A 72,089-nucleotide genomic window follows, 5' to 3' on the forward strand; every position below is an offset into this window, starting at 1 on the left:
GTGGAGGGGGGGAGAGGGAGGGGAAGGCCAAGGATGAGATGGAGGGATGGAGTGGAGAGGTATATGAGAGAGGGGTGTGTGAGTTGGGAGCAGGGCAGCGAAATGGCGGGGGATGGGGTGATGTGGAGGTGATTTGTTTGTGGCCACCCCGTATGGGATTGGGGCATCTGGCAATAGATAGATAGACTCGTCACAGTGTATGTTGTCAAAACACAGAGCTGTTGCATTCATGAGGTCCTCATAAACAGCCTTACCAGACTACCCTGATGCCCATATGCTGCCATTCTATAGAGGGTGTACCAGCATACCACAGTTGTGATTCCAGTGTCTCACGGGTGTTTACGAGTGACGTACATCAAAACATGTTTCTGGTAAAGAAGGGGTTAAGGGATGACTGTATACCTATACAGGTTAACTGCACAGATTAACTCTGTAGGACAGTATTTCTCACCAAAAACTTGCAAAAAGATCACTTATGAACCACTGGAACAGCTGATGCGGTGGAAAAGACAGGAAATACCTTGAAATAATTTCCCAGAAACATCCGTGAATATGTGAAGCCACAGATAGTGTGGGTTGACTGTGGTGATGTGGTATTGTGGGGCAGGTGCACCACATTGATGTTATCCACCTGGTCCTCCATGCACTCAGGGTGTCTCGGGGCATTGTCCTCTAACAGGAGGAAACAGTTGGCAAGGTTGCTCCTGTTGGCATAGTCGTGCAGGTGGGGGGACAGGTACCCTGCCATGTATGACTGGCAGAGTGTGTAGGTCAGCCAGGCCTTGGGGTTACATCTCCAAGTAACCACAAGGTTCTCCTTTATGAACCCTGCCAGTGCTTGGAGGTTCTCCCAGTGGTACACAAAAATTGGCTTGAGCTTCATGCCCCCCTCTGCATTGGCACCAAGGCAGAGGTGAAGGGGGTCCTTTACTGCCTAGAACCCAGGTGCATGTCTTTCTTCCTGGCTGATACAGGTCTTTACTGCCTAGAACCCAGGTGCATGTCTTTTTTCTTGGCTGATATAGGTCTTTGCTCCCTACAACCCAGGTGCATGTCTGTCTTCCTGGCTGATATAGGTCTTCTTTGAAGTGCGCATCCAAAACAGTCTTGTTTTGTCAGAGTTTAAGAACTGCTTAGGAGAGTATCCCACCTTCTCTATAATAGCCTTCATCAGTGCAGGGAAGGCCTCAGCTGCCATGTAGTTTGTGCTTGCAGCCTTGCCAGGCATAGTCATATGTTAATGCCTGCACAGTCCTTGAAACATTCAAGTCAACCTGTGCTGGCATTGAAGTCCTCCCTGGCCTCCAGACTTTCCTTATCCTTAAGGTCCTTCCACAGATCTAGAGCCTTACTGCAAATGAAGGAGTGGTGAAGAGGTTGGTTTGCTTGGTTCAGGTCATTGACCCGCTAAACCAGGAGATGCTGTATATCCTTCAGGCTCCCTTGCTCTTGTTAGACATTATGTTGTCAGGGAAGGCATATTCTGCGATGCCGTAATTATAGCATCTGATTTCTCTGTGACTGTCGAGACCGTGGACTGGGGCAGCTTTAGGACATCAGTAGTCTTGCTTGGTCCCTGCCTCTCCTTATGGTGCTTAGCAGTGTCTAATTTCTCAAGCATCAGTAACACCATACTTTCCACAGGAGCACCAAACATGGTTTCCAAATTCAGAGTTTCACTTATTTTCCACATTCATTCTTCTCTCTTCACTTACCATCACACACAGCACTATTTGTAGCATACTTGCACTGTTACTTGGTGTTAGCAATAGCGCTTCAGTAGTTTTATGCAAGTGAGAAGGTTAGGTAACTCAAAGTGCACGAGGGAGATGATGACTTACGTGGGACACGTGTGAGTGGGCAAGTGAGACCAAGGAGCCTGGGGACACTCAAGATGTGGGTCCTGCGCATGTTAACATTGGAGGGTCGTCTTTGTTTAGACAGCTGACTGTTGACATGCGTGTGTCACCACATCCACGCAAGATTCACGGAGGCAGCCGTCGAAATATTGTTCCAGCAAAATCACAATTTTTTTTTTTTTTTTTTTTTTTAAATAAAGAAAAGGGTATAACTTTTGTATTATGCCAAGCCATGATGTCATCTTTTAGCCATCTGGGGCCTCCCACTGCTGTTTACTTTCATGTGGGCCACTGAAAAGTAACATCAGGGTTTCAGACCTTGTAAACTTTTAAAGTTTATATTTCTATATGTGTTGTTTTTTATTTACTTATTTCTTTATTTTTGCCTGTAATCAAAGATGTATACAGTGAGTCTTTGAAATACGAAAGTCCAAAGTACGAATTTTCGATGGTACGAAAACGATGAATATACGACAGATTCCACAGTACGAAAATATTGGTCTCGATGATACGGAAATCGATACTCGATGTGAAAGGAAATATGGAGATAGCCCAATTATCCAGACTACATGGTGTGAAGAGGTGCCTGGATAGTCTGAAATCATGATTAATCCGGCGGAAACAAAACACAAGTACTGTTAGATTGATTTATTTACCGGAAAATGTACAATGAAAGACACAACTATCTTCCCAGTTCAGTCTGAAGAATATTTACACCAGGTGAAATACTTGTGTCTTTCATTGTACACTTGAAGCAGCAGAAAGATCTTCCATCCATCCATCCATTGCCAGACGCCATGTATCCCAAACGGGGTGGTCAAGGGCTTAGAGTTAATTGTTTTACAGGGAGGGGCACTAACCCTCCACCAACCCCACTTGACACGTGGGGATGCCAACAGCATCTGGTGTTCCCAGGCGGTCACCCATCCAAGTACTAACCAGACCCAACGTTGCTTAACTTCGCTGATCGAACGGGAAGCGGTGTACTCAACGTGGCATGGCCGTTCTTACCAATTCAATTCATAATCCCCCAGCTTGCTTCTGTAATTTTCTGACAACTTTCAGTTTGGCAAATTACTTTTTCTTGCTGAAAAATTTCCTCCCTGTTATTATCGTCACTTTCCCCTACGATTGTTTCCAGCGCAGTGGAAGAAACTCAACTTGCTCAAAGGTGGATATCGTTTCCCAACTTCCCAACTGAAGGTTAAGTTAGGTTAAAAAATTATTGGATGCTGATAAGTTCAGTTAGGCCAGGTTTAGTTAAATACTAAGGGAAGAACAGTCCTTTCTGCCATTATGTTAACAAAATAAACAAGAGTTGTCAGACCAGAACAGCTAAAAATGATAGGGAAACAGATTTAACAAGCAGTGTTTACTGTATTTACCAACCCAGAAATAATCTGAAAAATATTACAGACTATCAGGAAGAACTGATTTGGTAAGGTGCTTTTACTGCTTCAAGTAAAGCGTATGTTTAGCCCCTCAATGGCTGTGGGTTCAGAAATTTGCGTGCTCCCATGGTCGGCCTTGGGACCATTTTTTCAGTGTTCTAAAATCAATTTCTTTTTCTTACATATGTGAAAAGACTCGTCTGGCACACCTGGCTTTTTTTTTTCCCCCCCCTCCTAAACCCATCCTGTGATTTGCTATGATTCGTGTAAGAATTAATAAAATTAGGATGTGTGTTACATCAGCATGTAAACATCAGCAAAAACATCTGGGACAAAGTGAACTGTGAACGCCTGACTGCTTGAGGCGGTAGACTAGGATCATGTAAACACACCAGTGACCCTCGTTTCCTTCCCATAATTCCTCGCAGTTTTTTATAGCTCACCCTAACTCAGCATCACTGACACTGGTACAGTAAGGCGTTGTTCAGGGCCAGCAGCTATGAAAGCGATAATGGAATACATTATTGTTTGTATCAGTCCTCTCTCTTTCACACATACACATAAGAACAAACAAAAGAATGAGCAGTGAATGTACACTAACTCTAAGGAGCAGAAATAACTGTGCTTAGTCGGTCCGAAATATATTGGGAAGAGCGATACCGAACGAAGAATGTAGAACTGAATGTTAACCTACGAGAACATGTGGGACAAAAAAGTAATTTTTTTTCTGATTGGCAAACATTTTTTGTTCCATATCGTCTCATAAAATTGTAAAACCCATAATCTTTCGTCTAAGCATACAGCCTAAAGACCATACCAATTCAGTTCATATTCCTCTAGTTTGTCTTCTATATTATGCTGACTATTTTGAAGATGGTTAATTATGTTCTATTGCTAAAAGAAACTTACTCAAAATTAGGGCACATGTACCATAAGGATGTAAACATTGGCGAATACATCTGGAGTGAAGAGAACGCCTGACTGCTTGGGATGGTAGAGTCGTATAAACACACCAGTGACCTTCGTTCCTGTCCCATAATTGTTCGCAGTTTTTTATAGGACGCCCTAACTCAACGTCGCTGACACTGAAACAGTGAAGTGTTGTTCAAGGCTGGCAGCTATGAAGGGGTTAATGGAATACTTTATGAAAAATTCAAAATGGGTGCGGTGCACAGCACTGCGCTCGCTTGCCAAGAGAAAACGAACTAACCCCTTTCTGGTAAAATTTTTGCGCGCTTCTCAGTTGAGTACACGTCCCTCCTCTCCTCACAGCTTTGCTGTATGTGAGGATATTTTTGCAGCCCTTCACCTTTTCGTATTGTTTCGCCATGCCTCCCAAGCGCCCTGCATGATCTCCAGCATCAGGGGAGCCCGCTGCAAAGAAGCAGCAGCACCATACTCTAATTCTTTTTTCTTTTTTTTTTAAATAACAGAACGGAGGAAGGAAAAACAAATGAATAAAAAAAAAAAATCCATTCACCAGATTACTGGTGTCCTCTGTTCATAAAATATCTGTAACAGTTAGACTTGAACAGCTGTGGGTTGAAATTTGGAGGGAAACAACTCTGGGGAAGCGAGTTCCAGAGAGACGCAGTTCGGGGAATGAAAGAATTCTGATAGGCAGAAGTTCTGCAATATGGCTGAGTGACATTCCAGTCATGGGCACTGCCAGATGCCCGTGTAGCACGAGGGAAGGCATGGAGAGGTGGTACCATGGACGCAACTTTGTATGAGCATTTGCCAAAAAAATATCTGGAAAATAATGCAAGGGAGGCAACATTCCTTCTTACTTGTAGGGGAGGTAGTTTATTTGTAATGTTCTGGAGAGAAGTGAAAAGAGTAAGACAAGGTGGAAGTGAAGTTAGCAGGGGAGTGAAAGATAAAAATGGTAGATTACTAGTGGAGAAGGGAGAAAAAGTGAGCAGATGGAGAGAACACTTTAAGGAATTGTTGAACGTAGAGGATGGAAGTAATGCGAGTATAAGTGGCTGGGGAATGGCTGGGAGAAGGAGGGAGGTGAGAAGACAGGAAGAAATCAGTAGGATAGAAGTTGAGGAAGCAATGAAGAAAGTTAAATCGGGAAAGCCCCAGGAATTGATGGAGTGTGTGGTGAAATGCTGAAGCATGGGGGAGAGATAGTAGTAGAATGGATGTGGAAGATGTGCAGATTGGCCTGGGAGGAAGGTAGAGTCCCGGAGGATTGGAAGTCAGGTATAATTATTCCCTTGTACAAAGGAAAAGGGGAAAAAGAAGTGTGTGGTAATCATAGGGGCATTTGTCTTCTTAGTATAATAGGAAAAGTGTATGGTAGGATACTTATAGACAGAGTTAGAGAAAGAACAGAGAAATTAGTTGGAGAAGAACAGGGAGGCTTTAGGAAGGGAAGAGGTTGTGTAGATCAGATATTCATTCTTAGATCTTTAGTGGAAAAGTTTCTAGAGAAGGGAAAGAAGTTGTATGCGGCTTTCATGGATTTGGAGAAAGCATATGACAGGGTGGATAGACAAGGATTGTGGAAAGTGTTAAGAATATATGGAGTAGATGGGAAGTTGTTGAATGCTGTGAAGAGTATGTACGATGGTGCGAAGATTGCAGTGCGTGTGGATGGTGAACTAAGTGAATTTTTCTCTTTGAAAGTTGGGTTGAAACAGGGATGTGTCATGTCTCTATGGTTGTTCAATCTGTACATGGATGGGGTAATAAAAGAGGTACAAGGTAGGGTAGTGGATGTTGGAGTGGCCCTGGTGAGAGAGGATAGTGTTTGGAAACTCCCTGTACTGTTGTTTGCAGATGATACTGTGTTGTTGAGTGAAGACGAAGGGGAGCTGCAAGGCTTGGTGGATGAGTTTGAGAGAGTGTGTAAGAAACGGAACCTAAAGGTGAATGTAGGGAAGAGTAAAGTGATGGTCTTTGAGAGAGGTGAAGTTAGTGAATGTACAGCGAGGTTAGATGGTGAGGAATTGGAAAATGTGAGTACGTTTAAGTATTTGGGTAGTGTGATGAGTAAGGATGGAGGTTTGGAGGGTGAAGTGCTTGAAAGGGTACAGCAGGGAAGAAAGGTTGCTGGTTCTTTGAAAGCAGTGATAAGAAACAGGGAAGTGAGCATGGAAGTGAAAAAGTTACTACATGACAGTATTGTGATACCAACTCTAACGTACGGAAGTGAAGCTTGGACATTGTTGGAAGGACACAAGAGTGAGAGCAGTGGAAATGAGTTATTTAAGAGGAGCCTGTGGAGTCACGTGGAGAGACAGGCTGACGAATGAGGATATAAAGGAGCGTTGTGGTGTGGATGTGGATGTGATAGGAAGCGTTATGAGGAACACACTGAGGTGGTTTGGCCATGTGGAGAGGATGGAGGGTGAAAGACTGACGAAGAGAGTGTATGTGAGTGAGGTGGAGGGGGGAAGAGGGAGGGGGAGGCCGAGGATGAGATGGAGGGATGGGGTGGAGAGGTATATGAGAGAGGGGGGTGTGAGTTGGGAGCAGGGCAGTGAAATGGCGGGGGACAGGGCGACTTGGAGGCGATTTGTTTGTGGCCACCCCAAACGGGATTGAGGCGTCTGGCAATAGATAGATAGATAGATAGTAAGGGTTGTTAATGATTCTAACAGCTTTGTTCTGAATTTTGTTTAGTTGTTTTAATGTAACCTCTCCACATCCATTCCAAAAGGGTGAGCAATATTCAGGCTGAGAGCGCACATGACTCTTATAAATTATAGCTAACTGCTCATCAGCGAAGAAGTTGCGGACTCTGTACAATAATCCATGTTTCTTTGAGGCGGATTTAGCAAGTGATCTGACACGAGAGGGCCAGCTGAGGGCACTGTTAAGTGAGACACCAAGAATTTCAATACTTTTGGAGATGGGAATATTAGTAGCACTGAAGGTAATGTACAAATCTGGCAATATCTGTCCATTAGTAAACTGTTTATATTTAGTTTTACTAGCATTAAAAGAGACAAGGTTGTTTTGTCCCCATTCACTGATCGTAGCTAGATCTTGATTTATGGAGATGTCTGTACTGAGTTGACAGGTAGAGATATTAGACTTTGTAAATGGATGTCTGAGTGTGAATGAACTATGTAGCGTTGAGTCATCTGCATATGAGTGAATGGGATTGTGGGTGACAGATAAGAGATCATTAATATGAACCAGAAATAGGGTTGGCACCAGAACTGATCCCTGCGGCACGCCGGTGTTAATTGAGTGGAAATTGGAATATACATCATCTACTTTTACTCTTATTTTCCTGTCACTAAGATATGAAGAAATCAAAGGAACAAAAGACGTTAGTCCATAGCAAAGGAGTTTGGACAGCAGGGAACGGTGCCATACTCTGTTGAAAGCTTTAGAAATATCAAGGGCTACCGCATGAGTTTCTCCAAAAAGATCAATTGATTGATGGATGGTATGAGTTAGGAGATTGAGTATGTCAATGGTGGATCTTTCGTGGCGAAAACCATATTGTCTATCACTAATTAAGTTGTTGGATTCAAGATGTTTAACAATGTGCTTATTAATTAAAGTTTCAAATACCTTACCAAGAGAAGATGTGACAGCTATTGGTCTGTAATTGGAGGGGTCAGACGAACTTCCTTTCTTCGGAACTGGGTGGATATTGGCTTCTTTCCATGAATTTGGGAATAAAGAAGTACGTATGCGTAGTCTGAATAATTTAGCTAGAACAGAGGCAAGTTCAGGGGAACACTTTTTCAAAACAATTGGCAGAATTCCATCTGGGCCTGGAGCTTTGTTGGTAGGTAAATTGTCTAGGATGGATTTTACATATCTTGTCTGTATTTTAAGTGGGGCAATTTCGGGAGAATCAAGTTCCAGTACCGAGACATTCTGGCTGGTATCATCTATGGTAGAGTTTCTTGCAAAGGTACTAGCAAAGATATCTGCTTTCCCACGCGGGTCATTTGTAATATTGCCATCTGAAGATTTTAGTGGGGGAATGGAAGATGACTTGTTAAAGTTATTATTGAAAGAATTAATAGTTGACCAGAATATTCTATTGTCATTAGGGTTGCTAAGTAGTTTCGATGCTTGCTTTTGAAGAAAGTTTGATTTAGATAGATTTAATACAGCTTTTGCATGATTTCTAGCAATTTTAAATTGGGAGAGTGATTCAGATGTTTTTGATTTTAAGAGTTATATGCTAATGACTTTTGGGCTGTTGCTCTGGCACAGTTGCCATCAAACTATTTTGGAGAGTTCGATCTTTTAGAGAACTGTTGACTTGGTATGAATAAATCCATACCAGCTAGTATTAAGTCGCAAATGTAGGACTGGGTAGAACTGGGATAGCTAGAGAAGAAAGACTGCCATGGAATGTCAGCAAAATAATTTCTAAATCCATCCCAGTCTGCCCTATCAAAGTGCCATCGGGTCACCCTGACAGGTTCAGAACGGGGAGGTGTGGGAGGGTTAACTAAAATGAGGCTTTGATGAGATTGTGGTCAGAGGATCCAAGTGGTGACAGTACCTCTATCCTGTACTGATCTGGATTATTTGTCAAGAATAAATCCAAGAGATGGGCATTATGGTCAGGATTATCAGGTATTCTGGTTGATTGCTTTACCAACTGGGTGGAAAGGAAATTGGAAAGTATAAGACCCCATGAGGAGGGGCAGGGAGTCTCGGAGATTGGGCGTGCTTTAGGCCTTGCTGTTTCCACCACTGGGACTGTGACGAAGAAAAAGGAGATGTACAAGAATATGGCCACCTCCTTCTCCACAACTGTATACTGTACAGGTATTGCTTACTTCTTAATAGGGAGTGGGTAAAGATTAGGTGGGGGGTCTGAGGGGGTCCTGGGACGCATCCTCCCATTTACATGTATTTTTCAATGAGGAAAATCGTTCCGATATACACAATTTTGAATTATGAAAGTTTTTTGGATATCGAGGACTCACTGTATGATGTTCTGTGCTTACTTGAACCCCAGAAGAAAATGGGTTGTTGATTGCATGCATATCTTGAAGGTTTCATAACTTGCATGCTCCATTACTTGCATGTACCCTGTTGTCTAGGTATCTATCTATCTATCTATTGCCAGACGCCTCAATCCCGTTTGGGGTGGCCACAAACAAATCGCCTCCAAGTCGCCCTGTCCCCCGCCATTTCACTGCCCTGCTCCCAACTCACACCCCCCTCTCTCATATACCTCTCCACCCCATCCCTCCATCTCATCCTCGGTCTCCCCCTCCCTCTTCCACCCTCCACCTCACTCACATACACTCTCTTCGTCAATCTTTCACCCTCCATCCTCTCCACATGGCCAAACCACCTCAGTGTGTTCCTCACAACGCTTCCTATCACATCCACATCCACACCACAACGCTCCTTTATATCCTCATTCGTCAGCCTGTCTCTCCACGTGACTCCACAGGCTCCCCTTAAATAACTCATTTCCACTGCTCTCACTCTTGACTTGTGTCCTTCCAACAATGTCCAAGCTTCACTTCCGTACGTTAGAGTTGGTATCACAATACTGTCATGTAGTAACTTTTTCACTTCCATGCTCACTTCCCTGTTTCTTATCACTGCTTTCAAAGAACCAGCAACCTTTCTTCCCTGCTGTACCCTTTCAAGCACTTCACCCTCCAAACCTCCATCCTTACTCATCACACTACCCAAATACTTAAACGTACTCACATTTTCCAATTCCTCACCATCCAACCTCGCTGTACATTCACTGACTTCACCTCTCTCAAAGACCATCACTTTACTCTTCCCTACATTCACCTTTAGGTTCCGTTTCTTACACACTCTCTCAAACTCATCCACCAAGCCTTGCAGCTCCCCTTCGTCTTCACTCAACAACACAGTATCATCTGCAAACAACAGTACAGGGAGTTTCCAAACACTATCCTCTCTCACCAGGGCCACTCCAACATCCACTACCCTACCTTGTACCTCTTTTATTACCCCATCCATGTACAGATTGAACAACCATGGAGACATGACACATCCCTGTTTCAAACCAACTTTCACAGAGAAAAATTCACTTAGTTCACCATCCACACGCACTGCAGCCTTCGCACCATCGTACATACTCTTCACAGCATTCAACAACTTCCCATCTACTCCATATGTTCTTAACACTTTCCACAATCCTTGTCTATCCACCCTGTCATATGCTTTCTCCAAATCCATGAAAGCCGCATACAACTTTTTTCCCTTCTCTAGAAACTTTTCCACTAAAGATCTAAGAGTGAATATCTGATCTACACAACCTCTTCCCTTCCTAAAGCCTCCCTGTTCTTCTCCAACTAATTTCTCTGTTCTTTCTCTAACTCTGTCTATAAGTAACCTACCATACACTTTTCCTATTATACTAAGAAGACAAATGCCCCTATGATTACCACACACTTCTTTTTCCCCTTTTCCTTTGTACAAGGGAATAATTATACCTGACTTCCAATCTTCCGGGACTCTACCTTCCTCCCAGGCCAATCTGCACATCTTCCACATCCATTCTACTACTATCTCTCCCCCATGCTTCAGCATTTCACCACACACTCCATCAATTCCTGGGGCTTTCCCCGATTTAACTTTCTTCATTGCTTCCACAACTTCTATCCTACTGATTTCTTCCTGTCTTCTCACCTCCCTCCTTCTCCCAGCCATTCCCCAGCCACTTATACTCGCATTACTTCCATCCTCCACGTTCAACAATTCCTTAAAGTGTTCTCTCCATCTGCTCACTTTTTCTCCCTTCTCCACTAGTAATCTACCATTTTTATCTTTCACTCCCCTGCTAACTTCACTTCCACCCTGTCTTACTCTTTTCACTTCTCTCCAGAACATTTTCTTACAGTCCCTCCACTTTACACTCAAATTCCTTCCAAATTCCTCATCCACTCTCTTCTTACTCTCTCTTACTAATCTTTTCACCTCTCTCTTCCTTTCCACATATAACTCTCTCTTCCGCCTCTCAACTTCTTCCACGCCCCTATTTCTCATCCATTCATTGTATGCTTTCTTCTTTTGTGCCACAGTCTGTTTCACCTCTTCAGTCCACCACGCTGTTCCTTGCACCCCCCTCCGTCTTCTCTTCCTTCCACACCACATCACATGCTGCACATATTTCTTCTGTAAATATCTTACACACACCTTCCACGTCTCCCATCTGCTCCAATTCATATTTGCCCAATCGTTCCTCCACTTCTCTCTTATACTCTGCCTTTTTCTCATCCTCTTGTAACCTTTCCACTCTCCTTGCAACTACTCCTTCCTCTCGTCTTTCCCTTCTTCTATTCCTCCATCTTACTTGCAACCTAATTCTGGCCACCACCAAGTAGTGGTCAGAAAGTCCACTCCCCCAGCCTCTATACACCTCTATACACTCTTGCATCCTAGGTATGCTGGGCTGTTATTTTGAAAACATGGTAGCCTTTACTCTTTTATGCAGTCATTCTCAGTACTAGAATATTTAATGCATATTTATATACAGTTCTTCAGTACTGTATATGTAAGTTATTGCTGTTGCTTTACTTTGGTCTGTCATGCCTAGCAGACCCATTAAGCACAGATAAGCAACCGCATCTTTGGGGTTGTCTCACAATTGCAGCACAGTACATACACCATGTAGGGATCTGGCATCCCCATATTACAGACAGTGCCATACCAGCATCAGACCAGGCTCCTTCCCACTGTGAGATGCAGTGAAACATGAGAGTTTGGCTCCTGAGTGGATGCTGCAGTTGTTCCACCCAGGGTGCACCGTGCCACCATGTGTAAGTCACTTGTATCATATCGTATTGTTTATAAAGGCTCCAACATGCTTGCATGCGTTGACCTTGGTCACCTAATGATGGCTATCCACACTGCTCGGTCTCTGGCAGCTTACCTATTCAGTCCCTTATCCATGAGGTCACACCCTATGATGAAAACCATATAATTAAGTGAACATAGTGAACAATTCTAAGATGTTTTCTTCACCTGCTTAAAATGACTTGATACCAGCCACTTTATAGGGAACCTCAGTCACTGAAATGCTTAAAACAGCCAAGATCTTCCTTTGAGCAAGCTTGCATCAAACACTTTTAACTGGATGTTTCCTGATGACCCCCTGCTGAACCTCTTAACCCTGATGATGCACATATTGTTTAATCCTTTTTACCTTTAAGCTGTTACATTTAGCATGGAAGAGACATTTCCAACATGAGGGGTTAGGTAGAGCCTTAATAAACCACTTGAGTAAAAGAGATCTTTCTGTAGTTGAATATAGTCATTTAGAGAGTCATTTAGAGACAGGAGAAGCATTCAGAGTGCAACACCCATGCCCTACATTTCCTACAGTTGGTCTAAGGAACAAACATTTGTCTTTGCCCTGTGACCTCAGCTTTCATCCAACAGTTCCCAAAATCAGATCCCAACATCCTTGACTGTCCTTCTCCTGTTCCACCAAGCTTTATCTGTAGAATAATATTTCCTTGATATTTGACTGATTGTTATCAAAATGATATCCTCTCATCTTTGCTTTACCCTGAGCCCCTCCACCAACTTTGATCAGAATCAGGTAAAAACTGTAAGTTGACCTTGTCTTGCAACTTTGACCTTTGACCTGTTGTACTAAGAAAACTTTAGCTTAGTCCCTTGTATAACTCTCAACCCTTGCACCAAATTACATCAGAGCTGTTTTAATCAGTTTGTTCATACACACCCACACACACAGACTGAACTTTGACTTTCCCCTGTGACCTTGACTGTTGACTGATTGTTATGAAAATCAGATCCTTTCATGTTTGCCTTAGCCTGAACCCTTCCACCAAGTTTGGTCTAAATTAATGAAAATTATTTAAGTTGACCTTGTTGTGTGATCTTAACCTAGCCATGACTTATTGTTCACATCACAGTAGGTCAGCACCTTTGCTGACCCTCTTTCCTTGAACCAAGTTTGGTAATTGGATTGAAACTGGTTAATACTGCATACATAGATACACAAATAGATAGACACACACCATGCAAAACAATACCCTGCTCTGCACAGATGTTAAAATAAGCTGTCAAGCACTTAAGTAGCTTCACACAGTATGTGTTATCATTTTTTTCTTTTTCCCCTTGTAGTAACCATACTGATTGTTATAATTACATAGAACAAATGAAATACAGTAACCCCTCCAATATCCGGATCAATAGAGCCATCGGTAGGTTCGGATATTGGTTTCGTCCGGATATTGGGCCCCAGCTTATGGACTTGTACTTATGGACCCTAACTCAGAGAAACACCTATACAACTCCCTCCGGACATGCATAGCACCTATTTAACACCCAAATCACACCAATAAGGCACATAAATGACTGAAATAAATGCAAAAGAAACATAAAATGTGGGTTTAGAAGTACAGTATGTTCATACATTAATAAACATTCTGGTACTTATGGACTCTAACCGAACCTAACCTAACCGAACCTAACCGAACTCTGAAAAACACATTCCTACTGCACATGCATGAGGTAAGTATAGTATGGAAAGAAGTACAGTATGACACTTTCTGGTAAGTATAGTATGGAAAAAAATACAATATGAAACATTCTGGTAAATATAGTATGGAAAATAGTACAACATGAAACATTCTGGCTACTTACAGCAAGTCCCTGGCCACCTCGATGAATAACCGCCTCCTCTCGGACTCTGACAGTAAGAACGATTTCCTGAAGCACTTGCAGTACACTCTTCCTGAAGTCTTGCACTGAACTTAGTCACTAACACACAGAAGTCCGTTCTTTTCACAGTGTTCACTTTAGTCCAAATAATGTTCCAGTTTAATTTAAGTGTTGCACATTAACTTTTCCCAAGTTTTTTTAATTTTCCAAAGCCAAAACAAAGAAGGTTAGTTACGTTAAATTTCTTTTCTACTGAGTCTTTTCTCCCAACTTGAAAACCTTAACACAACACACCGTTTTTTTCACTGCACAACACTCAAAATTCCCGTGTGGTCTAGTGGAGAAGTTCTTGCTGTTTATTCACTGTCAGAGCCCGAGAGTATCACTGGCAGGCGTCCAAGGGGTGCATCGGTGGGTCGTGGTGATGGCGTACCGACTACAGAAGACTCTGAAGACAGCCGCAAACTCACGTCGAGCGGTGACTCCACTGTAGCTGATGTGCTGGGCTGTGGCTCGGAGCATGAGGGCCTGTCTTGGGGAGGCAACGGAGTGGAACCAGGGCTTGGCACAGCGCGGGTCACGGGCCTGAAAAAACTGTCAATCGTTGACTGACGCAAGGACCGACGATTCTGGCGATTGATGATGCGCTGCCGGAAAGCACGCACTTCCTCCACGAGTCCCAAGGGCCCCATCTCCCTGTCGCAGTCCGGGTGTTCCAGGTAGTCTAGGACGAACTCTAGATGTTCCCGGAGTGCGCTCAGCTTGGGGATGGCTGGAGTAGTGTCCTGCTGAGCGGAGTCTGCATCATCATCGCCTTCGTCGTCGGAATCTTCAAGTTCGGGACTGACACCAGCAACCGAAGACGCGATCTCGATATCAGACAACGTCTGATACCCAGGATCGCCCTCGTCGTCGTCCAACCACTCATGAACATCGTCCACATCAACATCGTCGCCGTGCGTACGTAGCCGTGCATGGAATCATCCACGTCAAACCCTAGGAAATCGTACTCCACATCTGTTCCGAGAAGCAGACGAGACCAACCATTTTCAAGAGTTTTCACAGGGACTTCCTTCCATGCACTAGCCCAGTTGTACAGTGCAGACTTGATGTTGTAGCGGCGAAGGTTTTCCAAAGTCCGCTTGCCTTGAGTGTCACGTCCTTCCCTGCGCTCGTCCTCGTCCTCGAGGACAACCATCACCTCGTCCAGGAACTTCCGACGGTACAGGAGCTTTGTTGCCACGATCACTCCTTGGTCCATTGGTTGAATGAGAGCAGTCGTATTAGGTGGCAGAAACATGCAACTAATACGGCCATTTTCAGCAACCAAGTCCTTGTCGCACGGGTGGGCAGGTGCATTGTCGAGGAGAAGGAGAGCCTTTACCTGGTCGCGAGGAATTCCCAGTGTCTTCGTCTGGTAATGTATGACCTCCTTGACGAAGTGATGGTGAAACCAGTCTTTGAAAATCACAGCTGTGAACCATGCTTTCAAAGAATGGTACCATACGACAGGAAGGACATCCATCACCTCACGAAGGCACCGAGGCTGCTTTGCACGGCCAACAATAACGGGCTTAAGCCGGTGCATGCCGTTAGCATTGGCACAACACAAAGCAGATATCCGTTCCTTAGAAAGCTTGCGGCCAGGTACACGCTTCTCCGTCTCATCGGCTAGAGTGTTCGTTGGCACCGAGTGATAGAATAGGCCAGTTTCGTCAGCGTTATAGACTTGACCGAGAGTGAGGCCCTCCCTGTCGATCAAGCCTTTCACCTTGTGCCGAAACTCGTCCACTCCATCCTCGTTAGCGTCCAATGCTTCGCCATGTGCTTTACGGTTAGTAAGGCCATGTCGTAACTTGAACGCGAAGAGCCAACCCTCGGATGCCTTGAAGTCAAGGGCGTCGTGAAGCCTTGCAAACTTCTCAGCAGCAGCCTTCAGCTCCGTTCCACGTACCATCACACCAGCTGCACGTTGCTGTCGATACCAAATCAACGTGGAGCGGTCGATCTCTGCATACTTGGGGGTAAACATAACCTTCCTCTCCACGTTGCGTTTGCTTCTCGACGAGAAGTCAGCCGTGTACTGCATGAGCTTGTCTCGGGAACGCTTGATATCGAACAAAGTCGACCGGGCCAGGTTGAACTCGCGGAGAATGCGTGAGGAAGACCAACCCGCATCAACCTTCTCCAATATCTCCCGTTTCTTCTCCAGAGTCAACACCACTCTCTTCCTTTTCTCAGGAGGCGGGGCCATCATCACACACACTAAGAGGAGGGCAGAAAGCAGCAGGAGGCCTTGCAGCAAGTACGGCACCACCACAAAAGCGAGCACGTGGGCAGCCATGGCGAACAGCGTAGGTCTTGTCACGGTGAGAAACAGGCGGGAAGTGGGGAGGATGCAGCGGCGCTCTATCGGACGTCGGAGGAATGACGAACCAAAACAATGCTCTCACGCGGCACGTGCGGCAAGTTCAAATTACGGACGGCAAAAAATCGATTTTTTTTTTTTCAATTTTTTTGGATTTTCGGACCATTTTGGGAATGTTTGATCCCAGGACGATAAGGTCCGGGTAGTGGGGATGTTCGGTTATTGGGCGTCCGGATATTAGAGTGATTACTGTACTGTATTGGAGGCATCTGTGATGAGTGTACAACATCTGGTAATCCCTTTATTCCATAGTCATCTTAATCATTGTCATCCTGATCTCATTCCCACCTTACAGTATTCTGGTGTTCCATTTTCCTCTCTTTGGCTCTAAAATAATTCCCCATAATTTGCCTCGTTTGTGCATTTGATTATTGTGCTATACTTAACGTCAAATATAGCACAGTACTGAAAGCTTATAATATTGAGTAAGGGTCAGAAGATAAGGTACTTTCTGTAAGGCACTATTGACATTTTTTAATCACTGTTTCCTCAATCTACCATTATATTGAAGGAAAAATTAAAGAGAAAGTAAGCTATGGAAAATGTTGAGGCCAGGGAACTGGATTGAGCTGGTTGGCAGAATTCTGTCAGGGAGGAGTATATGACTAGGGTTTGGCACCCCTGTCCTTTGCCAGCAAAATTGTAATGATCAGACTGACTCAAGGTGATAGGTGGTATGAAACACTGACAAATGGATGTTTATGCCTGTGAAGTGGAGTCAGGATTCTAGGGGTGTGAATGGTGAGTGAATGAGAGTGTGGTCTATTTAATGGACAGACTTAACAAGAGCCTACATGTAGTGGTGCCAGGTACCCAGAGGGAGCCAAGCAGCTGTGGTGTCCACCCAGAAGCCAGACTTTCTTATATTTCCCTGCACCTCACTGTGGGAAGGACCCTGGTGAGGTGCTGTCTGCCAGAAGGACATGACAGATCCCTACATAGTGTATATAGCTGCTGTACTGTGTCTGTGGGATGGCCCTACAGAAGCAGTGGCTTACCTGTGTTTGACGGGTCTGCTCAGCCAGACAGGCCTGGGTTAAGCAGCAGCAACTACTTATGGTTAATTTCCCTTTGTCAGGTTACCAGGACTGTGAAGTTGGTACCCAAAACACCCGACTCCAACTCCACAGGCCTGCAGGTTACTTCTTGCTCTCAGGATCTTACCTCACCACATCTTTAGGTGGGAAGAGAGGTCTGGGTCATGATGATGATGATAATAATAAAGCAGATTAGAGATATTACTCTCTAGGAGTTACTGTATGTCAGTACTGTAGCAGCACTTGATTTTTAAATGTAAGAGTTCACATGTGATAGATTTACCTGTCAGTATCATTGAGTATCATCATCGTCATCCAGATTTCTTTGACCATCCTAAGGAAGGCAGTGTTCAGAAAGCAAGGAAAGAGAAAGCGCAGGAGAGGGAGAGCAGACAACAGTATATCCAGTGAAATGGGCTTGACATTCATTCATTCACTATTATTTATATCTGCTTTTCATTTGACCAGGCAGATATAGTTAACATGTCAACTGACAAGTTAAAAGGGGTTGCCAGAGGGCATAGATTAATAAATCCTTTTTTCATCAGGGTGTACAAAGCTGCCACACACCGTGACTGCCTCCACCCCAGGCCAGGAATGGGCAGAGTACATGGAGGTGTATCAGCTCATTGAGAAAGTACGTGAGCATGAGTAAGGTGGGTAGTATGGAAAGAGAGACTGCCCTTTCACCATGAAATGCATTTTTTAAGTTGAAAACGCTTGTTTGTTCATAGCCAGAACAACTTTATCAAGGTGTCATCATACTGAAGAGGTTAATGAGGATGTTGCTAACCCAGTCATTGTAGTGTAATGTCTCTCCTAGGCTGGTGATTGTCTGGCAGTAAACAGAATCAGACACAAAAGACATTGTGGCAATGAAGGCATACTGGAAGATTGTAATCAGTGCTTTACCTTGGGACAGGATGTTCTGTTTGTCATGAACAGTGACTTAACCCCTTCAGTCCAGGGACATCCTTATTATTTTGGAAGGATCTCTACTGATGAAGAGATTAATTAATTCTGAACTGGTATCTTACCCCTCCTGTTTGAACAGTTTCCTAAATGGAATAAAGTAATGTGGAAGCAGAAAAAAAAGCTTTAGATGGATGAGATTAAGCCCCCTTACACACACACACACACACACACACAGTTTGAATTGACAGTCTTGACTGGACTGAAAGCTTATGGAATGTGGTGTTAGCTCATACACAGTTCAGTTTGACAGTGAGGCTGGACCTCAGTTCATACATGAGGATAACCACTTGTTTCCCAGGACATTGTTTTTGAGTGGAGGAGGAGTATTGATATTTGACCATGGTGGAAAAGAAGGCCAGCTCTCATGAAAAATGATTTAATGAATGCTTACTGAAGTTTTTTTTTTTTCACCTTTACATTTCCGTTTGTTAATGAGAATGTCATTGGCAGCTGCCCTCATGTTTCTGTGTGAGTATCCACTGCACTGTACATTCCTCAGGCCTGGATGTTCATGACAGTTTTGTATACTCAGTCCAGGTTTTCATGTAAGACTCATGTACAGTCAGTCAGTGGGACCTCAGTCAGTCAGTGGGACACAACATGAACTAATATGGATGATGGCTACTGAAAAATACCTCATGATTTTTTCCCCACATTGATAAACCTGCCTTCATTAGGATGTCATATAATGTTTGCTTGTGGCATTTTCCAGTCAGTATTATTATCATATACATATTCCAGTGTTAATAGATTGATCTCCTTGGAACTTCTCAAGCTATGCTGATAATTTGGGATATCATTGTACCCGCCCCCCCAGTGTGATACTTATTTGATTGACTGCATTAGAGTAGGAGCATGTCTGAACATTTATTACAGCAGCAGTGAAGGCCCAGCCCAGCTGAATAAGGCATGTAGGCCAGTCATACACAATCTGACCAAACTGTCTACCAGTTTTTAGGCACTGGTACAGTACTCATTTCAAGGCTTCAGTTGTTTACAGTCCATGCCTTGAGTTTACCCCATCTTAGCACATGCACAAAGTGGTTTGAACTTGTTTCCTCAGCAAGACTGACAGTTGGAAGTGTGGGTATGAGGTACCCTAGGAGGAGGGTACAGGTAGTGGGGTGTGACAATGTGTATGCCATGTATTGGTGTAGGGGTATGGTGACCCCACTGCCTAACACTTGTACAGATTGCAAGGTTTTTGTACCTCCTCTGACACAGGAGAAGAGGTTGTACTGCGGACTTACGTTCTTCTATGATTCGTTGTAGATTTTTCCCACCTTGTGTAATATAAGCCATTGGGTAATGATGATGATACAGTCAGAGTAAGCCTGTTGATGCTGGGTGTTTCCATCAGATGATTAACCCCTTCAGTATAGTAACGTTTTGGTAGTTCACACAGTACTTGCCACAGCTAGGTAATTTTATTCACCTTAGGAGATCCCACTGGTAGAGAAGGGGTTAATTAAGGCTATATCTGACATCTCGGATGGGGAAAGTGTAGCCTAAGCTTAATGATATTGCCTAGTGATGGCACGAATGAATTATAAATTGCCTGTGGGTGGAAGGGGTTATAATGATCAGGTACAATAGTAGTAGGATGAAAATCAGTACTGGTTTGTGCTGTTGTGTTCTCAGACATTAATGTGAACCATCCATCCACCCATCATCCAATCCTGTGTTACCCCATGAGGAGGGTAGGAGCCCAGGGCAAGGCAAGTTGGTCCTGACATTTAAGATGAGAGTGACCAGCCTCACTCATCCCTGAGTGGCATTACGTGAGCAGTAAACCCCAAGCATTCCTTGGACACAAACCTTCACCGGCTCTATCCGATTGGAGCGCCGTAATTACCCACTAAACCACCAGGCGCCATAATTTGGCTATATGGTTACCACCCAGCATAGTAAATGGTTTCCTGGTGTACAGGACACCATTTGGCTTGTCACTCAGTGTAGAGTCACCCAAAGGCTGAAGGAAGAGGAAAGAGTGAATGAAAGAAAGACAGAAGAGGAAGTGTAAAGTCATCCTTAGGCACAAGGATGAGGAAAGAATGAAATAAAGAAAGACAGAAGAGGATAGAAGGAAAGAAGGAAGGAGGAGAGGAAAGAGCAGACACCTGAGAGCAGCACTACATCGAGTGAGTGGATGGTGAGTGTCCCCACCTGCCACAAACATCTTTTTTTTTTTTTTTTTTCCAGTACTGTAGTATATGGTGTGAGTACTGTATCAAAAAAGTTAGAAGTGACAGCAGTGGTTATGAGACGACTCATGAAGATATGTGGCATGCGTAGATTGGATCGCCATATCATTTGTAAAAGCTCCAACTTGCTTGCATGTGTTAGCCTTGGTTACCTAATAGCAGCTTTCCACACTGCACGGTTTCTGGGAGCCTCGCTGTTCAGTCTCTTATCCCTGATGTCGCATTGTAACTTCATCCAAGGTTTTTTTTTTGGTCTGTTTCTCGTAGCCCCACTCCTGACATTCACACTTTTCACCTTCCTCATCCAGTTGTCATCTTCCATCCTCTCAACCTGCCCAAACCATCTCAGTCTACCCCTCTTCATTAAAGCACCAATACATTCAAGTCCCAACCTTCCTCTCAACTATGCAATCATAATCCTAGCCTTCCACCCCCCAAGGCCTTGCATTCAAGAACACACTGCATGTCTAATCATTGTCATCTCCTTACGGTTGAAATGAGTATCCTCTTCCTTTACTGCCCAGGTCTCACTACCATACAACATACACTCCTAACACATGCTGCTTACAAAATCCCTTTGAAGTGGATAAAAAATATGGACAGCCTTATAAATGAAATGAAATAAAACTTCTAAAAAGATGAGGAGTAAGTAAATGTTCGGGTAAATGGGTGGAAGAGTTTTATATTGTACTGTATGGATCTATCAAAATTAATCAGTAGGATGTCAGTGATGAAAAATTTAGATGGAATGTGAGGGTGGAAGGCAAAGGAAATAGCTTAATATTTTAAAGAAATTTGTGAAAAAAACAAATGTGAATATTTATGAGGCAAAAGGATTGAAGAATAGAAATGAATTGGAAGAAAGAGTGTATATATTGAGGTTCATAGGACAAGACTTGCATGCTTAAAAGAAACTTGACAGTGGAAGGGTTCTGCCTCACAGTTGTTGTGACACTAAGGTAAGAATGTAAAGTATATCGCCTGTCACTGTTTTCAGTAGGATGAAGCCAAGAATTTAGAAGGCTTGAATGATAAATGAATGAATGTATGGGCCTGTTCATTGAGCTTTGGGTGTATAGTTCCTCTCACTTTTGTGTTTTCCTTTGCTTGTCACTGGATCCAGTCCACCTCATTTGTAATTGTGGAAAATTGGATGGGGATGATGAGGTGTTCATGCTTGTGAAAAGTACAGTACTTTGTAATAACTCTGGATTCCTTTGCATACTACATTTTTCCTGACTATATTCACTTGTGTCAGTGTAGGATTCATGTTGTCAGTGATTTAATTATAGTAGTTAGAAGTTGGAGGTTAAAAGATGGAAGTTTGGAGGGTGAATTGCTTGAAAGGGTACAACAGAGAAGAAAGGTTGCTGGTTCCTTGAGAGCAGTGATAGGAAACATGGAAGTGAACATGGAAATGAAAGAGTTACTACATGACAGTATTGTGATACCAACTCTAACGTATGGAAGTGAAGCTTGGACCTTGTTGGAGGGACACAAGTCAAGAGTAAGAGCAGTGGAAATCAGTTATTTGAGAGGAGCCTGTGGAGTCACATGGAGAGACAGACTGACAAATGAGGATGTGAAGGAGCATTGTGGTTTGGATGTGGATGTGATAGGAAGTGTTAGGGGGAACAAATTGAGGTGGTTTGGCCATGTAGAGAGGATGGAGAGTGAGAGACTGACGAGGAGAGTGTAGGTGAGTGAGGAGGAGGAGGAGGAGAGAGGGAGGGGAAGCCCAAGGATGAGATGGAGGGGTGAAGTGGAGAGGTATATGAGAGAGGGGAGTGTGAATTGGGAGTAGGGCAGTGAAATGGTGGGGGACAGGGTGACATGGGGACAATTTGTTTGTGGCCACCCCGTATGGGATTAAGGCGTCTGGCAGTGGATGAATAGATGCATGTGTGTGGAGGATGAGGTGGAGGGTTGGAGTATATGAGGGAGAGGGGAGTGAGTTGGGGGAGGGCAGTCAAATGGTGGGTAACAGAGCGACTTGGAGGCGTTTTGTCTGCAGCCACCTTGTGTGGGATTAGGGTGTCGGGCTATGGATGGATAGATAGATAGGTAGTATTTGTTTGTTGCATGGCTGGTAATGGACTTGTGTTGAATCATTTAAGGGGCAGCTCAGAACCTTGCACTTTTTAAGGAGCTGTGATCTGCGGATGGGTAATGTAATGGATGATGACAGGGTTGAAATTGCTGACACTTCTGCTGACGAACATTTTATGGATGGAGAGTGAGAGACTGACGAGAAGAGTGTATGTGAGTGAGGTGGAGGGGAGAAGAGGGAGGGGGAGGCCGAGGATAAGATGGAGGAATGGAGTGGAGAAGTACATGAGAGAGGGGTGTGTGAGCTGGGAGCTGGGCAATGAAATGGTGGGAGACAGGGCGACATGGAGGCGTTTTGTCTGCGGCCACCTTTTGCGGGATCAAGGCATCTGGCAATAGATAGATGGATAGATAGATATTTTATGTGTGTGTGTGTGTGTGTGTGTGTGTATTTACCCAGTTGTGATATACAGGAAATGAGCTACACTCATGGGGTCCTGTCTCTTTTTCGCATTGTCAAATTTTGCTTTGAACTCGTTTAAGTTTTTAGACTGGACGATCTCTTTGTCCAGGCTATTCCACAGGTCTGTGCATCTATATGGAAAGCTGTATTTCTTGATATCCTTCAAGCAGCATGGTTTTTTCAGTTTCATTCTGTGTCCTCTTGTGCTCACCCATCCCATACAAATAGATCATTTTTATCAATTTTATTTATTGCCATCATGGCCCTGAACACTGCAATCATGTCGCCCCTCTCTCTCCTTTCTTCTAGGGAAGGCAGGTCCAGCTTTTCCAGCCTCTCTCTGTACGACAGATCTGCCAGGCTGGGGACCATCTTGGTTGCTGTTCTTTGTATTCTCTCGATCTTGTTTATATCTTTCTTTTTGTGTGGGCACCACACTACTGCCGCATATTCCAACCTGGGGCAGATCATGGCCACTATCAATTTTTTCATCATTTCCTCATCCATGTAATGGAATGCCATTCGTATGTTTGTCAAGAGATTGTACGTCCCTCTAACTATCTTGTTAATGTGTTTTTCTGGTGACAAACTATCCCGGACCAGCATTCCAAATCTTTCTCTTCTCTTACTTTTGTGATTGGTTCATTACCCATCAGATAATTCAGTGATGGCCTCTTGGTACTTTTGCCCATTTCCAATATTTTACATTTTTTTGCATTGAATTTCATTTCCCACATCCGGCTCCAATGATGTGTCCTATCCAGATCCTCCTGCAGCATTTTACAGTTTTCGTCAGCTTCTATTTTCCTCAAGATCTTTGCATCATCAGCAAACAGACTTCCATAACTGTTCATTCCATCTACCATATCGTTTATGTAAATCAGGAACATCACTGGCGCCAACATCGAGCCCTGTGGGACTCCACTTGTTACTTCCCTCCATCCAGACATCTTGTCCTTTATTACTGTCCTCATTTGTCTGTCTCTCAAAAAGCCTCTCATCCATTCCAGGAGGTTTCCCTTCAGTCCTCCTGTGTGCTCCATTTTCCACATTAGTTGCTTGTGGGGTACCTTGTCAAAGACTTTCTTCAGATCTAGATACACACAATCCACGCAGCTGTCTCTCTCTCCTGTAGCACATCAATCGCTCTTGAGTAAAAGCTCAACAAGTTGGAAACACACGACCATCCACTTCTGAATCCAAACTGACTTTCAGCCAAAATATTCATCTCTTCCAGATATTTTATCCATCTGTCTTTCAGGATTCTCTTGCACAATTTTGCGACTGTGGTGGTCATGGACACCGGTCTGTAATTCAGGGTTTTTTTCTTGTTCCCTGCCTTATAAATTGGTATCACATTTGCCCTCTTCCATTCCCGAGGCACTTTCCCCTCTTCCAGAGAACACACAATTAAACTGTGAATCTTATCCGCCAGTTGTTCTCTGCATTCCTTCAGTACCCAATTAGAGATTCCATCTGGTCCTGGTGCTTTCCTTACATCTTGAGTTTCCAGTAATTTATGCACTTCCTGCACTTCCACTTTTATATACAGTATTTTATATAAATTTATATACCCCCTGGGGGTAGAGAGGTTTCAAGAATACTCCCCCAGTATCCCTGCTTGTCGTACAAGGCGACTAAAAGGGTTGGTGGTGGGTTAGTGCCCCACCCCGTAAAAAGAACTAGCTAAAAAAGCAAATAAAGCGCCTCGGACCCGGACGGACCATACGTTGATGACTAAGGAACGGACAAAGGACATTCTGAGGGTAGGAACGTGGAATGTGAGAGGAGTGAATGATGAAGTGAAAGAGAGAGAGATTGTCCAGGTGCTTGAGGATGCAAAAGTGGATATATGTGGATTGACTGAAACTAAATGGTAAGGTGAAAGGATGAGAGAATGGGAATACGGTGTAGGTATATGTGCGGGAGTCAGTGAGAATGAGAGGGCAAGAGAGGGAGTATGTCTGATGATAAGCAAGAAGTGGAAGGAGAATATAAGAGAGTATGGAACAGTGGGTGCAAGGATTGTATGGGTGAGGATGAAAGTAGGTATACAAGCATGGGCGATTATATGTGTGTATGCTCCAACAGAGGATCGAGTGGCAAGAGTGAAAGATGAGTTTTGGGCGAGAGTAGAAGCATGTATGGACAAGTTTGAGAGGAGCGAGAGAGTGCTGTTGATTGGAGACATGAATGGCAAAGTTGGGAATGTACGAGTGGATGGAGTGGTTGGTCAGTGGGGTGTGCCAGCTGACGTAGATGGGAATGGAAGTGCTTCGGTGGACATCTGTGCTTGTAAGGGGTTGACAATAGCCAACACCTACTTTCGGCATAAGATGATCCACCAGTATACATGGAGAGTAATGAGGAGGATGGATGGTGAACTTGTTGAACGAAAGGCAGTGATAGACTACGTGTGTGTGGATGAGCGAATGAGAAGACAAGTGTTGGATGTAAGGGTGTGGAGCGGGTGGGGGAATGGAGTCTCGGACCATCACTTAGTGATGGCCAAGGTAGAGCTGCAAAGAAAGTGGTTGAGGAGACGAAGGGGAAGACAGGAGGAAGCAGCTCCTGTGAGAAGAGTGGAGAAATTGCAAGTTAGTGAGAAAATGACAGAGTATAAGAGCATAGTGGAAGAAAGATTGGGAAGGTATGAGCTAGAGCAGATGGAAGGGGTGGAAGACGTATGTAAGATATTCACGGAAGAGATAGGCGCAGCGTGTGAGGCGGTTTGTGGAGTGAGGAGGAGATGCAAGGGTGTGCAAGGGACAGCATGGTGGAATGATGAGGTGAAACGAGCTGTGGAACAAAAGAAGAAGGCATATGGTGAATGGTTGGCGAGTAGAGGTAGGGGAGAAGATGAGAGAGAGAAGAGAGAGGTATATGTGAGCAGGAGAAGGGAGGTTAAGAGACTGGTGAAGGAGAGTAAGAAGAAAGTGGATGAAGAGTTTGGGAGGAATCTGAGTGTGAAATGGAGGGAGAGTAAGAAATTGTTTTGGAAGGAGGTAAAGAAAGTAAGGCAGTGTGAAAGGGGAAATAGTAGGGGAGTGAAAGATAGAAATAATAGATTGTTGGTGGAGAAGAGAGAGAAATTGAGGAGATGGAAGGAGCACTTTGAGGATTTGTTGAATGTAGAGAGTGAGAGCAGTGTGAGTATAAGTGGTTGGGGAATGGCTGGGAGAAGAAGAGATGAGAGGAGGGAGGAAGAGATCAGTAGGTCGGAAGAAGTGGAAGCGATGAAGAAGATTAAGCTGGGAAAGGCCCCAGGAATTGATGGAGTGTGTGGTGAAATGCTTAGGTATGGGGGTGAGATTGTTGTGGAGTGGATATGGAAGTTGTATAGATTGGCTTGGGAAGAGGGAAGGGTTCCAGAGGACTGGAAAACAGGTATAATTGTTCCTCTGTACAAAGGAAAAAGGGAGAGAGAAGTATGTGATAACCATAGGGGTATTTGCCTTCTTAGTGTGACTGGTAAAATATATGGTAGAATACTCATTGATAGGGTTAGGCATATGACAGAGGAGCTAGTTGGAGAAGAACAAGGGGGATTTAGGAAGGGAAAAGGGTGTGTAGATCAGATATTTGTTCTAAGATGTTTAGTGGAGAAGTATCTAGAGAAGGGAAGGAAAGTGTATGCTGCCTTCATGGACTTGGAGAAAGCTTATGACAGAATAGATAGGCAAGGTATGTGGAAGGTATTAAGAATATATGGAGTGGAGGGGAAATTGTTGAGTGCTGTGAAGAGTATGTACGAGGGAGCTAGGGCTACGGTGCGAGTGGATGGTGAGCTGAGTGAGTTCTTTGATCTCAATGTGGGACTGAAACAGGGGTGTGTAATGTCTCCATGGCTGTTTAATATATATATGGATGGGGTTGTAAAGGAGGTGCAAGGTAGGGCAGTGGATGTGGGGGTGGCCCTAATGAATGAGGGTGAGATTTGGAAGCTTCTGGTGTTGCTGTTTGCTGATGATACAGTATTGTTGAGTGAAGATGAATGGGAGTTGCAAGGTTTGGTGAATGAATTTGGGACAGTGTGTAGGAGGAGGAAGCTGAAAGTTAATGTAAACAGAAGTAAAGTTATGGTGTTTGAGAGGAATGAAGTCACAGAGTGTGCAGTGAGGTTGGATGGTGAGGATATGGAGAATGTGAGTGCATTCAAGTACTTGGGTAGTGTGATGAGTAAGGATGGAACTTTGGGGGATGAAGTACGTGAAAGGGTACAACAGGGAAGAAAGGTTGTTGGTACACTGAAAGCAGTGATGAGAAATAGGGAGGTGAGTATGGAAGTTAAGAAGTCACTGCATGATGGTATTGTGATCCCTACCCTGACGTATGGAAGCGAGGCATGGACCTTGCAAGAGGGGAACAAGTCAAGAGTGAGAGCAGTGGAAATGAGTTACTTGAGAGGAGCATGTGGAGTGACGTGGAGGGACAGGTTGACGAATGAAGAAGTGAAGGAACGTTGTGGGGTAGATGTGGATGTGGTTGAAAAGATTAGGAGAAATACACTGAGGTGGTTTGGACATGTGGAGAGAATGGAGAATGAAAGACTGACTAAGAGGGTGTATGTAGGTGAGGTGGAGGGAGGGAGAGGGAGGGGTAGACCGAGGATGAGGTGGAGAAATGGAGTTGAGAGGTATATGAGGGAGGGGGGGATGAGTTGGGGGGAGGGGAGTCAAATGGTGGGTGACAGAGTGACTTGGAGGCGTTTTGTCTGCGGCCACCCTTTGCGGGATTAGGGCGTTGGGCTATAGATAGATAGATAGATTTTATCATTACATTTCTAGTGTGTGTGTGTGTGCTTTAATTATTTTCAGTGATGGAGAGAGAGAGACACTTCACATGGTAACACTTGATATAACTAGACAGTTCCACTGCCTGGTTATGTTGCTCTTCTCCTACACTATCCTGTGAAAGGAGTGCTGTAAGTCCAAAGGTGTCTTTCCCCTGCAGTGCACACTCCTCTATTTGGAGGATGGGGAAGGAGCTTAGGCAGTGGTACCAAGTGGTTATATCACTGCCACCACGTGAAGGTGTCCCTACCCAACTGTTCACAAAGTTATTCAGTTTGTGACAGCCTTCATTAACACCTTCATTACATACCATTTTCCTAAGCCCCTTTAACCCAAGTGCTGGTTTTATATATTTTTTAATTCAGCTTATGGGAGACCTGCTCCTTTCACCTCTGTTGCAGGACAAGTGTATTCAGACTGAAAGATAAATTATATATTGGCTGGTAACCAAGGAGAGTCATTCCCACCTCACAACTAAAGTTCATGGAGTTTCATGCAGCCATGACTTTTAGTTCCATTATATGAACACAGACAAGCTGTAACTCGAAATGAACGGATCTTGAATTTGGTTCTCTTTTGTATTGTTTTTGTTTTTTTCTTGAATGGAATGGTTTGTGGGCTCCTAGCCTTTGGTCCCTTCTTTCTTCCATAAAAAAAAAAAAAAACTCTTTCCCTCATTGACAGTTCACCTGTACCGTCGACATGGATTACCACACTGAGGAGTACCGTCCTGCCGGTGTACTCCATCTCCCACTGACGGTTCAGTATTCCAAGCGGATGAGGAGCGACACGTATGAGCCGGCTGATCATCCACAGATCAGAGAATTTAAGGTGTGTTATTTGGCATCTGTTTACATCAGCTTACCCATTTACACCTATTTTCAGTACCATTTGTGTTTCTTTTATACATAATTTACACTTACTTACCCCCATTTAATTATTAGCATCTTCATTTACACCTAGTGATAGTATCTGTTTACAGTTATTCTGTACATAATTTACTGATACCCTTTTACTCTGACTAAAATTACCATCTCTTGATTATGGAGTTGTAGCAAGAGATTAACACTAAGAATATAATGCTGGTCATGAAGAACTTGTACGGAAAAAAGTATAGAGTTACAGTATTGTCTTATTCTGCCAATGAGTTACATCAGATAATGTGTAAAAGGACATAAGTTTGGGCCATGTTAAGGTGAAGCACTTTAGTTAGTTACACATAGAATATGACCAGTGGTGCTGGTGTTTTGTCCCAGGTTAGTTACACATAGAATATGACCAGTAGTGCTGGTGTTTTGTCCCAGGTTAGTTACACATAGAATATGACCAGTAGTGCTTGTGTTTTGTCCCAGGTTAGTTACACATAGAATATGACCAGTGGTGCTGGTGTTTTGTCCCAGGTTAGTTACACATAGAATATGACCAGTGGTGCTGGTGTTTTGTCCCAGGTTAGTTACACATAGAATATGACCAGTGGTGCTTGTGTTTTGTCCCAGGTTAATTAGAATATGACCAGTAGTGCTTGTGTTTTGTCCAAGGTTAATTAGAATATGACCAGTAGTGCTTGTGTTTTGTCCAAGGTTAATTAGAATATGACCAGTGGTGCTTGTGTTTTGTCACAGGTTAGTTAGAATATGACCAGTAGTGCTTGTGTTTTGTCCCAGGTCCATCTGAAAAGCCAATATGACACCCACCACACTAAACTGATGATGTTTGGCCACAAAGAAGGACTGAGGCTCGTCATGCACACCCCCAACTTGCTGCCCTACCAGTTCATCAACGGCTTCTGGATCTCACCCCTGATTCCTGCCCTGGGTGAGTTTTTTGTTATTATTCTCCTTGTTCTTATCATTCCTGTTATTATTATCCATCCATCATCCAATCCTACGCTGCCCCATGAGGAGCGTAGGAGCCTGGGGCTAGGCAGTTGGTCCTGACATTTAAGATGAGAGTGACCAACCTCACTCATCCCTGAGTGGCATTACGTGAGCAATAGACTCCAGTCACCCCTTGGATATAAACCTGATGTGGGGTAGCAAAACACATCGGGGCCTATATGTAGGCATTACTCAACATAAAACTATGATACATCTGAAACAAGCATAATATCTTTAGAATAGGAACGGAACACAGACACTCATACAACACAATAATCCACAAGTAAAATATCACTAGACTGTATATTAGAATACACACCTGGCTTGGTTGCCTGCTTCTCCCGAACTGACACCACACCTACAGACTCGCTCCCAACTCAACTAGTATACAGTGTTGCCAGACCTAAGCGCCAGCGAATAAGTAACTAGTACGACCAGTTAAATGGTTACACTGTTACAGAGTTAACAACTACAGACAATCATTACAATTATCATTACATTCTCCCCCTACCACAAAAGTGCATCTACGATGCCTCAAAACGAATAGGAGGACACCTGATATGCTCGGATCTCCTCAGAACCGGTGCACCCTCCGACTCAGGTTGTCGACCAGGGAGAGAAGTCTCAGGACCGGAACCCTCATCACCAACACTAACTGCTTCAGGAGTACTCAACCCCGGGGTTGCATCAGTAGTATCCTGAGACTGTGCTGGAAGTTCGCTGCCGGCTGGGGCCAAGTGTCGAGTAGATACAGTATCCTCCTTGCCGTCTGGATACCGAATATGAGCGTAATGAGGACTTGCTTGTACGAGCTCCACTTCATCAACTAGGGGATCCGTCTTGTTAGCTCGTACGTGGTGCTTCAGCAGCACAGGACCAGGGTTACACAACCAGGATGGGACAGTGGCTCCTGTAAATGAACGACGAGCATAATTAAAAAGTCTTTCGTGAGGGGTAACATTAGTGGTTGTATTTAGTAAAGAGCGAATGGAATGAAGGGCATTAGGAAGAATACTCTGCCACTACTGCGTTGGTAACCCACTTGACTTCAAAGCAGTAGTGATGGCCTTCCATATGGTTCCATTGAAACGCTCCGCTTGCCCGTTGCCTTGAGGGTTGTAACTTGTTGTCCTGCTGCAAGCTATTCCTTTACTGGTGAGGAACTCTTGCAGTTCCTTGCTCATGAATGATGTCCCCCAGTCTGAGTGGATATATGCTGCCATGCCAAAAATGGAGAATAACTGAGAGAGACACTTACTTATTGTCGATGCAGTCATATTAGGACATGGAAATACAAAAGGGAATCTGGAATACTCATCCACGACATTTAAGAAATACTGGTTCTTATCAGTGCTTGGAAGGGGTCCATTGAAATCTAGATTTAGCCTTTCGAATGGCTGAGTAGCCTTTACAAGTTGGGTCTTATCAGGACGGTGAAAATTAGGTTTGCACTCTGCACATATTCAACATGAACCAACAACTTTTATAACATCCTCAACGGAATAGGGTAGATTTTTAGACTTCACAAAATGTAGCAAACGAGTAACACCTGGATGGCACAAAGCATCATGAAGAGAAAAGAGTGATTGATGGTCATGACATGTTACTCCACAATATGACCTGGAAAATATGTCAGATGGAATTTTGTCTCTCCCTGGTCGGTAGATAATGTCAGAATCATAGCATGACAATTCCATCCTCCATCTTAAGATTTTATCATTCTTAATCTTGTTTTTGTGCTGTTTATCAAACATGTACTTCACTGAGCGTTGATCAGTTTTGATAGTGAAATGCTTACCAGACAAGTAGTGCCTCCAGTGGCGAACTGCCTCGATGATAGCCTGAGCCTCCTTTTCTACAGCAGGGGACCGTGTCTCAGATCCGTGTAGAGTTCGTGAAAAGAAGGCGACCGGACGTCCAATTTGAGTAAGAACTGCTGCAATAGCGGTGTTTGAAGCGTCTTTTTCAACTTCAAAGGGTGCAGTCTCATCGATAGCCTTGACCACCGACGACGCTATGTCTTTCTTGAGTTGAAAAAAAGCTTCCTTCACTTCCTCTGTCAGGGGGAAGGTAGTTGTGGCACTAAGTGGGTGAATCTTGCTCGAGTAGTTATATACCTACTGCGAGTAGTAAGTGAAGAATCCTAAAGTACGGCGGAGTGACTTCATGTCCCACGGTAGAGGCAAGTCTCGAAGTGGTTTCAGGCGATCCGGGTCTGGGCGAATCACTCCCTCCTCCACCACATAGCCCAAGATGGTGAGGCGTCTGGTTGAGAAAATACACTTGTTTTCATTGTACACTATGTTCCATTTCTTAGCAGCTTCCAGGAATCTCTGGAGATTCCTATCGTGCTCTTCCTGAGTTATCCCACAAATGGTGACGTCATCTAAATAAGCGAAGGTTCCAACAAGGCCCTCTTCTTTGATGAAGGAATCCATGATCCTCTGAAAACATGCCACTCCGTTGGTAACACCAAACGGGACACGGGTAAACTGATATAGCTTACCACATGCTTCGAAGGCGGTATATGGCTTGTCTTCATTTTTAATGGGCACTTGATGATATGCACTGCGGAGATCAGTCGTACTGAACACACGATACTGAGCGATCTTGTTTACTGTGTCGTCGATCCGAGGCAAGGGGTACCGGTCAAGGAGCGTGAACCTGTTGATAGTTTCCGAGTAGTCAACAGCCAGGCGTTTCTTGCGCGACTCACTCTTTACAACCACTACTTGAGCACGCCAAGGAGAGTTGCTCGGTTCAATAATTCCTTCACTTAACAACCTCTCCACTTCCTTTCCTATGAATTCATGATCCTCAGCAGAATAATGTCGTGACTCTGCTGCAACTGGATAACAGTCAGCCGTTAAATTTGCGAATAGTTCCGGGGGTCAGTGTTTATCACGCTGAGTCCACAGATAACGAGAGGGGGCAAGTCACCGCCATAGGTCAGCGTAACCTTTTCATGCCGCTTCTGGAAATCCTGACCCAAAATTATGTCAGAGCACAACTCTGGTAATACAGTCTGGCATACATTTTCATACTCCCGGCCGTTCACTTTGATACCAACTCTACAGAATCCGGATGTCTTAGATGAGAGTGAAGTATTCGCCATAGTCACAGTACTCTGGGACTCATGCACCTTTAGGGAGTGGCGTTTAACTAGGTCGGGATGAATGAAGATTTCTGAACTGCTGCTATCAATAAGTCCATTAGTTTTCACCCCATTGATTGAAACTTCAGCAACAGCTTTGGATAATGCACCTGGAGTGGCCGCTGCAGTTACGCTAGCCAGCGTAACATGGTCAGTAAGGGCTACCGAGGCACTAACACTGGAGGATCAACACACTTTAGCATAGTGACCCTTTTTCTGACACTTGTGACAAACTGCTTCACGCGCATGGCACTTCTTGCGTGAATGCCTCGAAAGGACACAAAAGAAACACTTGATACTGGTGCCAGCCATTAATGAAGCAGCCTTGGGCTTAAATTCACTGTTATTCTCACACGCTGCACTTACCAGATGCGAGGACGGAACACCACCATACGACTCTGAATCCTTTTGAGCGGACCCGAGAGCTTGCGCTTGATCAAACATGGTTGCAAGATCGAGAGTTTTGTTTTCTAACAATCGCTGCCTGATTACCGGAGACAGTAGACCACTGATGAAAGCGTCCCGGATAGATTCCTCACAGTGCAATGTTGCACTCACAGCCTTGAAATTACAGTCTTTAGCTAACACTTTAAGAGCACTGAGATACTCATCTAGAGTCTCACCAGTTTGTTGGTGGCGAGTAACGAGGCGGTGACGTGCAAACACTTCATTCGTAGGTTTCATGTAGCGAGCTTGCAGTGTGCTGATAGCGTCATCGTAAGTAGTACACTCTGATATAGCTTCATACACTTTCGGAGACACAAAGTTGGTAAGGAGCCTGAGCTTGTCCAATTTTTCTCCCAACACTGCTTCCAGAAAGTTTTCGAACGTCTGTTGCCAATGTCTTCACTCCTGCGCTGCCGACGGTGAGCTGGGGTCCGTGTCGAGTCGCTCTGGCCTCAGAAGATGCTCCATTCTGGCAGCGAAGCGATGGGTGCTGGCCCCTCAAGTTCCGGAGATTTTATTTTGAGTAAAATGATGTGGGGTAGCAAAACACATCAGGGCCTATATGTAGGCTTTACTCAACATAAAACTATGATACATCTGAAACAAGCATAATATCTTTAGAATAGGAACGGAACACAGACACTCGTACAACACAATAATCCACAAGTAAAATATCACTAGACTGTATATTAGAATACACACCTGGCTTGGTTGCCTGCTTCTCCCGAACTGACACCACACCTACAGACTCGCTCCCAACTCAGCTAGTATACAGTGTTGCCAGACCTAAAGGCCAGCGAATAAGTAACTAGTACGACCAGTTAAATGGTTACACTGTTACAGAGTTAACAACTACAGACAATCATTACAATTATCATTACAAAACCTTTACCGGCTCAATCCGATTGGAGCACAATAATTACCCACTAAACCACCAGGCACCAAAATTTGGTTATGTGGTTACCACCCAGCGTAGTAAATGGTTTCCTGGTGTACAAAAACCATTTGGCTTGTCACTCAGTGTAGTCACCCACAGGCAGAAGGAAGAGGAAAGAATGTGGGTGACTCTACACTGAATGACAAGTCAAATGGTTTCCTGTACACCAGGAAACCATTTACTACGCTGGGTGGTAACCATATAACCAAATATAGGCACCTGGTGGTTTAATGGGTAATTATTGTGCTCCAGTCAGATTGAGCCGGTGTAGATTTATATCCAAGGGGTGATTGGGGTTTACTGCTCATGTAATGCCATGCAGGGGTGAGTGAGGTTGGTCACTCTCATCTTAAATGTCAGGACCAACTGCCTAGCCCCAGGATCCTTATTATTATCATTATTATTATTATTATTATTATTATTATTATTATATTACCCCCTGGGGGTAGGGGGGGTTTCAAGAATACTCCCCCAGTATCCCTGCTTGTCGTACAAGGCGACTAAAAGGGTTGGTGGTGGGTTAGTGCCCCACCCCGTAAAAAGAACTAACTAAAAAAGCAAATAAAGCGCCTCGGACCCGGACGGACCATACGTTGATGACTAAGGAACGGACAAAGGACATTCTGAGGGTAGGAACGTGGAATGTGAGAGGAGTGAATGATGAAGTGAAAGAGAGAGAGATTGTCCAGGTGCTTGAGGATGCAAAAGTGGATATATGTGGATTGACTGAAACTAAATGGTAAGGTGAAAGGATGAGAGAATGGGAATACGGTGTAGGTACATGTGCGGGAGTCAATGAGAATGAGAGGGCAAGAGAGGGAGTATGTCTGATGATAAGCAAGAAGTGGAAGGAGAATATAAGAGAGTATGGAACAGTGGGTGCAAGGATTGTATGGGTGAGGATGAAAGTAGGCATACAAGCATGGGCGATTGTATGTGTGTATGCTCCAACAAAGGATCGAGTGGCAAGAGTGAAAGATGAGTTTTGGGCGAGAGTAGAAGCATGTATGGACAAGTTTGAGAGGAGCGAGAGAGTGCTGTTGATTGGAGACATGAATGGCAAAGTTGGGAATGTACGAGTGGATGGAGTGGTTGGTCAGTGGGGTGTGCCAGCTGAAGTAGATGGGAATGGTAGTGCTTTGGTGGACATCTGTGCTGGCAAGGGGTTGGCAATAGCCAACACCTACTTTCGTCATAAAATGATCCACCGGTATACATGGAGAGTAATGAGGAGGATGGATGGTGAACTTATTGAACGAAAGGCAATGATAGACTACGTGTGTGTGGATGAGCGAATGAGAAGACAAGTGTTGGATGCAAGGGTGTGGAGAGGGTGGGGGAATGGAGTCTTGGACCATCACTTAGTGATGGCCAAGGTAGAGCTGCAAAGAAAGTGGTTGAGGAGGCGAAGGGGAAGACAGGAGGAAGCAGCTCCTGTGAGAAGAGTGGAGAAATTGCAAGATAGTGAGAAAAGGACAGAGTATAAGAGCATAGTGGAAGAAAGATTGGGAAGGTATGAGCTAGAGCAGATGGAAGGGGTGGAAGACATATGTAAAATATTCACGGAAGAGATAAGCGCAGCGTGTGAGGCGGTTTGTGGAGTGAGGAGGAGATGCAAGGGTGTGCAAGGGACAGCATGGTGGAATGATGAGGTGAAACGAGCTGTGGAACAAAAGAAGAAGGCATATGGTGAATGGTTGGCGAGTAGAGGTAGGGGAGAAGATGAGAGAGAGAAGAGAGAGGTATATGTGAGCAGGAGAAGGGAGGTTAAGAGACTGGTGAAGGAGAGTAAGAAGAAAGTGGATGAAGAGTTTGGGAGGAATCTGAGTGTGAAATGGAGGGAGAGTAAGAAATTGTTTTGGAAGGAGGTAAAGAAAGTAAGGCAGTGTGAAAGGGGAAATAGTAGGGGAGTGAAAGATAGGAATAATAGATTGTTGGTGGAGAAGAGAGAGAAATTGAGGAGATGGAAGGAGCACTTTGAGGATTTGTTGAATGTAGAGAGTGAGAGCAGTGTGAGTATAAGTGGTTGGGGAATGGCTGGGAGAAGAAGAGTTGAGAGGAGGGAGGAAGAGATCAGTATGTCGGAAGTGGTGGAAGCGATGAAGAAGATTAAGCTGGGAAAGGCCCCAGGAGTTGATGGAGTGTGTGGTGAAATGCTTAGGTATGGGGGTGAGATTGTTGTGGAGTGGATATGGAAGTTGTGTAGATTGGCTTGGGAAGAGGGAAGGGTTCCAGAGGACTGGAAATCAGGTATAATTGTTCCTCTGTACAAAGGAAAAGGAGAGAGAGAAGTATGTGGTAACCATAGGGGTATTTGCCTTCTTAGTGTGACTGGTAAAATATGTGGTAGAATACTCATTGATAGGGTTAGGCATATGACAGAGGAGCTAGTTGGAGAAGAACAAGGGGGATTTAGGAAGGGAAAAGGGTGTGTAGATCAGATATTTGTTCTAAGATGTTTAGTGGAGAAGTATCTAGAGAAGGGAAGGAAAGTGTATGCTGCCTTCATGGACTTGGAGAAAGCTTATGACAGAATAGATAGGCAAGGTATGTGGAAGGTATTAAGAATATATGGAGTGGAGGGGAAATTGTTAAGTGCTGTGAAGAGTATGTACGAGGGAGCTAGGGCTACGGTGCGAGTGGATGGTGAGCTGAGTGAGTTCTTTGATCTCAATGTGGGACTGAAACAGGGGTGTGTAATGTCTCCATGGCTGTTTAATATATATATGGATGGGGTTGTAAAGGAGGTACAAGGTAGGGCAGTGGATGTGGGGGTGGCCCTAATGAATGAGGGTGAGATTTGGAAGCTTCCGGTGTTGCTGTTTGCTGATGATACAGTATTGTTGAGTGAAGATGAATGGGAGTTGCAAGGTTTGGTGAATGAATTTGGGACAGTGTGTAGGAGGAGGAAGCTGAAAGTTAATGTAAACAAAAGTAAAGTTATGGTGTTTGAGAGGAATGAAGTCACAGAGTGTGCAGTGAGGTTGGATGGTGAGGATATGGAGAATGTGAGTGCATTCAAGTACTTGGGTAGTGTGATGAGTAAGGATGGAACTTTGGGGGATGAAGTACGTGAAAGGGTACAGCAGGGAAGAAAGGTTGTTGGTACACTGAAAGCAGTGATGAGAAATAGGGAGGTGAGTATGGAAGTTAAGAAGTCACTGCATGATAGTATTGTGATCCCTGCCCTGACGTATGGAAGCGAGGCGTGGACCTTGCAAGAGGGGAACAAGTCAAGAGTGAGAGCAGTGGAAATGAGTTACTTGAGAGGAGCATGTGGAGTGACGTGGAGGGACAGGTTGACGAATGAAGAAGTGAAGGAACGTTGTGGGGTAGATGTGGATGTGGTTGAAAAGATTAGGAGAAATACACTGAGGTGGTTTGGACATGTGGAGAGAATGGAGAATGAAAGACTGACTAAGAGGGTGTATGTAGGTGAGGTGGAGGGAGGGAGAGGGAGGGGTAGACCGAGGATGAGGTGGAGGGATGGAGTTGAGAGGTATATGAGGGAGGGGGGGGTGAGTTGGGGGGAGGGGAGTCAAATGGTGGGTGACAGAGTGACTTGGAGGCGTTTTGTCTGCGGCCACCCTTTGCGGGATTAGGGCGTCGGGCTATAGATAGATAGATATAGATTGTTATTACTATTATTATTATTATTATCATTATTATTCCATCCATCATGAAATCCTGTTTTGCCCCATTGAGGATGTAGGAGCCCTTGGCTAGGCAGTTGGTCCTGACATTTAAGATGAGAGTGACCAGCCTCACTCATCCGTGATTGGCATTACATGAGCAATAAACCCCAACCATCCCTTGGATATAAACCTTCACCGGCTCAATCCAGCTGGAGTGCCGCAATTACAGTACCTACTGAACCACCAGGCGCCATAATTTGGTCATACGGTTACCACGCAGCATAGTGAATGGTTTCCTGGTGTACAGGAAACCATTATTATTATTCTATCTATCTATCTATTGCCAGACGCCTCAATCCCGTTTGGGGTGGCCACAAACAAATCGCCTCCAAATCGCCCTGTCCCCCGCCATTTCACTGCCCTGCTCCCAACTCACACCCCCCTCTCTCATATACCTCTCCACCCCATCCCTCCATCTCATCCTCGGCCTCCCCCTCCCTCTTCCCCCCTCCACCTCACTCACATACACTCTCTTCGTCAGTCTTTCACCCTCCATCCTCTCCACATGGCCAAACCACCTCAGTGTGTTCCTCATAACGCTTCCTATCACATCCACATCCACACCACAACGCTCCTTTATATCCTGATTCGTAAGCCTGTCTCTCCACGTGACTCCACAGGCTCCTCTTAAATAACTCATTTCCACTGCTCTCACTCTTGACTTGTGTCCTTCCAACAATGTCCAAGCTTCACTTCCGTACGTTAGAGTTGGTATCACAATACTGTCATGTAGTAACTTTTTCACTTCCATGCTCACTTCCCTGTTTCTTATCACTGCTTTCAAAGAACCAGCAACCTTTCTTCCCTGCTGTACCCTTTCAAGCACTTCACCCTCCAAACCTCCATCCGTATTCATCACACTACCCAAGTACTTAAACGTACTCACATTTTCCAATTCCTCACCATCCAACCTCGCTGTACATTCACTAACTTCACCTCTCTCAAAGACCATCACTTTACTCTTCCCTACATTCACCTTTGGATTCTGTTTCTTACACACTCTCCCAAACTCATCCACCAAGCCTTGCAGCTCCCCTTTGTCTTCACTCAACAACACAGTATCATCTGGAAACAACAGTACAGGGAGTTTCCGAACACTATCCTCTCTCACCAGGGCCACTCCAACATCCACTACCCTACCTTGTACCTCTTTTATTACCCCATCCATGTACAGATTAAACAACCATGGAGACATGACACATCCCTGTTTCAAACCAACTTTCAAAGAGAAAAATTCACTTAGTTCACCATCCACACGCACTGCAGCCTTCGCACCATCGTACATACTCTTCACAGCATTCAACAACTTCCCATGTTCTCCAAATATTCTTAACACTTTCCACAATCCTTGTCTATCCACCCTGTCATATGCTTTCTCCAAATCCATGAAAGCCGCATACAACTTCTTTCCCTTCTCTAGAAACTTTTCCACTAAAGATCTAAGAATGAATATCTGATCTACACAACCTCTTCCCTTCCTAAAGCCTCCCTGTTCTTCTCCAACTAATTTCTCTGTTCTTTCTCTGATTCTGTCTATAAGTATCCTACCATACACTTTTCCTATTATACTAAGAAAAATGCCCCTATGATTACCACACACTTCTTTTTCCCCTTTTCCTTTGTACAAGGGAATAATTATACCTGACTTCCAATCTTCCGGGACTCTACCGTCCTCCCAGGCCAATCTGCACATCTTCCACATCCATTCTACTACTATCTCTCCCCCATGCTTCAGCATTTCACCACACACTCCATCAATTCCTGGGGCTTTCCCCGATTTAACTTTCTTCATTGCTTCCACAACTTCTATCCTACTGATTTCTTCCTGTCTTCTCACCTCCCTCCTTCTCCCAGCCATTCCCCAGCCACTTATACTTGCATTACTTCCATCCTCTACGTTCAACAATTCCTTAAAGTGTTCTCTCCATCTGTTCACTTTTTCTCCCTTCTCCACTAGTAATCTACCATTTTTATCTTTCACTCCCCTGCTAACTTCACTTCCACCCTGTCTTACTCTTTTCACTTCTCTCCAGAACATTTTCTTACAGTCCCTCCACTTTACACTCAAATTCCTTCCAAATTCCTCATCCACTCTCTTCTTACTCTCTCTTACTAATCTTTTCACCTCTCTCTTTCTTTCCACATATAACTCTCTCTTTCGCCTCTCAACTTTTCCACGCCCCTATTTCTCATCCATTCATTGTATGCTTTCTTCTTTTGTGCCACAGCCTGTTTCACCTCTTCAGTCCACCACGGTGTTCCTTGCACACCCCTCCGTCTTCTCTTCCTTCCACACACCACATCACATGCTGCACATATTTTTTCTGTAAATATCTTACACACACCTTCCATGTCTCCCATCTGCTCCAATTCATATTTGCCCAATCATTCCTCCACTTCTCTCTTATACTCTGCCTTTTTCTCATCCTCTTGTAACCTTTCCACTCTCCTTGCAACTACTCCTTCCTCTTGTCTTTCCCTTCTTCTATTCCTCCATCTTACTTGCATTCTAATTCTGGCCACCACCAAGTAGTGGTCAGAAAGTCCACTCCCCCAACCTCTATACACTCTTGCATCCTTTACATATCTTCGCATCCTTTCATCCACACACACATAATCAGTCATTGCCTTCCTTTCATTCAGTTCACCACCCACCCTTCTCATCACTCGCCATGTATACCTGTGGATCATTTTATGCCTGAAGAGAGTATTGGCTATCACCAACCCCCTCCCAGCACAAATGTCCACTAACGCACTCCCATTCTCATCTATCTCAGCAGGCACACCCCACTCACCAACTATTCCATCCACCTTCACATTCCCAACTTTACCATTCATATCACCAATCAAAAACACTCTCTCATTCCTTCCAAACTTTTCCATGCACACTTCCACATTTGTCCAGAACTCTTCTCTCACTCTTCTAGCACAATCTTGTGTTGGTGCATACACACACACAATCGCCCACATTTGTATTCCAACTTTCAACTTTACCCACACAATCCTTGATCCAACTGATCCATACTGTCTTATGCTCCTCTTCCATCTTTTACTCACAACTATACATACTCCTTCCTTTGCCCTCTCATTCTCAGCTACTCCTGCACATATACCCCATCCATACTCCCATTCTCTCACACTTTCTCCTCACCATTTTGTTTCAGTTATTCCACATACATCCACTTTCGCACCCTCAAGCACCTGGACAATCTCTCTCTCTTTCACCTCATCATTCGCTCCTCTTACATTCCATGTACCCATTACCAAGTCCTTTGTCCGGTCCTGGGTCGTCATCGTTTGGTCAGACCTTGTCCGAGGCTTCTTGTTTGTTTTTTTAGTTAATTGTTTTCCGGGGAGGGGCACTAACCCTCCGCCAACCCTTTTAGTCGCCTTTTACGACAAGCAGGGATACTGGGGGAGTATTCTTGAAAACCCCCCTACCCCCAGGGGGTATTATTATTATTACTATTATTATTGTTATTACTATTATTATTACCTCTGCCAAGGAGGTTATGATTTTACCCCTGTCCATTTGTTTGTTTGTTGTTTGGATTGTGAGCAAGATTGCACAAAAACTACTGGACGGATTTCCACAAAACTTGATAGAAGAATGGGCCTTGGCCCAGAATAGACTCCATTAAACTTTGGTGCTGATCTGGATAAAGGTGCGGATCCAGGAATTTTTTTTCACTTTCACATTACCAGATAGGGCATTTTTCGACATTTTTGAAAGTAAAATGTTTTGTTGGCTGTTACAGTGAGTTAAAAAAGTATGATTAAGAGTTATGGGTAGTTTAAAATTATGGTGTTACAACTTACAGGGTTATGAGTTTGATATTGAATTAGACTTGACTGAATTAAAAGGCATTGCATGTTGGGCCTTGGCGGAGGTATACGCTCTACTGAATGCCATTCTAGTTATTATTATTATTATTACTATTATTTCGTGAATGTTGGTGTGCATCAAGAGTCAGTTTTGAGTCCCATGTTGTTTATCATGGTACATGAAGCCCTCTCATGTGACTTTAGAAATGGACTTCCATGGGAGATGTTGTATGCTGATGATTTGGTGTTGATTGCAGAGAGCAAAAGGGAGGTGGAGGAAAGGTTTAGGAAGTGGAGAGATGGTATGGGGTACAAGGGCTTGAGGGTAAATGCAGATAAAACAAAAGTGATGATATCTAGAGTCGGTGGCGGTACTGTCAAAGACGAGGGAGAGTGGCCATGTGCAGTTTGCCACAAGGGTGTGGGAAGTAATTCTATCTTGTGCGGTGTTTGTGATAAGTGGGTGCATAAGAGATGTAGTGGTATCAGAGGTAGACTGCGAGATTATGCTGATTTTATGTGTACGGCGTGTCGGGGAGAGCAGGTGGAGATTGTCAGGCTTGAAAGGATTGAACTTGCTGGTGAATCTCTTGAGTGTGTGGAAGAGTTTTGTTATTTGGGAGACATGTTGTGTGCTGGAGGTGGGGCTGGAGCTAGCTCTGTGGCTAGGGTGAGAAGTGGTTGGAAGAAGTTCTGGGAGCTCTTGCCTCTTCTGACATCGAGAGGGCTCTCCCTACATGCTAAGGGGTCTTTGTATGCAGCATGTGTTAGGAGTGTAATGCTGTATGGTAGTGAGACCTGGGCAGTAAAGGAGGAGGATATTCGTCGGCTCAGATGTAAGAAATGACAATGATTAGGTGGATGTGTAGTGCGTCCCTGCGTGCAAGGTCCGGGGGGGCTGGGTTTACGATGGAAGAGTTGAGAGGTAGGATGGGATTGGAGTGTATTGGTGTTGTGATGAGGAGAGGTAGACTGAGATGGTTTGGACATGTGGAGAGGATGGGGGATGATAATTGGGTGAGGAAGGTGAGAAGTGTTAATATTGGGGGTGGGGTTACGAGGAGTAGACCGAGAAAGACATGGGACGAGGTCATTAAGTGTGACCTCAGGGTTAAGGGACTGAACAGGGAGGCTGCAATGGATCGTGCAGCGTGGAGAGCCGCCATTAGGTGACCAAGGCCGACACATGCAAGCATGTTGGAGCCTTTAAAAATGAAATGAAACGATTATTATTATTATTATTATTATTATTATTATTATTATTTGTTTTACTGTACCATTACTGTTATTATTTATTATTATTATTCTTATTCGTATTATGATCATTGTTATTATTATCCATGTCATATTTCATCCTTCTTTCTCCCCTTCAACTTACCTGCCTTCCTCCCTCGTTTATCATTATCAGCTGTAGCAACAGTATCTGTGTCATCATTCTCTCTCTCTCTCTCTCTCTCTCTCTCTCTCTCTCTCTCTCTCTCTCTCTCCCTCCTACTACTGTACTACTATTAACTACTGCTACTACTACTACTACTCTCTCTCTCTCTCTCTCTCTCTCTACCACCACCACCACCACCACCACCATTACTACTACTACTACTACTACTACTGCCACCACTACTACTACAACTACTACTACAACTACTACTACTATTGCCACCACTACTACTACTGCTACAACTACTACTACTACTACTACTACAATAAACACACACCCACTTTATCATCTTTCACAGAGGAAGGTGCAGCCACAACAAATGGAGAGTCTGTTACCTACTTCAAAAGGGACCTCTCTCTCTCTCTCTCTCCTACATTTCGGGGTCGGGAGTAGGGAATAGAAAATGTTCACCTTACAACCACACACCTTATGTAATGTCTGAGGTTCGTGAGACACAGTATGATGACACGCAACATGAACGAAACGAAAGGAATTGGTACGCTGCTTCTAGAAATCAGTCTGAGACTGAACTTCCTGATTTCTATAGAAGCAAGAAGGTGGGGTGCTATAACTGTGGAGAATTCAGTCATGTGCAGATAAACTGTAGGTTTGATCACAAACTTCAGTGTGGCAATTGTCAACGTCTGGGACATAAGAGTCGCCTATGTCGGTACTATAGCACATAGGGGGTTGGCCAAGAAGCACTTGCCGATGTAAACACTAAAGGATATTTTTTAACTATTGAACATATTAATGCTCGATCATTACAGTGTAATTTGGATGAAATAATATTGTTATTGAAAGACAGAAATATTGACATCCTATGTGTTAGTGAATCATGGCTTGTTCCCATTACCCCGAGTGATTTTGTTAATATACCAGAGTATAAGATATTACGATGTGACAGTGGCCGTGGAGGTGGCGTATGCATTTATATCAAGGATGTCTTATCAGCCAATGTCATAGAATTAATTGTCCCTAAGCAACCAGGCATTGAAGGTGTCTGGGTAACGGTACAGTGTCGCAAACTGCCAGCCATTATTGTCGGATGCATGTACCGACACCCTAAAGCTCCAGCTGCCACTTTTGATTATATACAGGATACATTTAGATCAATTTGTATGCGAAATAAAACATTTTTTGTTCTTGGTGACTTCAATGATAATCAATTTGCTAATGATAACAAACTTAAAAAGATCTTAAAGAATAATAAATTAACTCAGATAATAGATAAACCTACTAGAGTCACACCTACGTCTGCAACATTGCTGGATCTTGTAATCACTAACAAACCTGGTGTCATAAACAGTTATGATGTTATTCCCCAAGTAATTGCAGATCATGATCTTATTAGCATCTCAGTAGATATTAGTAAACCTAAGAGACCGCCCGTTGTTCGAACTTTTCGTCACCTTGGGAACTACCACAAAGACGACTTTTGTCTTAGGCTTCTACAGAGCACAGACGATTTTGATAAGATTTTGAAAACTGATGATGTAAACACACAAGTGAATATTTTTGCTGATACTTTTGTTAATTGTTTAAATGCCTGTGCTCCTTTTGTAACTAAGGAGATTAAAAGACCGTTAGCACCATGGATGAACGATTGTATACGGCAAGCTATGAGCGTTAGAAATGATACTCATAAAAAACTTAAATCTGACCGACATAATATAGCTCTCTACGAACAATATAAACAAGAAAAGAAGCTTGTTAAAGCTCTCATTACAGAGGGGAAAGCAGACTACTATCGCAGTCGGTTATGTAATAGCAGAGGAAGCACTTCAGCGACGTGGAAAATAATAAGAGAAATTATCCCAAACTGTAAAAGTAACTCGGACGGTTACAACTGTGATAATAAAAATAAAGCTGACGAATTCAATTATCATTTTGCAAATGTCGGTAAGAAGACGTATGAACGAACACAAGAAGTCCTCCATGGTGAAAACGTGTCAGGTTCTGTCAATTCTCCAAATATAATCTCAAGTGAATGTAATCTTTTTAGACCTCATCCTGTAGATACCGACACTATCATTCTTACGATAAAAGGCTTAAATGAGACTCGTTCTGTGGGCTCGGATGGCATTTCACTGAGATTTGTTAAGGACGCACTCTGTGTTATAGCTTTTTACTTAACCTGTATTATCAATACTTCTGTCGCAACAGGCATTTTTCCTACAGCCTGGAAACATGCATTGGTACTTCCTCTCTATAAATGTGGTGATGTAAATGATATAAGCAATTACAGACCAATCTCACTATTGCCCATTGTCTCTAAAATACTCGAAAAGGTTGTTACCAATCAGCTCATACACTTCTTGGAATCTAACAAATCACTGTCTAATACCCAACATGGATTTCGTCCTAGATTATCCACCGAGACCGCTCTTACTGTCATAACAGATAAAATATATAATATGGACTCTAAGCAAGTTACACTGTTAACCTTGTGTGACCTCTCCAAAGCTTTTGATAGTATTAGTCACGACATTCTTTTAAGTAAATGTGCTAAGCTTAATATTGACTGCTTCTGGTTCAAAAGTTACCTAGAAAATAGGACTCAATCTGTCCGCCTGAGCAACACTATATCTGATAAACTGAATGTAGCTTACGGGGTCCCTCAAGGCTCAATCCTTGGTCCTGTCTTGTTTACCATCTATGTTAATGACCTTGCTGAGAGTATAAATGGATGTTCTTTGGTGCAATATGCTGATGATACCCAATTTCTCCATGCTGACACTATAAATAATCTCGAGGCTCTTATCTCCAAAACAGAAGGAACCTTACGGATTGCAAAACATTATTTTCTTAGAAATGGACTTATGCTAAATTCAAGAAAAACACAATGTATCTTCATAGGTAATAGACGATTTCTATCACATATTCCTCCTAACACTGTCATAAATTGTTCTGGTGAGCACATTTACCCGAGCACTAGTGTAAAAAATCTAGGTGTCTACGTCGACAGATATATGCTTTTTGATGTGCATATTATTGAATTAAATAAGAAAGTCATGGGAACACTTATGTTCATAAATCAAATATGTGAAAACTTTGATAAGTCAACTCGAAAAATTGTCGTACAGTCTCTAGCTCTTAGCATAATAAATTACTGTATAGGTATATGGGGTACGACAAATGATACCTTACTTCACCAAGTTCAGAAATTACAAAATTTTGCAGCTAAAATAGCTATCGGGGGAGCAAGAAAGTATGACCATGTAACCCCCATCATAAAGGAATTAAAGTGGTTAAAGATTAAAGATAAACATATTTTTGACAGATGTACCACTGTTTATATGGCTGTCAATGGTTTTTATCCGGAGTGGTATCTAAAGTTGTCCACTGTCACTGAAAACACAGCCAGTACAACAAGACAGCGAAATAACCTTTTTGTGCCTAGAGCCAGAACAAACTCTGGTGCCAGAGCGATCACCATACTAGGACCCAAACTGTGGAATAATTTACCCACTGATATCACTCATTCCGGAAGCATACATGTTTTCAAATCTAAACTTAGGGAGTTAATTTTAAGTGATTTGTAGTTGATATTATCATGTATCGAATATGACATGACTATTTTTATCTGTGACTTTGTATACCGATTTGTAAGAATAACCATATTTTATGGAAATAAAGTATTTGAACTTTGAACTTTGAACTCTCTCTCTCTCTCTCTCTCTCTTCTACTACTACTACTACTACTACTTCTACTACAGATGGACAGTCTGTTACCTGCTACAAACAAGACCTCATTGACTATCTGCGCTCCTACTGGTTCTGCAGTTGCAGCAGATGGATAGAAATTGTAAGACCATGACTTTGCAGAGTGCAGGTGAGTTGATGCAGTATTGTTATTATTATTATTATTATTATTTTTATTATTGTTACTATTTTTATTATTATTAATATTATTATTATTGTTGAACATAGAGGATGGAAGGAATGCTAGAGTAAGTGGCTGGGGAATGGCTGGGAGAAGGAAGGAGGAGAGAAGACAGGAAGAAATCAGTAGGATAGAAGTTGTGGAAGCAATGAAGAAAGTCAAATTGGGGAAAGCCCCAGGAATTAATGGAGTGTGTGGTGAAATGCTGAAGCATGGTGGAGAGATAGTAGTAGAATGGATGTGGAAGATGTGCAGATTGGCCTGGGAGGAAGGTAGAGTCCTGGAGGATTGGAAGTCAGGTATAATTATTCCCTTGTACAAGGGAAAAGGGGAAAAAGAAGTGTGTGGTAATCATAGGGGCATTTGTCTTCTTAGTGTAATAGGAAAAGTGTATGGTAGGATACTTATTGACCGAATTAGGGAAAGAACAGAGAAATTAGTTGGAGAAGAACAGGGAGGCTTTAGGAAGGGAAGAGGTTGTGTAGATCAGATATTCATTCTTAGATCTTTTGTGGAAAAGTTTCTAGAGAAGGGAAAGAAGTCGTATGCGGCTTTCATGGATTTGGAGAAAGCATATGACAGGGTGGATAGACAAGGATTGCGGAAAGTATTTAGAATATGTGGAGTAGATGGGAAGTTATTGAATGCTGTGAAGAGTATGTATGATGGTGCAAAGGCTGCAGTGTGTGTGGATGGTGAACTAAGTGAATATTTCTCTTTGAAGGTTGGGTTGAAATAGGGATGTGTCATGTCTCCATGGCTGTTCAATCTGTACATGGATGGGGTAATAAAAGAAGTACAAGGTAGGGCAGTGGATGTTGGAGTGGTCCTGGTGAGAGAGGGTAGTGTTCGGAAACTCCCTGTACTGTTGTTTGCAGATGATACTGTGTTGTTGAGTGAAGACGAAGGGGAGCTGCAAGGCTTGGTGGATGAGTCTGGGAGAGTGTGTAAGAAACGTGTTAGTGCATATTTCTGTTAGTGTTACGGTCTGAGTGGTGACGTCATCGGAAGGGTCTTGCGGTATGCAAGCGGAGCCCGCTCACTTGGAAGTGTGAGGCCGATGAGTCCGGTTGTTTCGCATCCTAATACTGGTAGCAGAGCATAGTTTGAGCATAATGGCGTCGTGCTCAACTAAGTGGCCTCCAAAACTTGAAAATGATTCTGCCTATGAGAGTTGGAAGAAGGACATTGACATATGGTGCGAACTGACGGACTTACCGAAAAAGAAGCAAGCTCTGGCCATTCACCTTTCATTGTCAGGAAGAGCGAGGGTGGCGTCTTCAGAAATTGACGCTGCTGATCTGAAAGATGGTAATGGTGTTAAGGCTTTGTTGAACAAACTAGACGGTTTATTTCTCACGGACAAAGGACGTCGGCAGTTTGTAGCTTTTCATGAATTGTACAACTTCAGAAGACCTGGTGATATGAACACTCGTTAGTTCGTGGCAGAATTCGAGCATGTTTATTTTAACTTTACGAAGCAGGACATGCAACTACCTAATTCTGTGGTGGCTTTTATGCTTCTGGCTTCATGCAAACTTTCAGATAGTGAGCAACAACTAGTGATGTCTGCGATAACTGAGGTAACTTACGAAAATATGAAATCTGCCCTGAATTGTATTTTCGCTGGGGAAGTTTGCGGTCAGAATGATGCATCGGTGTCTGCCAATGAGGTGAAGAGTGAACCAGTTTTTTGGAGTGACAAAGTCGGGGATGAGGAAACGTTTCATGTTAGGAGTACTCGACGAGGAAGGACAAGGTTTTGGGGTGGTGCAGTACGTGATCGAGGTCGTGGTGATGGCCGTTCAACTGTGTCTGCAAGAATTTCCCAACGCTCATCCACCGGCAGGAGGCAGAACCCGCTCGGGCCTGATGGTAAGGTGTCGAGGTGTTTAGTTTGTGATTCTCGATTTCATTGGGCACGTGACTGTCCTGATGCATACGAAAATAAGGGCAGTCGAGAAGAAAATTATGAAAGTGCATCTGTCATTATTTATGGGCTATGCAGATGATACAGCTAGTAGAGGTAAATTACAGACGGTAGTAGAAGAATCTAAGGGATGTGCTGTTCTAGACGCAGGGTGTTCTACAACTGTATGTGGGGTTGAATAGATCAGTTGCTATCTAAGTGAGCTCAGTGATTATGAACGTGAAGCTATAATAGAAGAAAAGTCATCCTCAGCGTTTACTTTCGCTGATGGTGTCACAGTATCTTCCCTCAAACGTGTTACTCTGCCCTGCTACATTGGAAATATGCGTGCAACCATTGTGACTGATGTGGTGAGCTGCAATATTCCCTTGCTGCTGAGCAAACGTTCCATGAAAAAAGCAAAAATGGTGATTAATTTTGAGAGTGACCAAGTCAAAATTTGTGGAACTATTGTTAATTTGAAGCCCTCATCTTCAGGCCATTACTTGCTTCCAATTTCTTTGTGACTAGGCCGAGAGTTTTGTGAAACGATCGCACTGGCATCTCTTGGTGGTGATGTAGACAAAACGGCTTCGAAGTCGCAGGCAATTTGGACACCCAACATCGGCTAAACTAATCAGACTTATTACAGATGCTGGAATTAAAAGTTCAGAACTGGAGCAAGCTATCAAGGATGTATCTGATGCATGTACAGTCTGTTGTAGGCACAAGAGAGCTATGCCTCGACCCGTAGTCAGTTTGCCCATGGCATCTAAGTTTAACGAAGCCATAGCTATGGATTAGAAAGCTTGGGGAGGGCATTATTTCTTAGCCCTTGTTGATTTGGCGACCAAGTACTGCACCGCGATAGTAAATGCGGACAAATGTGTGACCGCCATTATCAAAGGAGTATTTCGGAGCTGGATTGTTCTGTTTGGCGCACCTGGAAAAATTCTCACAGATAATGGGTGTGAATTCAACAATGCTGAAATACAAGCACTGGGAGAGGCCTTTAATATCAAGATCATGACGACGTCTGCAGAGAGTCCATGGAGCAACGGAGTATGTGAGCGTCAAAATGCAGTCATAGGTGACATTGTTAGGAAGCTAATGGCTGAAGCCAGTGTGACTTAGATGTGGCCTTGGCTTGTGCAGTATCAGCAAGAAATGCTCTCACCAACTATGCAGGTTTTTCTCCTAACTAACTTGTTTTTGGTCAAAACCCTGGCCTGCCTAATGTGTATGCAAATGATCCTCCAGCCTTGGAACCTACATCACCATCAAAAATTGTGAGGGACAATTTGAATGCTCTTCATTTAGCAAGGCAAGAGTTTATAAAGACTGAATCAGGTGAACGTTTGGCTAAGGCTCTGCGGCACAACATACGTTCGAGTGACTTAAATGACATCCAAAATGGAGATGAGGTCTTCTACAAAAGAAATGACAGTCATGAATGGCATGGTCCTGGAATCATAATAGGCAGAGATGAAAAACAAATTCTGGTGAGACATGGTGGTGTCTACGTGCGAGTGCACGTGTGTCGTCTAGCATGTGCTCCAGAACGAAATACCTGTACTACAGTTGGAGACAGCGTCAGTAGGTATGAGAAGAACAGTGTAGTCCAAGAGAAGCCTAATGACTATTCTTCGCAAGTATTGAATGACTATCCACTGGATGATGAGTCGGAAAATGGTGCAATTCTAGATGATCAGCCTCCCACAGTTTCTCTTCCAGTTAAGGAGCCTCCCAAGGTTTCTGTTGGTCAGCGTATAAAGGGAATACATTCTGAAACTGGAGAGTTGGTGACTGGAAGGATTGTGAGTCGGGTGGGTAAAGCCACTGGAAAGTACAAACACCGCTACAATTTGAAGAGGGACTCTGATGGCAATATTGATTGGGTGGATCTGCAAAATGATTTCAGCACATGGGACGTAGTTGATGATGAAGAAGAGATGCTTGTTCTTTTCAACTCTGAGGACGTATTATGCGCCAGGGAAAAAGAAATTACAAACTTGCAGAATAATGACGTGTATGAGGAAGTAGATGATGTTGGGCAAGATGCCATAACAGTTCGATGGGTTGTGACGGAAAAAATGAAAAACGAGAAGCCGATTGTTAAAGCCCGTTTAGTCACCAGAGGATTTGAGGAAGACACCGTGGATCTCCGGAAAGACTCTCCTACATGCTTAAAAGAGGCTGTGTGTTTGTCACTTTCTTTTGCCTCCACCAACCAATGGGATTGGCATGCTATGGATGTGAAAGCTGTTTATCTGCAAGGTAACAACATTGAGCGAGTTGTTCATTTACGTCCTCTGCCTGAATATGCAAACGATAAGCTGTGGAGACTAAGGAAAACGGTTTACAGCCTTTGTGATGCTGCAAGGCATTGGTACCTGCGCGTTAAAGATCAGATGTTGAGTCTCGGAGCTAAAGTGTCATCACTGGATTCAGCACTGTTCTCATGGAGTAATAGGGGCAAGATCGAAGGCATTACAGGTAAGCCCTTAATTCACGCGAGGGTTAGGTTCCCAGACCCTTCGCGTATGTGGTTAATTCGCATATATGTTCTGCCCTTGTGTGCACATAATTACGCATGTCTATACGTATATTACATCTGAATAATACTGTTTATGCACTACATACACCTTATAAACTAGCATTAAGTATTAAAAACAACAAAAATGTAACAAATTTAAAACTGAAACCTGACAAGCACAGGCATAGGTGGAGACACTTCAGCAGTCTGGTGCACTAGCCCTCACTGCCTCCCGTATGCTACATTCTGGCTTCTTTTTGTATGAACAGTTGACTCATTCACCCCAAACATGCGGTTACAAGACAATTCACATGCGTAGGTGGAGACACTTTTGCAGTCTGGTGCACTAGCCCTCACTGTCTTCCGTATGCTACGTTCTTCTTCTTTATTGTATGAACAGTTGACTCACCCCAAACATACGGTTCTGAGACAATTCACCATCAGGTCAATTCACCGTCAAAACATGGACAATTCCCCATCATTCTATTAATATACTTATTACTGATTAATTAATACTTTAATAACTAATTTTCAGGGGGATTTTATAACTCATATAAGTAAAAAACTAATGTACTGTATTTGCTAAATAAACTGGTATGTAAATAAATGACGGGGAATCGTCCTGACGGAGAATTGTCGCCGACATTCCTCCCTGAAGTATGTCCAACACTTTAACTTTCCCTGTCAGCAACATCACTTTACAAGTCAGTTTTGGTGTGGTACCACATGCATCACTAGCACTACGATTATGCCCCATGTTGACAAACAAGGCAAGCAGTTACTGGAAGGCAGAAAAATAAGCCACAAATAACGATTTGCAAGTCATGCATGGTTCGACCGTCGGATTCAAACTGACTGTGTGGTGCATGGTAGACCGATCTCCCAGGCTCCCACACACACATACACACACACACATACATATATGTGTGCACATGGGCAGCAGGTAGGCATTTTTTATATTTTATTTATTTCTCTTGTATATTGAAATTACTTATTTGAATACTATAATTTTGTTTTGCTTTGCGCAGTGGCAGTATCGTAACCAATGAGGTCTTGCCTAAGTGACGTATTTGTTGCTGCTGTAAAGCTCAAATTGGGAAAAGTTTCAATACCATCTCAGCACTTCTGCGGCACCTCGGTTTGGGTTACCTTTCCTAGAAGGGTAGTCAAGTCGTACCCCACCTGCTCGTGGTGACCTCGCAGACACCCTGTTTTTTTTATTTTTTTTTTTTTTTTTTTTTTTTTTTTTTTTTCCCCCCCCCTAAATTAGGGTGACACAAACGGGGGCGGCGCTACCCTGGTTTTTCCCGGGTAGTATTGTATATACGTTTTGCTGTTGTTGTCATTTTGTTTTGTTGTTCTCCTTTATCATGAGTAAACAACACCAGTGCCCTCGCTGCAGTAGGTCTGTAGCAAAAAGTGCACAAGCACTGAAGTGTGCCTACTGCAGCGAGTGGATTCATATAGCTTGTGAAAATTTGGATGCAGGCAACTATCCATTCATGAAGAGGAGCCACCAGCTGGGCTTTCGCTGGCTGTGTAGCCAGTGTGTTGCACCAGCAGACGAGGTCTTGTCTGGTGGAGGAAGTAGTACCAAGAAGGAGTATGAAGATAAAGTTATTGGGCCAATCTTTCAAGCAATCAGAGACGTATTAAATAGACTGGAGGCACTAGAGACCAAGGTCTCATCACCCCTGGCGGTCACACAAGATCAGGCCAAGTCATTCGCGGATGCTGTTCGTGGGTCTCTTGTGGGGCGAGGGAAGGATCTGCCTGGGGGCGTGATTGAGTTCAGTGCTCATGGCCAGAAAAAAGCCATTCATAGTCGGCATGTACTGATTGTGAAACCAGAGAGTGGCGCTGGTGCCCTGACAAATCAGATGGGACCAGAAGACATCCTAGTTCTTTTGGATCTGTCTGCAGCTTTTGATACAGTAGATTATAAACTATTGTTGGATGATCTGTATTTTTATGGCGTTCGTGATAGTGCCCTTTTGCTCCTTAAGTCGTATCTGTCGAACAGATCTCAGAGAGTGATTGTTGATTACGCTAGCTCTGATTCTGCTCCTCTTCTATTTGGAGTCCCTCAAGGATCAGTTCTGGGTCCAATTCTATTTACTATCTACACAAGTAGTTTATCATCTCTACTTGATGCTCATGATGTGTCCTATCATTTTTATGCTGATTATTTTCTGGTTAGGAGGGCCGATAGGAGGTTAGTGAGGGATGTTAAAGTTATAGGAAGTGAGGAGTGTGTGCAGCAGCACAAACTATTGATTTGTGATATGGTGCTTAAAGAACAAATGATGAAAAAGAGGACTTATGTACCTAGGAGGAAAATATGGAAGCTGAAAAACCAAGTAGTAAGGGATGCCTTCTATAGCGAGTTGAGGAGAGTGGTGGCTGAACAGGGAGCTGTAGACAGAGGCGTTAATGAACAGTACAGAGCCCTCAAGAACAATTTCTTGAGAGTTACTGATGTAACATGCGGCTGGACAATAGGACCACCAAGACATAAAGTAACTTGGTGGTGGGATGAGGGTGTAGAAGCTGCAATTAAGGAGAAAAGAAGGCTTTTCCGGGAATGGAAGAAGGGTGGTAGCAAAGAGGAATATTTGGCTGCCAAGCGTAGGGCTAGGAGAGAGGTATACAGGGCAAAGTCTGAGTCACAGAGACAATTACTTGATAACCTAAATCATGGGGAAAGGAAAAATATATTTAGGGTGGCAGGTCAGGTGAAGAGGGATAATCGGGATATCATAGGTGAGCAGTGTGTGAAGAATGATGAAGGAAGGGTAGTGGTGAACAGTGAGGATATTAAAGATGCATGGAGAGAGCATTATAACCGGTTGTTGAATGAGGAGTTTGACTGGGACAGGGAAGGTTTGGAGCCAGCAGATCCAGTGTCTGGCCCTTGGCCTTTGATTGATACTGCTACTGTGAGTGAGGCAATAGGCAGGATGAGGGTGGGGAAGGCAGCAGGTGTGTCTGGGTTGACTGCCGAAATGTTGAAGGCCTCAGGCGATATAGGGGTGAGTTTAGTCACTGACCTGATAAATAGGATTATTTATGAGTGTGTTGTCCCAGATGATTGGCTGAAGAGTGTAATTGTAAATGTGTATAAAGGGAAGGGTGATGCCCTGGAAAGAGGGAATTATAGAGGTATAAAGCTTTTAGATCAGATAATGAAGGTAATGGAGAGAGTTTTAGAAGGTATGATTAGAGAAAGAGTGAATATTGATGAGATGCAGTTTGGGTTTATGCCAGGTAGGGGGACCACTGATGCCATATTCATTGTTCGACAGCTTCAGGAAAAATATATTGGTAGGAGAAGGGATCTTTATTTTGTTTTTGTTGATTTGGAAAAGGCCTTTGACAGAGTCCCTAGAGAGGTGGTGAAGTGGGCAATGAGAAAGCTTGGCTTGGAGGAGTGGCTGGTTAGGGTGGTTATGGCCATGTATGTGGGTGCTCACACCCAGGTGAGAGTGAATGGAGATTTGAGTGATGAGTTTTCCGTGAATGTTGGTGTGCATCAGGAGTCAGTCTTGAGTCCCATGTTGTTTATCATGGTACTTGAAGCCCTTTCACGTGACTTTAGGAACGGACTCCTGTGGGAGTTGTTGTATGCTGATGATTTGGTGTTGATTGCAGAGAATGAAAGGGAGGCGGAGGAAAGGTTTAGGAAGTGGAGAGATGGTATGGGGCAAAAGGGTTTAAGGGTAAATGCAGATAAAACAAAAGTGATGATATCTAGGGTTGGTGGCGGTACTGTCAAAGACGAGGGAGAGTGGCCATGTGCAGTTTGCCACAAGGGTGTGGGAAGTAATTCCATCTTGTGCGGTGTGTGTGATAAATGGGTGCATAAGAGATGTAGTGGTATCAGAGGTAGACTGCGAGATAATGCTGATTTTATGTGTACGGCGTGCCGGGGTGAGCAGGTGGAGATCGTCAGACGTGAAAGAATTGAACTTGCTGGTGAATCTCTTGAGTGTGTGGAAGAGTTTTGTTATTTAGGAGACATGTTGTGTGCTGGAGGTGGGGCTGGAGCTAGCTCTGTGGCTAGGGTGAGAAGTGGTTGGAAGAAGTTCAGGGAGCTCTTGCCACTCCTGACATTGAGGGGGCTCTCCCTACGTGCTAAGGGGTCTTTGTATGCAGCGTGTGTTAGGAGTGTAATGCTGTATGGCAGTGAGACCTGGGCAGTGAAGGAGGAAGACATTCGCCAGCTCAGACGTACAGAAATGACAATGATTAGGTGGATGTGCAGTGTGTCCCTGCGTCCAAGGCCTGGAGGGGCTGGGTTTACAATGGAAGAGTTGAGAGGTAGGATGGGACTGGAGTGTATTGGTGTTGTGATGAGGAGAGGTAGATTGAGGTGGTTTGGACATGTGGAGAGGATGGGGGATGATAGTTGGGTGAGGAAGGTGAGAAGTGTTAATATTGGGGGTGGGGTTATGAGGGGTAGACCGAGAAAGACATGGGACGAGGTCATTAAGTGTGACCTTAGGGTTAAGGGACTGAACAGGGAGGCTGCAATGGATCGTGCAGCATGGAGAGCCGCCATTAGGTGACCAAGGCCGACACATGCAAGCATGTTGGAGCCTTTAAAAACGAAAACGTAAAAATGAAAACGACACCCAGCTCTATGTTAAGATGTCAGATATCAACGATACTAAGATAAAGTTTGAATCTCTAAGGTCTGATATTAAGATTTGGATGGCTAAGAGGAAACTGAAGCTGAATGATGGTAAAACTGAGATCATCATCATCAGAGGAAACAGAAGGGGTGATGACACTGACAATGCCCTGGCTTTGAACATTGGCGTGTCACAGCTGCATCCAGTCAGTTCTGTTCGAAATTTGGGTGTTTATTTTAATTCTAAGTTAAATTACAAAGAACACATTAATCAGGTTGTAAGAGGGTGTAACTTGCATATCAGAAATCTGTATTCTGTGAGAAGATTCCTGAATAGACAGTGCCTCTTAACATTGGTCCATGCAGTGGTCTTGTCTCGTGTTGATTATTGTAATTCACTGTGGGTTGGTCTGTCAAATAATATACTAACAAAAGTTCAGTCTGTGTTGAACAAGGCAGCACGGCTTATCTTTGGTCTTCCCCCAAGAACCTCAACTACTCCGTTTCTGATTGAGTTGCATTGGTTACCAGTAAAGGCTAGAATTGAATTTAATTGTCTTATTACATTCAAGGTTCTTAAGGTTGGTGAACCGAAGTATCTTGCTGAATTGTTAAAACTCCCATCGACACGCCTGGGTGTGATGTTACGCAGTGAAGATGATTCCTTGCGTCCTGATGAGCCAGGAGCCATTCACCAGTCATCTTTCTCTGATCGTTCGTTTGCATATAGAGCCCCTAGATTATATAACAGATTGCCATTGTCCATAAGACAACTCTCTACTGTTGAATCCTTTAAGAGACAGCCGAAAGCCTTTCTTTTTTCAAAATGCTACGACCTGGAGAGAGGTACTATGACGGATGATTATAGGGTTTAATTATTGCCACTTTCATGTATATATGATGTAGCTTATATTATATACAAGAAATGTCACAATTATTGTAATTGTAAAAATAATGTATGTGTGTTGAGCGCTAGTGAATTCCCAAAAGGAAGAACTGGCGCTTTTGAGAAACAAAAGGCCAGATTATTATTATTATTATTACGAAAAATTCGTGGATAACCGAAATCGCGTGAAAAAAGTTCGCGTGAATTAAGGGATAACCTGTATATGCATTTATGTCGATGATTTCCTTTGGGCTGGTACACGTGAGTTCGAGCAGCAAGTGATAAACAGTTTGAGCCAAATATTCCTCATCGGCAGTTCGGAATCAAAAGCTTTCAAATACGTTGGTCTAAATGTCGTCTGCAACAGCGATGGCAGCATAACGCTTGACCATTTCCAGTACGCTTCGTCTTTGAAACCAGTCACACTAAGCAGACATTGTGCAGCAGTGAAATCAGGAGAGCTGTCTAAGTCTGAGAAAACTGAGTACCGAGTGTTAATTGGGCAGTTCAATTGGATTGCCACACACTCTCGACCAGATATTGCCTTTGATGTGTGTGAGTTGAGTATGACTAGCAACCGAGCTGCCGTAGCAGATTTGCTTAGGTTCAACAAGGTGATCGCAAGGGTGAAGACTGACAACATGAAGCTATACTGTACATTCCAAGAATGGGGCCACTCGATGAATGTTATATAGAGTGCTTTTCGGATGCCTCTTTTGCCAACCTTGTAGGCAATGGGTCTCAGGGAGGCTTTGTGATCTTCCTACAAGATGCTAGTGGGGCGAGATGTCCCTTATTCTGGCAGACTAGAAAGATCAGGCGGGTCGTCAAATCTACTTTATCTGCTGAAACGTTGGCACTGCTTGAGTGTGCTGAAATTGCTGTATATCTCGCCAACATATTGCGTGAAGTTTCTGGATGTGGAGATTTCAAGATGAAGTGTTTCGTGGATAACAAGAGTCTGGTGGACGCCCTTTACTCCTGTAGGAGTGTAGAAGACAGAAGATTGCGCATTGATATTGCTGTATTACAAGACATGTTGGAGCAAGGGGAAATTGATGAAGTGTCGTGGGTGGATACATCACAACAACTGGCTGACTGCCTCACCAAGAAAGGTGCCTCGACCGAGCGGCTGCGTGCAGCAATCAGCCGGGACTAAAGGATTATAATACTTCAAGGGACACCACATATCTGTAAATGGTTACAGACTGGGTCTTAATGGTGCTTAAACAAAAGTCTATGTATTGGATACTTAGTGTGTATAGGACGCCAATAATCCATTCAGTTTCGTCCTTGGGATCTTTCATCAAATTAAGAAGAGTAGACGAGAGCGTTAGTGCATATTGCTGTTAGTGTGTGTGTGCGGACGCACTTGTTACAGTCTGAGTGGTGACGTCATCGGAAGGGTCTTGCGGTATGCTGGCGGAGCCCGCTCACTGGGAAGTGTGAGGCCGGTGAGTTCGGTTGTTTTGCATCCTAATAAAACGGAATCTAAAGGTGAATGCAGGGAAGAGTAAAGTCATGGTCTTTGAGAGAGGTGAAGTCAGTGAATGTACAGCGAGGTTGGTTGGTGAGGAAATGGAAAATGTGAGTACATTTAAATACTTGGGTAGTGTGATGAGTAAGGATGGAGGTTTGGAGGGTGAAATGCTTGAAAGGGTACAGCAGGGAAGAAAGGTTGCTGGTTCCTTGAAAGCAGTGATAAGAAACAGGGAAGTGAGCATGGAAGTGAAAAAGTTACTACATGACAGTATTGTGATACCAACTCTAACGTATGGAAGTGAAGCTTGGACGTTGTTGGAAGGACACAAGTCAAGAGTGAGAGCAGTGGAAATGAGTTATTTAAGAGGAGCCTGTGGAGTTACATGGAGAGACAGGCTGACGAATGAGGATATAAAGGAGCGTTGTGGTGTGGATGTGGATGTGATAGGAAGCATTAGGAGGAACACACTGAGGTGGTTTGGCCATGTGGAGAGGATGGAGGGTGAGAGACTGATGAGGAGAGTGTATGTGAGTGAGGTGGAGGGGGGAAGAGGGAGGGGGAGGCCGAGGATGAGATGGAGGGATGGGGTGGAGAGGTATATGAGAGAGGGGTGTGTGAGTTGGGTGCAGGGCAGTGAAATGGCGGGGGACAGGGTAACATGGAGGCGATTTGTTTGTGGCCACCCTGTACGGGATTAAGGCATCTGGCAATAGATCGATAGATAGTTATTGGTATTGTATTTATTATTATTATTATTATTGTTTTTATTATTATTATTATTATTATTATTATTAGTTATTATTATTATTATTGTTATATTTATTATTATTATTATTGTTATTAATATTATTATTATTATTATGATTATTATCATTATTTTCATTATTATTATTATTATTATTATTATTATTATTGTTATTAATATTATTATTATTATTATTGTTATTAATATTATTATTATTATTATGATTATTATCATTATTTTCATTATTATTATTATTATTGTTATTATTATTATTGTTATTATTATTCCATCCATCCATCCATCATCCAATCCTATGTTGCCCCATAGAGGAGCATAGGAACCCGGGGCTAGGCAAGTTGGTCCTGACATTTAAGATGAGTGACCAGCCTCACTCATCCCTGAGTGGCATTACGTGAGCAATAAACCCCAACCACCCCTTGGATATTATTATTATTCACTGTCGGATACATATATGTGAAGCTACAGAATGTGGTGAATGTTTTTGGTGTATCCAATAGAGCCAGGATTCTGGGGGCTTGAATAGTGAGCAAATAGAAGCGTGGCCCATTGGATTGGGCAAATTTGGGCTGTCTGGACATTGCTACTCCTCACGCTGCCCTAGGGTGGGAAAGGAGGTGTGGATGATGATGATGACGATTGTTATTATTATTATTATTATTATTGTTCTGTCTATCTATCTATTGCCAGATGTCTTAATCCCATATGGGGTGGCGACAAACAAATCACCTCCACGTCGCCCTGTCACCCGCCATTTCACTGCCCTGCTCCCAACTCACACCTCCCTCTCTGTGGTAGGTGGTGGTAGTGGTAGGTGGTGACAGCCATCATCCACTCACTTGATGTAGTGCTGCCTACTTCTTCCTTTGCCTTTATCATTCTTTTTCTGTGCCTGTCCTCCTCTCTTCCTATTTCTCCCATCTTTCCTGTCACTTCTTATTGCTTTTCTTTCCTTTACAGGTGGCTTTACATTGAGTGACAAGCCAAATGGTTTCCTGTAAGCCAAGAAACCATTTACAACGCTGGGTGGTAACCATATAACCAAACCATACGTGCTCCCTACGTGTCAACAAGTGGGTTGGTGGAGGGTTAGTGCCCCTCCCCGTAAAACAAATAACTCAAAGTCAAATGGCCACCCCTTACGAGATTATGGTGTCTGGCAATAGATAGATAGATAGAAAAAGAGGTTTCTGTGATGATGATGATGATGATTGTTGTTATTATTATTATTATTATTATTATGGTTAGTACTTGGATGGGTGACCGCCTGGGAACACCAGATGCTGTTGGCATAACGTTCTCCCTACGTGTCAAGTGGGGTTGGTGGAGGATTAGTGCCCCTCCCTGTAAGACAATTAACTCTGAGCCCTTGGCCACCCCATTTGGGATACATGGCGTCTGGCAATGAATGAATGAATGAATGATTATTATTTATGTTTTTGTTATTACAGTAATCCCTTTAAGACCCGGATGCCCAAGTCCCAGACATTTTGGGTTCGGGTCCTTGGACAAAAAAAAAAAAAAAAAAAAAAAAAGCCGATGTGTTCATCCCTACTTTAAATTTGCTGCGTGGTGACAAACAGCTGTGTTTTGGTGCATAGTAGAGCGCCCCTGCATCCTCCCCTCCCCACTTCCCGCCTAACTACCATCGTGACTGGACGCTCGTCGCCATGGATGCCGCACGTGCTCGTTTTTGTGAATAAACAGTGAATAAACTGGAATACCTCAACACTAGACCACATGGGAATTTACAGCGTTGTGCAGTGTTAAGAAATTAGAATTCAGAGTGCAAAGAATTAAGTGCAGAGTGCAACACTGGCAGTTGAAACTGGTATGGTGCAAGTAAGAACAGAATGTGCAGTGTTAAACAATTATAATTCACAGTGCAAAGGATTAAGTGCAGCACAACACTGGATTACTGTACGTGCTTCAAGTGCACCTCCACCACTGCCAGAGCCATAGAGGAGGCGGGATAATCTTTGTGACAGCCATGGACGTGTTGTAAGTACCCTGTACACTGCTAAATATTTTCCATACTCACTTCTAATTCCTCATTCTCTGGTTCCTTTTCATTTATTTTATGGTTTCTGTCCCTTATTTGTGTGAATACGGTCTTAAATAGGTGCTGTGCAGGTCCAGTAGGGAGTTAGTTAGGTGGCTTTCAAAGTTAGGTTGGGTTGGGGTCCATCAGTACCTGTCCAGGGGCATTTTCCCAAGTCCTGGACATGCCTTTGGCTCTGTTACATTGGATCTTGGAGGGATTACTGTATTGTTCTTAAAAAGAGGTTGCTGTGTTGGTGATGATGATACTTTGCCTTTACAGGGCTGCCTTCATTTGCAGCATCCCTGGGAAATACACAGACCAAGACCATGAAAAGTGGGGCCTTAGGAAAGTACAAAGTGTTTTACAGCAGCACTCTGTTGATGTAACCTTGCCCTTTGTGGCCCAGATATCATCAATTTGTAATTAAATGCCATTACTACTACAGTTACTACCACTATTGTCAGTCGACATATCTATCTGATTATTAATACTTGTTTGTTGTCTGATGGAACTCCCATAACTTGAATTGATGATGATGATGTTGATAATGATGATGATGATGATGATGAATGCTCTTAACTCAAACTTCCGTTCACTCGTCAGGGAGTTTGGGGCCTCGTGCACAATCGTGGTTGATGGAAGAGTGGGCAGCGAGTTTCCGGGGGTTAGATCAGGCCCAAGGGATGGGCCAACCAGTAAGTCCATGTTATATTGCCGTCTGCTGCTACTACTGCTACTTCATTTACTGCTAATGTCTCCAGACTGTTTACTGCTACTACTACTACTACTATTTTTTTTTTTTTTTTTTTTTCTCCAAATCACCTCCATCCATTGGTGAATTATATTGTGAAGATCTGCACCAACCTTGCTAATACAGTTCACCATTTGGAGTTGTAATGTGAAGGTTAACACTAACCCTCATATTACAATCCGTTGGCCCCAAGCACGCCAACGGCTGTGCTGACCAACCATCTACTATTACTATTATTATTTTATTTTATATTTATTGATATTACAGTGTAAATAAAGACATTAAACTATTGGAGTCGCTGGTCTATGCGACTCTCGACCACAGTAGCTTCGTAATCCATACCCGCCAGAGAGACAGGCCTGAGGGCTGATGATCTTGTGCCCCTGAGACATAGCAGAGCAGACCTCACGAGGGAGAATGACAGTCGACATCTCATCCAGGCCATAACAGAACTCTGCGGTTGATGTTTCTTCTCAGAAAGAACCTCTGCCAGTCTCGAGTAGAATCTCACTGCCTCTGGACCCATCCCACCTGATGTCGTGAACACAAGGGGAGTGAATCGACCGTGGTCCACATGTTGGATCCTTTCTTGATAATTTCTATTTTTTTCTTGTTCATTCCTCTTGTGTGCACCTTCGAGAGACAGTTCACGATGACATGCTGCCATTACTACTGTACTACTACTACTATTACTAACTACTACTACTACCACTACTACTACTACCACTACTAATTCATTTACTGCTAATGTCTCCAGACTGTTTACTGCTACTGCTACTACTACTACTAACTACTACTATTACTAACTACTGCTGCTACCACTACTACTACTACTACTAATTACTACTACTACTACTACTGCTACTACAACTACTATTACTAACTACTACTACTACTACTACTTCATTTACTGCTACTGTCTCCAGGCTGTTTTCCTTAACAAGTTCAAGCTGGTAGTGGATTTTCTTCCTTCATTTTTTGTCATGTTGAAGGAGTATGTCTCTTCTGAAAGTGAATTGCATGAGGCTGTGGTGTGGGTGGGATGAAGGTACAGCAGAGGCAATGAATGGGTTGTGAGCTGTGTTGTGAAGGGTAGTGAAGCAGTGTGCATTGTAGTGTGGCTGGGGCTGTTTGTAGTCTCTGGGAAGGACAGGTGGAATGGGAAGAGAGTTTACTGGGATGAAATACCAATGATATAGCCTGACAGGTGGACTCAAGGTCAGGTAAGTTACAATTAAGAGTTTCATAGTTTTTTTGTGCATTTCACTTACAGTATCACCCTTAGGCAATTTACACTACATACATGTGTACTTATGCATCGACATATAGAAAGAGAGGGAGGGATGAAATTATTTACCATCAGTGAGGCAGGAGGTAAGGATGTGTGGGAGAGAAACTGCATTATTTCATTATTTTTCAGGTTAACATCAACTTCCTGAGTGAAGATGATGTGAGGAGTGGCATTGAGGGACGGCATGGAGGGTGTGGCCTGTTTCTATCTCAGGCAAAATATGATGTCCAGACGTGGAGCCACAGTCTATACCAGTAAGTATATCTTGTCATTGTTGTTGTGGCCTGGGGTTCATGTGGACACAAACCCAGTGGACTGCAGGATGTAGTGCCCATCCTGCTGCAGTCTGCCTTGTGGAGGGAGGCAGCTGTAGGACACTGGTTGGACATGGAGCCACCCACTTACATCAGTGTCACCATGTGAAGGTGTCCATCCTTGTCACAGTGCATAATGAATATTGGGTGTTATCTAACCACTTTCTGTTAATGATGAAAGTATAGTTAAAGTGAAGATTCAGTCTGACAGTAGTGGGTTTGTTTCATCTGACAATGTTTTATAGCCCTTTTCAGCTCAGTTGATGGTTAATTGGATCAGTAACCAAGGACACTCATTCATACCTCATATCATAGGCTCAGTGATTTTCCTATAACCATGTCATAGTATTTATGTTGCCAGAATAGCCCAGCACTGCCAGTTGAACACAAACCAACTGTAGTAACCAGTGACACTCATTCCTGCCTCAGGATTACACTTCATTGAATTACACACAACATGACTTACACTGGCCTGTCAAAAACTACACTATTTAAGTTCCAAAAACAGTCATAAGTAGTGAAAGCATTATCTGCATAGCAACATAATAGATATAGCAGTAGCACATATATTATGTAGATGATACACTGCTGTAATGAGTACGGGAAAAATCTGATGATTTTTTCTATCCAGCATGTGGCGAAGTGAAAAAAAGAGACTGACTCCTCATGTGCCACAGCTAAAGACTTATGCCGCCATCAGGGGTGATGCTGCCGCCACTGAGTGTTTCATCTTGGCCTCACACAGTCTCTCCAAGGCAGCATGGGGGGAGGTATCCGGTTGGTCCAGATTTACCTTGCACAGTTATGAGGATGGTGTGCTGCTCCTGCCAAAATCACTGGTAAGTATATTTGTATGTGTGTACTGTATGTATGTAAATAACTTATGTGGAATAATTTACTAACTCTGTACTAATTATGCTGAAAACTTATTTTGACTGATATTTTACACTTACACTTTACACTTATGCTATCCTTGTACTTAAGACATATATTTCTGACTTATTTTCAGACTTCATCCATCCATCCATCCATCATCCAATCCTATGTTGCCCCATGAGGAGCGTAGGAGCCTGGGGCTAGGCAAGTTGGTCCTGCCATTTAAGATGAGAGTGACCAGCCTCATTCATCCCTGAGTGGCATTACATGAGCAATAAACCCCAACCACTCCTTGGATATAAACCTTCACTGGCTCAATCTCATTGGAGCACCTTAATTACCCACTAAACCACCAGGCGCCATAATTTGGTTATATGGTTACCACCCAGTGTAGTAAATGGTTTCCTGGTGTACAGGAAACCATTTGGCTTGTCACTCAGTGCAGAGTCACCCACAGGCAGAAAGAAGAGGAAAGAATGAAGGAAAGAAAGACAGAAGAGGGAGTGTAAAGTTACCCATAGGCAGAAGGAAGAGGAAAGAATGAAGGAAAGAAAGACAGAAGAGGGAGTGTAAAGTTACCCGTAGGCAGAAGCAGAAGGAAGAGGAAAGAATGAAGGAAAGACAGAAGAGGGAGTGTAAAGTCACCCATAGGCAGAAGGACGAGGAAAGAATGAAGGGAAAAAAGAAGAGGGTGGAAGGAAAGAAGGATGGGGGAGAGGAAAGGGCAACACCCGAGAGCAGCACTACATCGAGTGAGTGGATGGTGAGTGCCCCCACCTACCACATATTCTCAGACTTGTATATATAAATGTATCTCTCTCTCACAAGTCAAGAGTGAGAGCAGTGGAAATGAGTTATTTAAGAGGAGCCTGTGGAGTCACATGGAGAGACAGGCTGACAAATGAGGATATAAAGGAGCGTTGTGGTGTTGATGTGGATGTGATAGGAAGCGTTATGAGGAACACACTGAGGTGGTTTGGCCATGTGGAGAGGATGGAGGGTGAAAGACTGACGAAGAGAGTGTATGTGAGTGAGGTGGAGGGGGGAAGAGGGAGGGGGAGGCCGAGGATGAGATGGAGGGATGGGGTGGAGAGGTATATGAGAGAGGGGGGTGTGAGTTGGGAGCGGGGCTGTGAAATGGCGGGGGACAGGGCGACGTGGAGGCGATTTGTTTGTGGCCACCCCGAACGGGATTGAGGTGTCTGGCAATAGAGAGATAGATAGATAGATCTCTCTCCAGACGGGCAGCAGCACTTTTAAGCTTGGACCCCCTGAGGAGCCGGCAACACTTTCACTGTCATGTGATGTACCAGCGAGCCCATACCCAGCTGGTACAGAACCCTGGTGTTCATAATGTCAGAAGGGATGCTGCCATGGGAGGGTGCACTGAAATTCACTGCCTGCACCCTCACCCTGCCACTGACAAACCCTGGGTGAGTTTCTTTTAATGTTATTCTCCTTCTTCATGTTAATGTTACTATTATGATGATGATGATGATGATCTCTTTATCTGTCTATCTATAGCCAGACACCCTAATCCCGCAAAGGGTGGCCGCAGACAAAACGCCTCCAAGTCGCTCTGTCACCCAAAATTGGATTGCCCTTCCCCCAGCTCACTCTCAACTCCATCCCTCCACCTCATCCTCATTCTCCCCCTCCCTCTCCCTCCCTCCACTTCACCTACATACATCCTCTTAGTCAGTCTTTCATTCTCCATTCTGATAATTATCCATCTATCCATCCATCATCCAATCCTATGTTGCCTCATGAGGATCGTAGGAGCCCGGGGCTAGGCACGTTGGTCCTGTCATTTAAAATGAGTGACCAGCCTCACTTATCCCTGAGTGGCATTACATGAGCAATAAACCCCAACCACCCCCTGGATATAAACATTCACTGGCTCAGTCTGATTGGAGCGCCGTAATTACCCACTAAACCACCAGGCGCCAAAATTTGGTTATATGGTTACCACCCAGCATAGTAAATGGTTTCCTGGTGTACAGGAAAGCATTTGGCTTGTCACTCAGTGTAGAGTCAGCCACAAGCAGAAGGAAGAGGTAAGAATGAAGGAAAGAAAGACAGAAGAGGGAGTGTAAAGTCTTCCGTAGGCAGAAGGACGAAGAAAGAATGAAGTAAAGAAAGACAGAAGAGGATGGAAGGAAAGAAGGATGGAGGAGAGGAAATGGCAGACACCTGAGAGCAGCACTACATCGATTGAGTGGATGGTGAGCACCCCCACCTACCACAGATTATTATTATTATTATTATTATTATTATTATTATTAATGTTTGTTACTATTACTATTATTGTCATGTGGAGTTTACTTAGCTGTGCAGGCCATGGTGTTGACTCACGGCACCGGCACAAGATGAATGAGATGACTGCCCTGGACACGACTACCCCACTGGATATGACCAGATGAGAATTGGTTATGTTATCAGGAGAACAAGGCTGCCAACTTTGTAATTTGTACTTACACTGGAAACTTACACTTGAGCAGGCCTTGAAGGTGAGGGTTAAAATCTCAGGTAGACTGTCAGGCTGCCAGTGTAATTGTTCTTATGACCCCAGGCTCATATGGACATAAACCTGGTGACTGGTGGCTGAAGTGGCCTTTCTCCTGCAGTCCACCACACACCTTTTTGTGGTATAGGGAGGGAGGGAACTGAGGCACCTTCATATGGGGACTGCAAGCCACCCGGTTATATTAATGGCATTGCAGGAAGGTGCTCCTCGCTGGCCCCAACTAGACAGTTTAAGCCATATCTTCAGTGTTTATGATGCTCCCTGAGGAAAATGTATCTATTACGTATATATATATATACAGTACAATCCCAGTTAACCGGGTGGCTTGGGGAATTTACCTTCCCGGTTACAGATTTTTCCCGTATTTCTGATTTTCAAGTCAAATCTATACAAAGGCTATCACAGCAGTAAATACAGTTCAGGTACTCACCAGTCACATTAGGGGTTACACTAAGAGATTCCGCCTGAAAAACTGCCTTGTAAACACACACCATGGTCATAACGCACGTGTGCAATGTCTAGCAACTAGCAGTACTGCAAATTACACCAGTCCATTGTTTACCGAATTACTGTATTCATTATATGTACTGTACTCATAAAAATTGAAAAATAAAATATAGAAATAAAAGCTTGAACATTTATTAGTGAACTGATGATGTGTTAAGACTGCACTGTAGAATTATCACAACACCTGTGCCCCCACGTGAGTTTGTTTACGTTTCCGACTGTTCTTCTTCCCTACCTGACCTCCATCACTCCACCCCTCACCCGCCACTCAGCTGTTTTGCAGAAAATAAAATAAATGATGTACGTATGAAATGCAGGCATATTATTTATTTATTTTTCTTCCAACAAAGTAAACTTTCATTTATATTAACATTTATATTCAGCCATTAGTGTTTTATAATGTTCGCCTTTTTCAAGTCTGTTGCATATGTCCAGCTTCTGTTTCAGGGTAAGCACGATACGCTTACGTTTAGTTTGCACTTTAGGCATTTTGGAGTGTACAAATTACCGTCTATCAGAGGAACACAATAGTAAGAGACCTTGTTTACTGTCTGGTGGCAAAACGCAGACTGGTGATTTTTGGAAGGTGTGGAGGATGACTGAATTCAAGTAGGGGAAAGAGGGGGAGAGGAGGGGTGGTTAAGAGGATTTGCTAGGGATTTACATCAGCCGGAAATGCCTCCACCTCGCTTTGTCTGACTTCCCCCAGCCTCGTGTGACACTATCAAACGGCGGTTTGGCGGTCCATTCAAATTGGCGCACAGTTATAACTTACTGACATTTTTACCAGCCCTTGATTTTTCCCGTTGTTCTGAGTATTCCGTTTGTCTGGATACCGGATTGCTGGGATTGTACTGTATATATATATATATAAAAGCATGTGGGCTACTGTACCTGCATGCCTCATCATCATCATCATAATCATCATCTGGACCTTCTTTCCCATCCGAGGGCAGGGTGAGGAGTAGCAACCAGACAGCCCAAATTTGCCCAGTCCAATGGGCCACACTTCCATTCACTCATCATTCAAGCCCCTGGAATCCTGGTTCTATTGGATACGCCAAAAACATTCAGCACGATCAGTAGCTTCACATAAACGTATGCGATGTTTATTGTAAGAAAAAAAATTGTTTTTATTTAGTCAGTAATGTCAGTGTAGTGTATATATTTACAGGATGTAGAGAAGGGGTTAGGTATGAGTGGTGTATCATCAGGACAACTGAGCATCCACCACTGGGGTTGGCAAGTGACACACCTCCCTGCCCACCACCAGCTCTGCCCATCACTCCACACATGCACTTCTGCTGCACTGGCACAGAGCTCCTCAACGCCCACACTATGTACAAAAGTGTGGCATTCATCAGTCATTGGTTGGCTTCCTCAGAATTTTTATATTTGTAGACAGTTTTTTTTTCTACTGTGGCAGCGAATGAATGAATCAATGAGTGAGTGAATGAATGATTTAGTGAGGGAGGGAGGGAGGCAGATAATCACAGTGACTGAGTGGGTGAGGAGGTAATTCCAGTGAGTAATTGAGCTAGCCTAGTGAAGTGAAAGACAGCTCTTTTCATGAGTGATGGGCAAGCAAGTACTGTATCTGGTAGGAGATATATTAGGCATGATTTGTGAGGTAGGGCTATACCGACTTGTTTTGTTCTATTCTCATGGCCTTCCAACAATTTTATTAAGTTCAGTGGTGGCGTCTTGAACTGCAGGAGTTAGTTATTGCTTTATTTTTTGCTTACAACTGCTGCCCCTAAACAATTTTTATTCAGCTTGATAAATACTTCACAAACTGCACGTGATATATCTATATATACCTGTAATTTTTTGCTTATTCTTCTTGCCCTCACATCTTTTTCTACAGCTTAATCGAGACTTTTCAAGCTACAGAAGTTAGATATAAGCTTTATTAACAGATTGAAGTGCTTGAAAGAGTACAACAAGGAATAAAGGTTGCTGGTTCCTTGAAAGTAGTGTTAAGAAAAAGGGAAGTGAAAAAGTCACTGCATGACAGTATTGTGATACCAACTCTAACGTATGGAAGTGAAGCTTGGACAGAGGTCAAGAGTGAGAGCAGTGGAAATGAGTTATTTGAGAGGAGCCTGTGGAGTTACATGGAGAGACAGGCTGACAAATGAGGAAGTGAAGGAGCATTGTGGTGTGCATGTGGATGTGATAGGAAGCGTTAGGGGAAATACACTGAGGTGGTTTGACCATGTGGAGAGGATGGAGATTGAGAGACCAGTGAGGAAAGTGTATGTTTGTGGGTTGGAGGGGGAACGACGGCGGGGGTGGCTGAGGATGAGATGGAGGAATGGATTGGAGAGGTGTATGAGAGAGGGGGGTGTGAGCTGGGGGGAGAGCAGTGAGATGTCAGGGGACAGGGCGACATGGAGGAGACTTGTATGTGGCCACCTCTTATGGGATTGAGGCATCTGGCAATAGATAGATAGATAGACTTCACCTGCCGTTAGTTTGGTAGTGGAAGGAATTAGATACCAAGTTTGTCAGTGTACAGTCAGTATCAAGAGCCCTGTTGTCAGCCCTAGCCTGTTTCTTGATGGATCTTGAAAATATGTCTATCTATCTATTGCCAGATGCCTTAATCCCATAAGGGGTGGCCACAAACAAATCAACTCCATGTCGCCCTGTCCCTCTTGAGAATAAACTTGGGTAATGAAAATAAGCTTTGGTGATGAAAATAAGCTTGAGTGGTGAAAATAAGCTTGAGTGGTGAAAATAAGCTTGGGTAATGAATAAAGGCTTGGGTGATGAAAATAAGCTTGGAAGATAATAAAAAAAACTTGGGTAATGAATATAAGCTTGGGTGATGAAAATAAGCTTGGGTGATGAAACTAAACTTGGGTGATGAGACGCAGGCAACACTGATAACTATTTTGGCCACAGATTATTGTCATTGGTGTCATTTGCCGTGGATTCACAAGATTCATTAAAAAAAAAAAAAAAAAAAATGCAGGAGAGGCAAGAGGACTTGTGACGCCAGCCGTGCTTCTGGAGTGAATCTCTTCTCAAGGATTCTATTGATTATTTTCACGATAATTCCATTAAGCGTTTGGGGTACTTTTCAAACTGCCGAGGCTGATTGTTGCTTTCATTAACCTTTCACTATTTATGGCCCTTCCTAAATTGAAAAATATTATCTATTGGCAACTTGGTTAAAATATCTATTGGCAACTTGATTACAGTTTGTCATGTAACAACGATGATTTCATGAGAGGGAGTACACTGCCATATTCCTGTATATCTACTTTTATTCTCACAATGAGGTGGTTTGGACATGTGGAGAGGATGAAAAGCGAGAGCTTGACAAGGAGAGTTTATGTGAGTGAGGTGGAGGGGGGGAGAGGGAGGGGGAGGCCAAGGATGAGATGGAGGGATGGAGTGGAGAGGTATATGAGAGAGGAGGGTGTGAGCTAGGAGCAGGGCAGTGAAATGGTGGGGGACAGGGCAACATAGAGGTGATTTGTTTGTGGCCATCCCTTGCAGGATTAAGGCGTCTGGCAATAGATAAATAGATAGATTCTCACTGACTCCAGAGGATTTTATTTAATGATGAGAGACCCTTGGATTTTGGCACCCGTTTTAATGTGGTAGCGTCTGGATTGACTCAATCGGATACGTTTATGTGAAGCTACAGAATGTGGTGAGTGTTTTTGGCGTATACGATAGAGCCAGGATTCTAGGGGCTTGAATAATGAGTGAATGGAAGTGTGGCCCATTGGATTGGGCAGAGTTGGGCTGTCTGGACATTGCTAGGGGAGAGCGGTGAGGTTTCGGACGGAGGAGGATCCGGACAGTACTAGTCCTCAAAAACGTATGGGTCCCTCAGTTGTGAGAAACCGCGTGAAATTGCGAGACTTTTGTGTAGTTTCGTCACGTGGATTTTCATCAAGGGCTGCCGCTTCTTTTGAAATGTAGGTTACATTTTGTGGTTTTTCGTATTTCCTATGTAATTTTTCGACTTAATATCGTAAGCTGTGGTACTATGAATATACTGAGGAAGTGAGTATTCAATACTAGAGGTGAAACTGCATCGTATACCCGAGATATTGCAGCTGTTGTCGACTTGAAAGCTGCCAATAATTTTGAGCTGAGGCCATTAAAAAAATATTTGTATATGTGGGACGGTTCGGACACTATGGAAGGGTGAGGATTCGGACGTGTCCGAATCCTCTCACCAATTTAATTGATTATAATCACATAAATAAGAGGCGTTAACAAGCAATCATTAAGTAATTTAGTATAACTATATTATGTCTAATATACTGTATACTATCGTAGGCTATATATTATAATATAATTATATACTACCGGTAAGTATATATTTATATACTGTGTACCCTACTGTAATATAATTATAGCCTAATATTCGATAGAATATTGATTTATTTATTTCATAAGCTTATCAAAGAAGAATGAGCCTAATCAGTTTATATAGGCCTATAGGCCTACCCTAATTATTAGGAA

At 43.5% G+C, this 72,089-nt stretch overlaps 1 protein-coding gene and 1 non-coding gene across 2 annotated transcripts; both read right to left on the bottom strand.

Annotated features, from left to right (window-relative positions):
* Positions 1-2,749: 2,749 nt before the first annotated feature.
* On the bottom strand, positions 2,750-2,868 carry LOC145417267 (5S ribosomal RNA). The gene has a single exon (XR_013900478.1). It is a non-coding gene; the product is annotated as a 5S ribosomal RNA (ribosomal RNA).
* A 27,352-nt stretch (positions 2,869-30,220) lies between these two features.
* On the bottom strand, positions 30,221-33,765 carry LOC145417181 (uncharacterized). The gene is given in 6 exon segments (XM_080285958.1): positions 30,221-30,606; positions 30,739-30,912; positions 31,495-31,752; positions 31,849-32,544; positions 32,637-33,028; positions 33,143-33,765. Coding segments are annotated over 6 exon segments (2,529 nt in total).
* Positions 33,766-72,089: the final 38,324 nt, after the last annotated feature.

This window comes from Coenobita brevimanus, chromosome 109 (genome assembly GCF_032717465.1).
Source record: "Coenobita brevimanus isolate Jiangsu-jjx chromosome 109, ASM3271746v2, whole genome shotgun sequence".
NCBI classification, from domain to species: Eukaryota; Metazoa; Arthropoda; class Malacostraca; order Decapoda; family Coenobitidae; genus Coenobita; species Coenobita brevimanus.